This window comes from Gossypium arboreum, chromosome 4 (genome assembly GCF_025698485.1).
Source record: "Gossypium arboreum isolate Shixiya-1 chromosome 4, ASM2569848v2, whole genome shotgun sequence".
Taxonomy (NCBI): domain Eukaryota; kingdom Viridiplantae; phylum Streptophyta; class Magnoliopsida; order Malvales; family Malvaceae; genus Gossypium; species Gossypium arboreum.
The window spans coordinates 12224139-12296227 of NC_069073.1; the positions used below are offsets into that span (position 1 = coordinate 12224139).

General features: G+C 32.2%; 4 protein-coding genes and 1 pseudogene across 8 annotated transcripts; 4 read left to right on the forward strand and 1 right to left on the reverse strand.

Moving 5' to 3' along the window:
• Window positions 1-7175: 7175 nt before the first annotated feature.
• LOC108459717 (uncharacterized) lies at window positions 7176-8325 on the forward strand. Of its 3 annotated transcripts, none has more exons than XM_017759120.2 (4): window positions 7176-7456; window positions 7616-7721; window positions 7841-7898; window positions 8000-8325. In XM_017759120.2, the coding sequence occupies exons 1-4, from the start codon at window positions 7397-7399 to the stop codon at window positions 8001-8003; spliced, it is 228 nt and encodes a 75-aa protein (XP_017614609.1). In that variant the 5' UTR covers window positions 7176-7396; the 3' UTR covers window positions 8004-8325. The 3 variants fall into 3 exon arrangements, with proteins under 3 accessions (XP_017614609.1, XP_017614607.1, XP_017614608.1); XM_017759118.2 differs by having other exon boundaries at window positions 7841-7893; XM_017759119.2 differs by having other exon boundaries at window positions 7841-7893; window positions 8004-8325.
• A 4518-nt stretch (window positions 8326-12843) lies between these two features.
• On the forward strand, window positions 12844-15567 carry LOC108458509 (uncharacterized; annotated as a pseudogene).
• A 142-nt stretch (window positions 15568-15709) lies between these two features.
• LOC108457835 (DExH-box ATP-dependent RNA helicase DExH17) lies at window positions 15710-23888 on the reverse strand. 3 transcript variants are annotated; one of them, XM_053027204.1, is made up of 26 exons: window positions 23455-23888; window positions 22944-23127; window positions 22625-22786; window positions 22247-22484; window positions 22088-22124; window positions 21956-22002; window positions 21795-21854; window positions 21311-21523; window positions 21071-21227; window positions 20927-20978; window positions 20674-20745; window positions 20509-20558; window positions 20124-20241; window positions 19986-20049; window positions 19830-19913; window positions 19612-19737; window positions 19144-19340; window positions 18841-19029; window positions 18279-18533; window positions 18150-18199; window positions 17894-17914; window positions 17425-17504; window positions 17146-17344; window positions 17023-17057; window positions 16643-16930; window positions 15710-16560 (listed from the first exon to the last, which is right to left on the reverse strand). In XM_053027204.1, exons 1-26 carry the CDS (start codon window positions 23520-23522, stop codon window positions 15986-15988), a joined length of 3621 nt encoding a protein of 1206 aa, XP_052883164.1. In that variant the 5' UTR covers window positions 23523-23888; the 3' UTR covers window positions 15710-15985. The 3 variants fall into 3 exon arrangements, with proteins under 3 accessions (XP_052883164.1, XP_052883163.1, XP_052883165.1); XM_053027203.1 differs by having other exon boundaries at window positions 16643-16933; XM_053027205.1 differs by lacking the exon at window positions 17894-17914 and having other exon boundaries at window positions 17425-17525.
• Window positions 23889-38864: 14976 nt separating this feature from the next.
• LOC108458088 (probable galactinol--sucrose galactosyltransferase 5) lies at window positions 38865-42368 on the forward strand. The gene is made up of 4 exons (XM_017757335.2): window positions 38865-40390; window positions 40849-41026; window positions 41244-41611; window positions 41698-42368. The coding sequence occupies exons 1-4, from the start codon at window positions 39155-39157 to the stop codon at window positions 42253-42255; spliced, it is 2340 nt and encodes a 779-aa protein (XP_017612824.1). The 5' UTR covers window positions 38865-39154; the 3' UTR covers window positions 42256-42368.
• Window positions 42369-42770: 402 nt separating this feature from the next.
• On the forward strand, window positions 42771-45929 carry LOC108460799 (uncharacterized). Its single transcript, XM_017760455.2, has 3 exons — window positions 42771-43294; window positions 43668-43946; window positions 44612-45929. The coding sequence occupies exons 1-3, from the start codon at window positions 43007-43009 to the stop codon at window positions 45671-45673; spliced, it is 1629 nt and encodes a 542-aa protein (XP_017615944.2). The 5' UTR covers window positions 42771-43006; the 3' UTR covers window positions 45674-45929.
• The last annotated feature ends 26160 nt before the right edge of the window (window positions 45930-72089 follow it).

Below are 72089 nucleotides of genomic sequence, written 5' to 3' on the forward strand. Positions count from 1 at the left end.
AAGTGATTAAACGTTGAGTAAATTCAATCATATTAGGACATAATGAGTTGATTTAATAAGATATGATGTAGCCATGATATGTCTTAAACTCAAATGGTAAGTTCATAAGTGTTTGGACTTGGAAATTTAAGAGCAAATTGTAATAATTTGCTTAGGACAGCAGCAGTAACGTGATTTTAGAAAATCACTATAAATGGTTGGTGTGGAATTATAGGCTGAATAAAATGTGAAATCAAAGCTTAATTAGTCTAGTTTCTTATAAAAGAGACCGTGTAAGCAAATAAATTTCCTATAAAGAGATATTTAAAGTTGTGTGAGACAGTGTCAGAATGACTCTGAAATCCCCTGTTCTGTATTTAGAAAATCATTATAATTTGTACAAAAATGTTTATAAGATAAAATTTATATTCTTAGACTCCTTAATGAGTCTAGTTTCACATGAAATCAAATAGAACATATTTTGAATTCTGTACAATGAGAAATTTGATTCGTAGTGAAGACTGGTCAGATTAGTCAAACAGTGAAACAGGGGAAACTTTAAGAAAAATCTGGTACTGATTGGCCAAACCTAAAATTCTGGAAATTTTATGGATGGATGATATACGAGTCTATATTCAGGGAAAATTAACGAAAAGTGATTTGGAGTTTTGTAGCTCCAGTTATAAATAATTTAGTGACCATTGCTCAGGAAAACAGCTCGTAGTGAAAATGTGATTCTGTTGTAAACATGGATAAAAACTTGTTTTTGTTGCTCATAAGCTATTGATTAAACCCATACGTGAATTCTAAATTGTGATATTGTAAAATGATATATGAGTGATAGATGGATCTTTGATATTAAAATTTGTGAAATTGTAAGTTCATAAGTATTTGAATATGAAATGATAGTATGGCATGAAATTGAATTATTCATTGGAAACTGATAGATGTAGATTCGGCCAAGACAAAGTGTATACGTGAAAGTATATGTGGTATGTGAAGTATATTTGGATAATTGTGATGTGGATACATGAAAATTTATATTTTGATTTAGGATTTTATGTGATGAATGTGAATGTGCATATATGAGATAAGGCCGAATGGCCAATGTGATGAATGTGAACATGCATATATGTGATAAGGCCGAATGGCCAATGTGATGAATGTGAGCATGCATATGTATGATAAGGCCGAATGGCCAATGTGGTGAATATGAACATGCATATATGTGGTAAAGCCTAATGGCTAATGTGAAAAATGTATGAGAAATGTATATGTGGTAAAGCCGAATGGCTAATGTGAAATATGTATGAGATATGCATATGTGGTAAAGCTGAATGGTCAATGTGAAATATATATATGAGATATGCATATGTGATAAGGCCGAATGGCCAATGTGATGAATGTGAGCATGCATATGTGTGATAAGGCCGAATGGCCAATGTGGTGAATATGAGATATGCATATGTGGTAAAGCTGAATGGTCAATGTGAAATATATATATGAGATATGTATAAGTGGTAAAGCCGAATGGCTAGTGTGAAATATGTAGGCGATGTGCGTATATTATGGCCGAATGACCAAATGTAAAAGGTGTGTATTATTAGATATTTGATGAGACAAATGAATTACAAATATGACAGTCGATGTGAATGTTGTAACACGTGATTAAATGTACATGAAACTTGGAAATATATTCCGGGTAAGACCCGATGACTACGTGTGGAGATTATGTCCGGGTAAGACCCGATGACTACGTGTGGAGATTTTGTCCGGTAAGACCCGATAACTTCTTGTGGAGATTTAAATCGAGCTAAAGGTCTCGCCGATAATCCGAGTAGAGGTTAAAGCTATAAGACTTCGTAATAAGAATTGCTTATAAATATATTCAATGCGAAAGGTTAAACAGGTATGTACTCCAAGTTTATATGTGAGCTTGATTTGAACTAAATCATAAGGTAGTTATGTGATGCATACGAGAGCAATCTATGAGACTATTCCTATGATTATGTGACATCGGATCAGTGTGAGAGGTTATGTGAAATCATACAATATATTTATGTCACATGAGCTCACTTTTATGTGAAAGTTTAAATTTTACCTCTGGTTGTGCTTAGTACTTATTTAAATGAACGATCTTTATTTCAAGAAAAAGTTCAAAATTTTAGTGTTCCAACATGAGTTACAAGTCCGGTAATGCCCCTTACCTATTCTGGCGACGGTTACGGGATAGGGGTGTTACACGACCCATCACCACAAGCCGTTGCATCGACTGGGCTACCGTAGAGCAAGTCCAGCTCGCTGATGCCATCCACGCCCTCCTGTCTACAGACCTATGGGAACGGTTCTTCGCTATTACCGAGCCCACTTATTTAGAGCTAACCTTAGAATTATGCTCTACTTTTCATTTACAGGTGTTGATGACGAACAATGACAACCCAGGTACCATTCACTTCTGATTAGGCAGTCTAGTTCGTGCGATGAGTGTCTCAAAGTTTGGAGTTGCTCTGAGACTTTACACCGATGAGTTTATGAAGGAGGAGGACATGAATACACTCCCACACAATATCCACATCTCCCCCTCCTTGTGTGGAAGGCTTTGGCACCACTCTCTTCCACCTACGACCCCAGCCACTCGAAGGCCTCAGCTCTCCCTCCTTCCCTCTACTATCTCCATGCCATATTGGCTCACACATTGACCGGGAGGGGAGAGAGAGCACTGGCGTCGTCAACACCCACGACGCTTACTATTTATGGTGCATGGCGAACGCACACATGACTGATTTGGCATACTTCATTGCTATCGCCATTCGCCATCAGACCGAGTGGCATCGGAAGAGAGTGATCTCTATCAGCCCCTACGTGACGCGCCTTGCTAAACACTTTGGCCTCCTCAACACCGTGGCCCAGTCATTCGCACTTACCTGATAGGTCAGATGTCCCCATAAGGCATCATGACTATGTTACACATAATGATGATCGAACGCCGACGTGAGATCGATCCTCCTCAGTACCGTCTCTCTCATGCCATTGACGAGGAGGATCTTGAGGACATCCTTGATGATGTTCCCCACAGCATGAGAAGCCTTCCACCGCTCCACATAGGGAACGACCAATTCATCCGGCTGCTTCATTGGCGTACCTTTCCGACCGACTCGCTCACTTTGAGCAGTATTGTACAACACAGTTTAAGATGATTCATGAGCGAGATCGACGACAAGACCGATAGATGGACGACATACAAGCCATGATGCAGCAGCTGTGCCAACACCTCCACATCGACACTCCAGCACCACCACCTGAGGGCCCCACCGATAAGGATCATTGAATCCTTTTATTTTTTTATTTTTATTTTTATGTTTATTTTTCGTTATAAAGACATATCTATATTAGTAAATTTTATTTTTTCCCATTTTCTGGTCTTTCTAACAAGTAATTCCACTACACTCTCTTCCACACCAACTCTTAATAAGCTCTTCATAATTCTATAGACTTCCAAGCAAAGCTGCTAGAAATATTTTACGGAATAAGGAAACAAATAGAGAACAATACCTAACGAGTGCCATGTTCAACGACCCAATTTCTTCATCTAGCCAAGAACAGTGGCCGCTACCATTTTCCCCAAACACTCCATCCTTAGAAGGGAGTTTCACCTCTTTCCCTCTTATGATTTTCTTTATGTTGAATAGTCTATCTTTGTACATTGAGGGCAATGTACATATTAAGTATGGGGGGTGAACATGAAACCTAACTTTTTTGCATTATTCTCAAATCCCTGAATTTGGTCTTGTGTTTAAGTGATGTTCTCATAATCCTGATCGAATGAATCCTTGATTGATCTATAATTATTATTGATATGTCGTAAATTAGACCAAGGGAATTATGCATGATTATTTGATTATAGGACATTAGAGAATCAAGCATGATAAGTTGATAATTTGAGAACTAAAATTTTTAGGTTATTTTCCTGAATTGAGGTATTATCTTGAAATCTTAAGTATACAAGAATAACATCAAAAACTCAAATTTTTGGTGAGATTTTTTAGCCTTTTGAGCATATAGCTTTCTTTCTGGCTCACTTCTTTTGTGGTTTGAGTGTGTCAACATTGAATTGTTATATTAGAACTTGCCTCAATTATACATGTCAAGATCACACGTTTGATTTGATATACTAAGATGATAAAGGCACTTAAGATTTAACCCACTTACTCCATAAAAAGCCTTCCCACATAATTAAATCCTTAGTGAACCCCCGTTGAGTCTACTGACCCTTTTTCATTGATTAACCCTCATCATTAACTTGTTAAAATCCTCTTACTTAATTTGACCCTTTTTATCGAGATTGAATTTAATATTGTTACCTCACTATGTTCACCATTTTTTGTTACTGAATCATGAAGTATAATTTTTGATTTGTTCTTAAAAAAAATGTGTGTGTAATTCTCAGCAAGCTAAAGTTGTCATGAACTCATGTAAAATAGTTCTAGCTATTTGTTTGTGATTCAATGATTAAGTTTTTGATAGTGGGGTAACATATTGAAATTATCTCGATTCTAACCCCTGTTCTTCAACCTGTATCCATACCTGTAACCTAAACCCTATTACAACCATGCAAAGACTTTTTGATTAGTGTATCATATTATTTACAAGTGATGGAGATTTGATTTTCATGCAAGCCTATGGTAATAACTTTTCATGTTAGACAATCGAGTGCTTAATCTTTACCCTTAAACACTTTGAGTGATTTGAGTGAATCTTTAGTGAGGATGTCATCTCCTGTGTATTTAGGACTAAAGTTAATTACTTAAAGGAAGGAGCTTACCTATAATTTTATTATCGAGATATCCGATTTAGATTGTTTGAGGCTTTTAATGCCCCTATAGTTAAATTCTCACTGTATAAATTTTCGTGGAATAGTTTGTAACATTATCAGTAATGATTATGTGATTGAAAAGAATGAATTCTAGCAGCAAGTGAGAATTTTGTTTGAGGACAAGCAAATGCTTAAGTGTGGGGGTATTTGATAAACGCCAAATTATACATGTTTTTACCCCAAATACTTAGCATATTTATGGATGTTTACTATTAGATTTGTGGATTTTGGTGCTCTTAATCTGATTATTTCATGTTTTGTACTTAAGAGAGCACCAAGGGTCAAAAGGAGCCAAAAACGAGCTAAAAATGGACAAAACGGACCAAATCAAGAAGATCACACGGCCTAAACCTTGCCACACGGGCAGCTCACATGCCCGTGCCTTTCGAGGGTGTCGACCAAGGTTTACACGACTCACACAGCCTGACCATTGAGCCCACACAGCCCTGGCAATTTAATGGATCGAAGACGGCCTGACAACCATGTCACACAACCGTGGCACACAGGCGTGTCCTTTTTCAAGGAGTTGTATTTTACAAGGAAAAAAGATACTTAGGGGGCAAGAAAGCCAATCAAAAGCCTATATAAACACCTTAAGTATGACCTAGAAAAGGGGCTCTCTCTCCAGAACTTTTCTGGAACATAGAACCACACGCCGGGAATTACTTGAAGGAAGCCAGACGATCCATCTCAAAAGCCGGAGTTACTCCAAGACTGAAGATCTCTCTCAGAATTCCTTCAGGGGTTTTAGAGTTTTCTTTATGTTTTGTTATTTTTATACTTTTGAGATGTATTCTTATTTTATTATGAACTAAACCCCTTAGATACCTAAGGGGGATAAAACCTATGATGGGTCTTGTTATTATTATCTAAATTGTATGATAAATACTTGATTTGTTCTTAATTATGTGTTCTTAATGCTTGAGTTAATATTCCGGGTATTAATTCATGATTTGATGTGCTTATGCAGAGGATGAATAAACCCTGCCTAAGAGTAAATTTGGCATAATTAAGCAGAGTTGATCGGGCGCCTAGAAATAGGGTTACGAGATTTTGCCGGATTAGGGTAAAACCTAATATGGGAGTCCATAAATCGAGCTAATGCAACCCTAGAGTGTTAATTAGAGAAAAGTCTCAGTTATCCAATCTAGGGGTTAGACGTTATTAGTCTTGAATAGGGATAATAACATAGGTTAGGGAGTCTTACGGATCAAGTCAAGTGAATAAATCGTCCAGTTCAGAGTCAAGTAACAAGTGAAATCTAGGTGGATTCCTCCTTGGGTGTCGTCTTTATCAATTGCTTTTCTTCAAGTCTTTTTCCAAACTTTCTCTTTGCTTTGATTAAATTAGTTAATTAGTTTAGATAATTAGTTTAATAAACAAACCCTTTTATTCTTAGGCTAGATAATAAAAAGATAGTTATTACTAGTACTTTTGGTTCCCTTGGGTACGACATCCCTGTCTTGCCATTACTATACTATTGTTCGATAGGTGCGCTTGCCTTTTCGTCGTGATAATAGTTAGTCTAGGTTTGATCTTCATTATAAAAATTTATTACTTGTTACGAATCACTGCGATCAATACTTATCTACTAACTCCTCTTAATGGTCTATATGCCATGTAAGGACCTCAAATTTTGAATTCCATAGCTATTTGATCCTTTTAGCTACTAGAATTCAACTTTTACATGTTATACAATTTGGTCCTTTTATCAATTAAACATGTAATTAGTAAAATTTTCTTAACGAAATTTTTATACAATATTCCTATCAAACGGTAGACCATAAAATAATAGTAAAATAAATTTTTTAGGGACTCGAATTTGTAATCCCAAAATCCCTATTTCAGTTTCACTGAAAACGGGCTGTTACAGCTAGTATGACTATTAAAATTGCTTACCGATTTGTCCTTGATAAGACATAAAATAAGTAGAGATCTTTAATACTTGGTCTTGTGTTCAAACTATGTCTTTTCAATCATGGTAAGTCGATCATACTAGAACTCTTAGTAAAAAAAGTAAGATATAATTTGACCCCTAAAATAGGAATCTTTATGTTACTTTTATCTAAAAAATAAGAAATATAATGATGAAACTATAAAAATATAAATCATTTAAAATTTTATAGGAAGAGTGTTGTGAACATATATATATATATATATATATATATATAAATGAAATAGTAGGTGACTGGTTAAATATCAAGAGGATTTATGAGTGTTGGTATGGGTTCACGTCAAGAAGTAAAAAATAAAAAAATTCCCAACTCAAATTTAATTATTCGTGCCATTCAAATAGTGTGAAGTCTTATCACTTTGAAGATGAGGTGAGCCCTATGCCTTAAAAGATTTCTCAACCTCTTTTGGCCCTTCACTTTATATATGGATAATACATAACCCTTTTTTTCTCTCATTTTTTTCCTCACTTTTTCCCTCCGCTTTTTCTCTTACTGTTTCTTTGTTTCCTCGTAAAAATCAACCTGAATATCTAACACAAATATCCCAAAACCTAACACTTTTTTGCCTTTTTTTTTTCCTCTCTAAAAAATGTACCTTAAACATCCACTCCCTTGTTTGCATTGCCAACCACATGACTACATTAGAATGGTAATAACACCTTACAATATTATGTAACCATCTCTCCAACATCTTGGGATTCGTAGAATCTTCTGCTTTGCTTGCACAGTGTTTCTGACCCTCTTTTTTGTGTGTAAAAAGTATAAAATTCCAGGTTCTTGAAGCTTTGAGTTGATTTTGTTTTTGTAGGTTCAACATATGATTGAGAGGTGTTTGCTCCTTCAGATGAGCAGAGATGACTGTGTCAAAGCACTGGCTAAGTATGCTAAGATTGAACCAATCATCAGCCTAACAGGTAAAAGGGTATCTTTACAAATATCCCGAATTTGGGGATTGGCACCTCTTAAATGTGAATCCGCGGACCAAAATTGTCATTGGTTTTGAACCAGCTTATGCTGATGCTTTAATTTGCAGTTTGGAAAGAGTTGCTTAAAGAGAACAAAGCCTTCTTTCGTGACTATTTCCAGGCAAGGCAGTACTTGAACAATAAGTCTAAAATCAAATTCTGTTTTGGATTTGTTCTTTGGCATGAACTTAACTGAATTTTTTTTTTTTTTTTTTTTTGTGATGAAGATAGCTCAACTCAAAGGAGGGCTAAATTCAGAAGAAGAAAGTATTAAGAAAGATGATCCAAAACCTCTATGACTGCAGATCACTTATAAACTAAATAGAAGTGATCAAGAACTGGACAGACCTCTATTTCAGCCTTCAGATTGCAAAATATAACTGGGTCTTTTCTTCTTTAATGTTTTTAGACCCAGATAAGGATTGTAATTTCTTATCCTTTTATATATAATATGCTAAGTTCCCTTAATCTTACCAACTATCTTCCAAGTTTGTCTAGGATTCAAAATTACCGTCGGAATTTCCATATGATTCAATAAATAATTGTTTGGAAATCTTGATTTGGGTCAAGAAATTTTATATTTTTTATTTGGATAACAAAATAATAATAATAATAAAAGAGTCCAATTTCTTAATAGTTAAATTTTAGATTTTAAAATCCATTTTAAAACTTGGAAATTTCAAAATTTAATATTGATTAAAAAACATGAGAATTCTTTTGCTTATAATATATCATCAATGAAGTTCAAGGTTTTTAAAATCAATCGACAAGGAAATTAATTAGATCACTAGTACTCAATTCAATCAGTTTGATCAATCCGACAGGTTCAACTGAATAAATTATTAAAAATAGATAAATTCGGTTCAAACGGCCCAATCAATTCACGAGTCAACTAATCTGACCTTTTATTTCGAATTGGTACCTCAGACCGATTTCAATCCAAGTTGTTTGACCAATCAATCTAATGTCTTCCTTTTATAGGGGTTTCATAGAAACCGAATCTAGTTGAGCCGAGTTGTTTACATGTATAATGCTAATATAGTATATATTTGTCAACAATTTCGGTTATAATGTTCTACAATTTTGGTCTCAAATAGTATTGATTTCTTAATATTATTTAAAAGAGTTAATGTTTTAGATTTTTATTTTTAATTTTGGAAGATAACATTGTTGTTATTATTTATACTATAATATCCATGTTTATATAAAGTTTAATTCAATTCAATTGTCAAAAAATAGATTTTAATAAAAATATTAAAAACTTTGGTTTAACTGATTCAGCCGCTCAATCAATTAGTCCATACCAATTTTCGAGTTAACTAGTCTAATGTCTTTCTTTGGATAAGTATCTTGATCATTTTTTGGTCTGACTACCCGGACCAGTCTGTATAATAATATTATTATATTAATTTAAAATTTTATAATTTTAAAGAGATTAAATTAAAAAATGTTGGGAATGCCTACTTTCCCTCCATGAGTGCAGCCCCAAAGGCAAAGGCAAAAGTTGTATAAGGAAGAGTGAAGATAAAATAAATTTGCCATTATAATTTTTACTATTTTTCAAAGTAAAAGAAAATAAAAATTTAAAAGATTAGAAACAGTAGGATTCCGGCCTGCCCCTCACTACACACCCTGAATTATAAAGATTTGGTTCCATCAATGCCTTCTTACGTTATTAATGTAATATATTACTTATGAGATATAAAATAAAATATAGTTAGTATAATTTTAAATTTTAAATTAGAAATATGAGTAATTTTTTTTGTAAATATTAAGACACTTTTAAAATTAATAAAAAATTTCTTTCATTTTACTAAAATTAAATCATGAAAATAACTAAATATTACCAATTAAATAAATTATAATTTACTCATATACTAAAACATAAATAAAAATAATACTTCCACCAAGCGTAATATAAAATTATAATTTTAAAGCATACATGTTTAAATAGAGGCATGGAATTTATTGTATTATTGCTTAATCAAGTGCTTGCTTAATCAAATCAAGTGCTTACTTTTAATGTGAATTTTAGCATTATTGTTGTAGTTGAAAAATAAAAATTTTACTTAAATTATATTTAAGCTCATTTAATTATTAATAAGTTTACGTTTTGATCATTCAATTTTAGAAAATTATAATATAGTCATTGAATTATTTGAAAGTTTTCATTTTGAATCATTAAGTTACAAAAATTGTTAATGTGTGGTCTTCTTTGTTTGCGCCGTTTGCACCAATCCAAAACTCTTATTTCTCTTTTTCTTTTATAGTTCATTTTTTTTAATGAAATAATTTTAAATATCACGAATTTATAAATCAAAATCTAAACAGTTTTCTTCTTTCATCTTTAATATTGACCATCAAATGGGTTTACTATGAGGTATTTCCAAGCTAGATCCTCGGCCAATATAGGTGTACTACTAGATTTTTCCAAACTTCATGGAACATTGTTGGAGTTGATGAGGTGAGTGCAATTCAGATTTTTTTTATTACTATTTTAAATTGGTGCTATATTAGGGCCTTTTAATGTTTAGTTCCCAAATCCCAGTCAAGTAGTTGATTTCAGACATTCCGTGCTGCACTGCAGTTTATAAGTGCATTACTAAGATTCTCTCAAATAGAATGAAGAAGTGTTACCTATGATTATATGTAACAACAATAGAGGGAAGAAGCTTAGTAGACAATGTTCAGCTTGCCCAGAAATTGGTGAACGGGTATGGTAAGAAGAAACTATCTTCAAGGTGTGCATAAAAGTTGATTTTAGGAAAGCTTTTGATTCTATCAGTTGGGTTAGGATTTTCTGAGGTGTTTGTAAGTTTAGAAGTTGCAGTACTTAAACCATTTTTTCCGGAAAGATAAGGCCATAAGGCAATTCATTAACTCAAGTAACATCCGCAATTGGATCCCGTGGGGGTAATCCACTCCAAAACAAGTCTCATATTCACAAAGCAAACCCATGCGCCCAATCCTACTGGCTACCTTGTTTATCGATCTACTAACATAACTAAAAGCTAAAGAATTAAAAGATGAAGATAATTATGGGGTCTCAAAAACAAAGTGACCCAAATAACGAAGAAATAATCTGACTCAATAATAACAGGCCCGTATCCCTTGCGAACCAAGCCCTAGGTGAATAGCATGGGCTTCCCCCCCAACGTTGCGTCCCAACAGCTGGTCTCAAGGCATACCACCCCACTGAGGATCAGCCCATCTTCGTCACACGCAACACAGCCAAGCTCCACAATCCCATGCGACATCAACATGGAGCTATAAATGGAAGTCTTGTAGGGGCTAAGGGAGTTAGGCAAGGGCTTGAGGGATACAGATTGCAATTCTTTACTAAAAAAGATTGCACAAAGAAATCGCAAATGGACCACTAGAAACCTTTTATTTGCTGAAAGGCTACAATTATTACAATCAACCTTCAAAATTTTTGTTGTAGAGTATCATTGCTTCCCTCTAAAGTCATTAATTCTTTTCTTTGGAAAGGGATGGAAGGGTTAGCCAAAGGAGCAAAAGTGAGCTGGAAAGGAATTTGTCACCCTAAATCTAAGAGGAACTTGGTATTAAAGATCTAGTCACATAGAATAAAGCCTGTATATTGCAAAATTTGGGGATTTATGTCGATGCAATCTGGATCTATTTGGGTAGCTTGGACAAATTTTTATGTTAATAAAAGGTAAGAATAATTTTTAGGATCAAGTTACATCAAGGCATAATTAGGTGTGAAGAAATTAATTGAGACTTAGATGTTTGATTACACTGATTAAAAGATTTTCAAATATGTACAAAGCACATAAAATTGTTGGAATATTTTCAAAATATTTATAATGTTTAATAGTTATAATTGAAAAGGTAAGAAGATGTATGAGAATTTCTATAAATAAGAGTCAAATTTCATTTGTTTTACCCACTAAAAATATAGAAACTTTTGTTTCTTTTGATTCTCCTCCATCTTCTATTATTTTTAGATTATTCTATAAAAGATTACTGTAAAAATTCTTTATAAAGATCGATTTTCTTGCTATGCTTTACTCAATGCTCAATGAATTATTTCCGTTAGTGTAAAATGTAGACAGTCATTAAGTTTTATTGTATTTTCAAGTTTTATTTTCTAGTAACTCTTTTGCATACCAAAATATAGGTAAGAAAGAATAAAACCTTAAAAAGTGACATTGATACATACTTTAAAATTTTAGTTATTTTCTCATAAATTTATTTTTTATACCCAGAATTTTTAGTGTAAAGTTTCTTGGCATAGAATTGTTTGGTGCGACCTTTCAATACCAAGGCATGTTTTTATTACTTGGCTTGTAATTCAAGATCGATTGACAAGAATAAATTGATCTCATGGGGATACCAAGTTAAACCTGAATGTGTTTTATGTTGTGATGGTTTAGAATCTAAGGAGCATCATTTTCTTTGTTGTTGTTATTCAAGAGAGCTATGGGGGAGAATTTTGCAAGCATGTGTTTTAACGCAGTGAAAGTAAGGATGAGTGTTGGATTAAATCGAGTAAAGATTTTTGAGATAGTTAAATTGACAAGTCTTATTTTATTCTTTTTAATTCGTTTTAAATTTTTTCAAATCAAGTAGGGTGAATTGAAATTCGAGTTGAATCAAATTGAATTAAGTTAAAAAATAAACATGTCAAATTAAAATATTGTTATAATATAACTAATGTCATGTTAGAGCAAATAAATTTGAAATATAAAAATTTTATTTCTTCGTATTTTATGTAAGTAATATCTTCTTATCTTTTTCTTTTTCGTTTTAATTTAGTTTACGGGAATCTGATGCAGTAGCAATGAAAATACAAATTTATTTGCTTGTTTTTCTTTTCAATTGATTTGGGTTTCATCAATTAAATGGTTACTGATCTCAAATACCCATTTCTGTTTCTGTTTTGATTAATGAATACATAAAAATGTGTATTCAAGAACTGCATTTGAAGCCATGCAGCAAGGAAGCTTATGAATTAGTTTGCTTTCTAAACATTTTGTTGTTGTAACAAGTTTAATATTATGATGCTACTTACACTGGGGTTATTTGGTTTTAGGGTTTTAGAAGGATGCAGCTGTTGACTACTTGAGATACAACAAGCTTGAGTTATTGGTTGAATTGGATATGTTCATCAATTGTTTCAACACCAATTGTCGTATCACTGATTATATGAAGGATTGAAACAAGTGTTGATGGTGTTTGGAGGCCTTGTCTTCAACAAATCCATCCCATTTGGCTGTTGGGTTATCGGTTCGTTGCGTTTGGTTTAGCTCTCCCAACCATTGTTTTAAAAATCATCACCAATGGAGATCGCATATTTTACTATTATACTCAGTAAGCAAAGCTTTCTTCTTCGAATTTGCCTTGTATTAAGTTACTAATACAGCTTATTTGCTGTACCTTTTAAATCCAATGTATTGTTCATCTCGATTAGAATCATAGGGCATTTTGCCTTGCTTTTTAGCTAATTCAAGAGTGTATAATACAAAATATTCTAACGCTCTGTTTATTTCACTGAAAATGTTTATTTTTTGGAAAAATTAATATTTTCTGGTATTTGGATAAAGTTGTGTAAAATTTTCTATTATATGGTAGATTTTTCAAAAATATTTCATAAAATTTATTTTCAATTAAACATATGCCTTTGAGATTTTCTTATTTTTTTTATTTTTAATTGAATTTATTTTTATCTATAATTTTATATTTTACGTTATTTTTGCATATATTAAAAATATTATGTTAAATTCAGGTTCATTATAACGTCATTTTTAATTATATGACTATCAAGTATTTTTATTTAAAATGTGACGTCAACAAAATTGACAAAAAAAATGAAGGATGTTAACAATTAGACTTGATTTTCAAATTTGCAAAGTAAATGGACTAAATTCTTCAAAATAAAAGTATAAAGATTAAATTGCAAATATGTGAAGTGTACATATACTTATGACATATTTTAACCTTTATACTACAAAACATTTATTATTAATATATTTATAATTGTAATAAATATTTATTATTAAAATATTAATATTAAATATTTTCAATAATATGTGAAAAATATTATTTAAAAATATTATTTTAAAATTTATTATTAAAATAAAATTGAAATATTAAATAATTTATTAAAATAATAAATTATATTTATTATATAACTAAATATAAATAATAAAATATGTATGTTTAATAATATTGAAAAATATAATATTTTAAATATTTTAAAAATTTATTATTAATATAATAATTTTAAATATAAATAACAAAGCTGTTTTTAATAAAAAAATTTACGGGTAAACAAACGGACCCTAACTTTATATTATGGTTTTGGACAGGTGAACTTTTACTTTGGTTGCCATTTATTTTGGGGTAACCCTCACAATTATTTTTTTCCTAGTCTTTGTGCCAATGTTTCTGCTGCCACAACAAAACTGTTGTATCCATATAACTGTTTGCAGCACGTATGAGTTTCACCTCTTTTTTGCAGTTCGGAAAATTGCTCTCTATTTACGGGTGTTACCAGCATCATAAAATGAACGTACAGCATGTTAAGTTAGATGCCGAGAAAGGATACTACACACCTTTAACTAATAGAAAAGATACTAATGTACGGATGAAAGCTTTAAATCTGCAGGAGCAGTGCGATGTTTCACAAGCTGCAGCAGGCATCATTAGTTATCTCTTTCAAGTTATATTCCAGGTAAATTCTCTTGCAAATCCTTCGAGATTTTCATGCGACTTTTACAGTACTCCTCTGGACTTTTATGTTAAATCTCATTTTGATTTTTCATATGTAAATAAATGCTGGAGCAGTGATGCTTACTGACCTCATTTATTGGTGCCTTATTTTCCATTTCTTACCATCGAAGATTATACATTTAATTTTGTGAGTTCTATGTCCCTTTGTTCATCTGGTTATTGCTTCCAAGATCTTGCCTGTGTACGAACACGTTCGGTATAATAGGAATTCAATCACATCCAAAGTTTAGAAATGATCATCACATCATGTAGTTCAAGTTCATAGAATCATACTATGCTGTTCCAACTCTGTCACTCTTTTTCTCGAAATACCCATGTTCAATGCATATCCAATGTGAACCTTCAAAAACCCTCCAAAAACCCTCCAAATACGTGTCTGACACCAACAACAAAATCCAAGTAACTCAAGTTTAGAGGACGATTTCATAAGCATTTCTCTATATCTCCTCATCTCCAGTTAAAGATCCATTCATTCAATTTTTGCTAAGAATACTTATTTTTGGTACATTATTTTTCTAATAATACTTCTATCAAAACTGTTGGCTGATGTTTCCACTTGAACTTGTTTTGTATTTCTTCCTTGCTTGTAGTCTACTAAGACAAAGCCTAATCCGCATCTCCGTATTTCAGATGACTGTGAACATGCATACACTCAATGTCATCCTACTTCTCGGTGATACAGCCTTGAAAAGCCAGGGGAAATAATTGCTGTTTTTCAATCTAGCTTAACTGGTACAGCTTTTCTTTTTATCGTAGTAACATTGAATTATGTATATCTATCAACTACCTTTCTGCAGTTTCCTTGGTTTCGAATTTCTTACTTCATCTTATGGACGGGTGCTTTTGTCATTTTCCAATGCATTGTTCATGCCTGTGTCTCGATCTGGTAATATCAGTTTTACTATTATCATTCAAAACAACTGTGATAATTCTCTGTTACAGGTGGCCAGACCCATTTCTTGATTTATCGTCACCTGGTGCTCCATTATTGCACATCTCTTTCTATTCAAAGTTTTACTTCAAAATGAACTTTTAAATGGCTCAAATGTTGTCAAATATACTTCATGGCATTCACATCAGTATTTTACATAATTACTCCATTGGGATAATCTGCCAAGTGATCGTTTTTGCCTACCATTACTGTCTTCAAATTTAGTACTGAAAATTTACATTACAAATTTTTCGAAGCAAGAGTCAATGTATATAAAGACAAACTCAGTTTATTTAATTACTTTTTTTTTTCTAAAAATACTAAACTTTAGCCTGTTCTTGACAATATTAACACGACCAAAACGCGATTACCAGGATTCAGCCAAGTTTCATCTATCAGTTTTCAGCCCTATTAAAGAAAATGAAGATCGAAAGAGCAATGAAATACTACAATTTTTCCGATGAAATTGACAAATTAGAAATACGTGACTGCCAATTTTGTAGTGCTGAAAGGTGAAAAGAAATCAGAGAAATGAAAAAACACTCTGAAAGCCAAGAAATGAACCTACTTCCCTGGCTTGGTCTGTAGAGGCCAGTGAGCGGCTCTGCCTTTTTGAGTCACTTGGAGATGGCTTGTCTTTCCAACCATCCTGGATAGAGCTTCCAAGATCTGCTAGATGCTTGCTGTTTTTCGCCATTGAAATATCAAATGATAGCATTTGAACGGATAATGTGGCAGTTTTGGTGCTTGAAACTTTGGGAGAAACAGCCGATTCTCCATTTGCTCCACTGGAACTTCCTTGGAGTACATTGTTTTTCGTCTTTGTGCCGGCCTTGGTGCCACAGGCGTCTCTGTTGACTTCGCCAGGTTCAGGTTCTGAAATGACCATTGCATCTTTTGATGTTCCTAACGTAGCATTGCCAGATCCTGGCTGATTAACAGAGTTGTGTTCCTCGGTACAAATGCAACAGTCGGTATCAATGGGCTTTGGCATGTTGATTACCGGAAAATGCTTGGACTTTTTTCGTATGTGATCAAATATTGCTTCTTCAGTCAGACTTTTGAACGAGAACGCTTCAGGTTCAGATGGAAGATAACCTAGAGAGGACAAGTAACGGTTTAAAAACCAAGCTAGAATAAGAAATGACGACTTGCGTACAATATTTCATTAAAAATGCACCTGATTCATCCGTGAGATTAATTGTAACTGAGCTCCCAGCAGTAATATGATGCTTTCCAGTTAGATAGTTATTGTGATCATCAGCAATCTGTTCAAGCCCTTTGGATTCTGGTAAAGGACCAAGCAATATATGTTGACGAATTTTGCTTTTCTCTTGGTCAGATGATGGAGAATAGGCATTGTTTGGAGTCAAGAGAGGAAAGTTCTTGGCTTTTTCTTGTATATGGTCAAATATTGATTGCTCAGTGATGATTTTACAATCATCATTTTCAATTCCAGCAGCAAACTCTGCTACAGAATTTTTTTAGGCGGAAATACTGCGTGAAATAGGCAAAAAAGATGCTAGGATATCTAATGAAAATCACAGCATAATCCCATACCTTCTAGTTCTTCATCCAAGAGGTTGAAACTGGGCCTGGAATAAAAAAGGAATTAGATGACACGATGAAAGGGTGTAAATGAAATGAGTTACTTGAAATCCAGAAGAATTCTCTGTTTCTCACACTGAAGAACTTTCCCTTTTAGATTCAATCAAATCGGGAGGTCTTTGGGCAAAAGATTTATGTGTGGCTGCTTTGTCATCTTCTATAACATAAACTTCCTCAGGAGCAAAAAACTGAGTTGGTTTCCTTGCACGTTTAAGATTGGCATTTGAATTGCTCTCCTTAACCAGCAGAAGTTTTTCATGGAGATCAACTCCAACTGCATGGATAAAACTGCAAAAATGAGTCTTTAAAACTGGAATTTATGCGCAGTGTATTTATGACTTTTAGAAACTTAGCTGTATTCTTCAAAAACAAGATCAGCCTTTATGGTCATCTTTCCGAGGGGGTTTGACACGAGGATTGTCATGCTGTAGGGGCTGCAAGTATAACCAAACATTCTACACATAAGTAATTAAAGACCTAGCAAATTGAACTAAACTCATTCATGAACTCAATCAAGTAGAACTGCCCATCGGTTCTGTAAGTTTAATAAGTCCACTGCAATTAGGGAAAAATGATTCTGAAAAAGCATTAGTTTTAAGGGCATTCATTTCCGTCTGCACTTATACGTCCAATTCATAACTTGGCTGGCATAAATAATAACTAAAACATGATAGAACATGAAAAAGTAACACAAACAAGACAAAACATTTTAAATTGTTAAATTTATATGTTTGTCGTCGTGTAAGTGACGAAAACTTGTTTCAAAGTATTATTATTAGGCTGATGTTTACAAAATAAGGAGTTCGAGAAGAAGATTGCATACCTTAAAAACTCATCCACTCTGCTGCAACCAAGTCAGATAAAGTTAGAAAGTAATATAGAGGAAACAAGCACAGGTAGCATCTAGAATTAAGCTTTCCACCAAAGTTCACCATTTGGCATAACAAAATCCATAAAGGAAAACAAAAAGTCTTCCTGACTTTTATTTGACTAAAATATTCGATTAAATAAGAAATCTGTTTGAGAAAAAACACCCTCGTTGCTCAAAATTGTAGTATCCAAATTAATGTTAATAGCACCTTATCTTCTCATGGAAAAGAATTAGGTTTTCTTCTTCTGAAGCAACGATCTGTAAGAGAATATGTTTAGTAAATTATATTTCATTAATGACTAATTAAGTAGTATGAAGAAACATTCGGATAACCTACCATGTCAGCATAGTGTCGCTTAGTTGATTGGACCCCTTGTGATGATAGCCTAGTTAATGTTACTGCTAACTTAGACTTCCCCTGCCTCAGGCATTCACTTACCTCGATCTTAATGTCAACTTTTGGAGGCAATGACGTGAGAGACTCCTTGATATGATTTCCAAAAGGAAACTTTCTACCAGTAACTAATTCTATCCTCCTTGGATCCGCTTCAGCTAATGTCTCAAATGATTTAATTCCCATTGAATGCAGTGCCTGAATAAAAGGCATAAATATAATGAGAGGACATTGAATCTAACAGATAGTTAGAAATCCTTGTTTGCTCTCACCCCTTTTTTTTATTTTCCCAAGTATCTTTGTGCAGTTTTTATGTCCAACGCAACATAGGTATGAGGATATGACATTCCATGAATTCTTTAAGTTTATATAAACAAGTTAGAAATTTTGAACATGTCCATTCGGACATATACTAATACCCAACACTTACATCTGGGTCCAAGTAACATAGGTAGATAGAATAAATGCAGCATTATCAAACAAATTAGTACTCGTCAAAGAAAACCTTTGCTGTCACCATGCCAATGCCAGGTAATTGTTTCAGCAGGTATGGACTGTCATCCCAGAGTTTCTGATATAACGACTTGGCTAAAAGGGACGAATTCAGGGCTCCTCTATAGTTCTTTTTGTATATAAAATATTCTTTCATACACTTGGCAATTCTAGCCCCATTTGAGCATATTGAATTTGCATCCTAAGGCAAACAAGCCAATTCATAATTTCATCAGTTCAACTTTGAAGTAATTCTTCTAAAAAAGGTTATATCCATAATTAAAGTAAAAGGATAATCGAATTGAGGTCAATAAACCTGGGTCATGGACAAATCAGGAACTAAAGGATCCCCGGTTAAGCAGTCATTTGCCAAAACAAATATCTTTTCTTCTCTAGTTTGAATGCGTTTTTTCCGTTTTCCCTTATCACCGGTGACATGAAAACGGAGGCGGCCATCTTTGTCTCCATTTATGTCATTCAAAATTTTCTTCTCATTGCGTCTGAGCTGTATCCCTTCGTTTTCAGAACATTAGTGTATCACTATCATACTTTCTTGAGAACATGTACAAAATTTACTGTTTTTAAGTAACTTGTCTATCTGGACATAGATACTATGATTTTCCAAGGACCCCTTTGAATACATAGAAATTTTAGAAATTTATGCATACTTATAACAAACATATATATCCAATATTCACACCCGAATCCAAATATCATTGAGAAAACAATAATTTTTTTAACCAAAAAGAAAAAGAAACAACTATTACTAGATAGGGATACATACAAGCAATCTCCTCAGCATGGCATATAATCTGTAGTACTTCTTCCAAACTACAGCTAGATGGTGCTTGCATAATGTGTTTCATGGTGTTAAATTTCAAATAGTACTTTGTCATCAATCTTCCTGGCTCTGGAAAAAAGGAAGTGATAATAAAGGGTAGGAACAAATGATATGTTTATACTTCAGGAAAACTAAGAGAAAGCTTAAAATTTTCAAGATACCTTGTGGCTTCAAGGCAAAACCATCTTGATCAGTCTGGATCATTTGGTGGCATGATAGCTCATTAACATTTTGAACACAAATTTCTGGTTTAAACAACATTGATGAGTAATATGATGTCAAAACAAACACAATAAATCAAAATGGAAAAAGTAGACCTTGCATATGCTTCTCTACTTGTTCTCTTCGAATTCCTTTTTTAACTGCATAATTCCCAGGATTCTGATTGTGCATTCAAGGTGTCAAATTTTGAAGTAAAATAAATTATATCATTCAAAAGATGGCTATATACATGCCTTTTTCATTCTCACATATAAGTATGAGCACTTCATCCACTCAATTGCCTTTGTGATGTCAGAGATGGTCAATTGAACTATTTCTGCAGTTAAGTGTTCCGTCAAGCATGAGAGCAACCTACATTGGTAAGACAAAGGCGAAGCACACAATTAGAAGATATCGCCCAGTTTTCATATAAGGCACGCACTATTGCAGAAGTCAAGAATAACAAATCTTATATCAGTCAAACTTAAGTGTGAGTGTCAAATACGAATATGTGTCCATCACGGATATGTTTAACTTTTTTTAAGTTTTTACATGTATTTGGAGTATATCCTTATACCCATGTTTGAATTTTAAGAAAATTGAAAGGTCAGAGCAACATATTAAAAGTTGTTGACATACTGTGATTCTACCATTTCACATCCATTGAGGAGATTCTCATATAAATGAACCTGAGATCACGTATGAAAATCATAGAAGACAACTTAGCAATAACCAAGCATGGCTAAATTAGTAATAATAAAGCAATATGCTAGAGAATCGGAACAAATCACAGTGTTAAATTACCGTTTCTCGTCTAGTCATGATTATAACCATCCCTGTATCTTCAAATGGGGGCCGACCTGCCCTCCCGCACATCTGAATAGAAAAAAACTAATTTAAATATATCCATATACAAGATACTGAAAAACATGGACATCAATGCAAGTACAACCTAATGGGGATAGAGATAAGCAGCAGGTAGGAGAGTAGAGAAAATCTAGTGATTTATGACTTTAAAAATAACTCAGAACTATTGAAGATCCATGTAATAACACACCTGTAGTATCATTGATCGGTCATATTCCATGTAAAGGCCTTTTTCTTTGTTGCTGAATAAAATGAATTTTTTGAAACATTAGATAGATGAGGCTCTGGCCTCCTATGGGAACAAAAATTAGTTGAGGGAAACAGTCTGACATACAAATGTTGAGTTGACTTTATTACAACTGTATGAGCTGGTAGGTTGATTCCATGGGCAAGAGTATTTGTGGTGCATAAAACTTGTACATCACCATTAAGAAAAAGACATTCAATGAGATTACGATCCTTGAGACTAAGCCCACCATTATGATAACCAACTGCAAACATAGAATGGGACATCAACTTGACAAGCAATTTTTCAGGACAATGAGTGTCATAGCAGTATAAGTACACCCTTTACCTCCATAAAGAATATAAGATTGCATTTGTTTGTCACTGCATGACAGGGAAGCCTCCCGTAGCCTTTCCTGTTGTTCACGACTTTTAATAAATGGATTTGAATAACCAAAGGTCATTACGATCTGAGAGAGGCGTTGTGCTGCTTCTTGTGCCCCGCTTCTAGTTGAGCAAAAAACTAGAGCAGATTTTCCTCTTGAATATTGCATTAGAATATCTGCAATCAGTTTTGACCAATAGTTATATATAAGCTCTTTTATGATAAAAGATGACTTGAGTGCATATACCAGAAACAATTAGTAAACCTTTAATAAGACATTAAGTCAAGAAGTTGAATCTTACCAAAAATATAGTTTTGGAGGCGCTGGTGATGACACATAGAGACAATCAGTAGTGTTAGATGAATTTGAACTTTTTGACTAATGATATATGTTCTTATATCTTCCCTTACAGTCTAAATATTTCTAGTAAGAAGGTGTATGACTTACTAATATAAATACAATTACTTGCCTTTTCAAATAGGAAGTCATTTTTTGCAGAGGCATACCCTGCAAGGGAGGCATTTACTGTTGTGAAAGAAATGCACTTGAGGGAGATAACTTTGGAAAGACAATTTTGAAGATGGAACATCTAAAAGGAAAACGCTTACCAAAAACTTTAGTGGTCAACTTTACAGGCCTCATTTCCTCTCCAAACCTGTTAAAACATTAGAAAGTTAATGGGGATATGATTCTACTGCAAATTAAGAGAAGATAACGCAGAAATGCCATCATTAACTCACCTCTTGATTCCTTGGACAGGGACCTCGAGCCATTCAGCTGTGCTTGTTGGTATGCAGTGTGTATGTTATTAAAATTTAAGTCATTTTCCATCTTTTGGAAGTAAAAGTTTCTAATAAAACCAGATTAACTCTTTAGCACCTATAAGAGGAAAGTTTTACCAAGGTCCTCAGTATTTGGAATAGTGGCTGACACAGCTAAAAAACGAACAGAAGCCAGAGCACTTGATTTCATTTCTGGGTTGCGAGCGAGCATTTTTATTCTGCTAACTATTGCTTCCAAAGTTGCCCCACGAAGATCATTCAGTAGGTGAACTTCATCAATAAGTAAAAGTGATATGTCACTGAAAAAGCTCAAGCCTCCATCTTTTATGCGATATCGAGTCACTGCATCAAATTTCTAAGTAAAAAACAAAAAAAAAAAAAAACATGAAATCATGCAACTCTTGCCTCAACAGAACCATTTAAAAAGAGTATCACATTGCAACAAAGGAGTAAATTCGCGGTTTGGGTTTTGGTATGACATGTAAATGTACTCACCTCAGGAGTGGTTAAAATGATATCTGCTTCTTGAATATTCCTTGTGCTATAAGAATCGTTATCACCGGTCAACTCCAGGCAACTTATCCCCAATGAACCAAACTTCTGCGTCCAATCACGCAGCTTCTCTTGTACTAAAGCTTTTGATGGAGCTATGTAGATCTTTAGACCAAATCAAAACAAAAAATAAGAATAGTCTCAACATGAGTTAACTGAAGACTAAGTCAAGAGAAAAGGCGCTTTGTATGCTTTTATGTACTAAAGCACTAAATTAAGTGCCTAAAAACTTAATACTGCCCATGAGTGGTGGAGACTCAACTGTTTTTAGTGTTCCCTTTATATGGACAAACCTTCCATCGCCAGAGATAAACCTTGAAAGAAGCCTCAAAATGCAGAGCTCAAAGAGCACGGTTTTCCCACTTCCGGTAGGAGCTGAAATTACCATGTTTACATCGGAGAGGAAACAAACAGGAAAGCATTCACTCTGCAGTGAATTAAAGTACCTGCAAAAAACAATAAAAACCATGGAATTCTGGATTTGCTTCAGCCTTTCAAGGAAATAGATAAAAATGATATCAAGTTATGCTTGTAATCATTTACAAAGAGATTTAAATTGCAGTCGTGAACTCGCACCGCTTTTATGGTGATTATAAACATAATAAATGATACCACAATTAATTGCAGTATATATTGGCTGTGAATATCAACGACGTTGAGTACTAAAACCACATTGCCGTCAATATTTAAATCCGTTCAGAAACAAGCTAAATCCATACAATGTTATTTTCAAACTCTCAAAATGCCAAAATTTAAAGTTGAAGTACATTTACCTGAAGTTAAAGATTGAACGGAAAGATTCTGGTAAATCGAACACGGATTTCAGTGAATATGAATCCATAATCAAACTCTCTTGCTATCAATCTGAGGCAAGAAGAAGCTCTTTTTTTTTTTTTTAAAAAGCCAATATTATTTTCTGTAAAAGGGCCCAAAATGTCTCTGTTTAAAATTTTGAAAAGCTTGGATATTTATAACTTGAATTCATTTGTTTTTTTGGCGCACACATTTTTATGCTCTTCCCGGTTTTTCTTCTTTTTTATTAAGATTGTGTTTAACAGGGCTTTTTAAAAGTAACTTTGACATCAAAAATATTTTTGAAATAAAATGAATATTAAATAAATAAATTAAAATTCTTAATTTTCTCTCCTACAAACACTTCTTGACAGAAAAAACTAATATTATCTTTTTGTAAAAAGCACAAGAGGTTGTGTTTAAAATTTTGAATAAATCGCTTGGATATTTATAACTTGAATTCATCCTTTCTGGCGCGCACAATTTTATTCTCCTCCCCGATTTTTCTTTTCTTAACACCGTTTTTAAAATTATTTTTACATCAAAATATTTTGAAGTAAAACAAATACTAAACAAATAAATTTTGAAAAAAAAATAGTTTTTCAAAAGCACTATCTTCAAATAGAAAAGTTAAAATTTTAACTTTTCTTTCTTAAAATATTTTTAACAATTTAATTATATTTTCACATCTTCATAATTAAATTATTAAAAATATTTTTAAAAGTCATCGCAAAATACAGCCTAAATCCAGTAAATCTTAAAATCAAAATTTTCAAAAATACTTTTTAAAATTAATGTTAAACTAGCCATAGATCATATTTGGATATTATATTTATAATTTGAAATGTTTGCCGTTTTAAGTTGTGCCATAAATTAGTGTGATAATTTTTTCTTGAAATAAATAAATTGGACTTTTGCTTCTCATTTATCCAAAAATAGATAAATTATAAAAATAAACATAAGTTCAAAACACTAAATAAAACCCAAACAAAATTAAAACACATATGATAAGTAAATTACACAAAAACCAAAACAAAGAGAATTCTAGAAGCAATGAGACACAGACCCTTACATCCAATTAGTTCCTTTGTTTTTTCCCCGTCCCAAAAATATCCATCAATACTCGAAACTGAAGGTTTCACAAAACCAAGAAGGAGCGTAAAAAATATATATATCAAACGTCAAATTGGTGGGGTAATTTTTTATTTATAAACAATTTTAAAATTTGTATTATGTTTTTTTAATATTTATTTTTAATATTTTTCTATAAGTTAGTATTAATGTAATTTTATATTCCACAAGCAGTTTTAAAAATTTGACGTATGTTTTTTAATATTTTATTATATATTTTAAAATATTTGTTAACCTATTGATCTTGTGGAGAATAAAATTTCACTAACAATATATCAAATAATCTCCTTTATAAAATACTTAACAACACCTAACTCTGTGTATAGAGTATAAAACTCTACTAACATTATAACAAATAATTTCCTAACATTTTAAATTATTTATAAATAGACTAATTTATTATAACAAAAATGACGTAGTTGCACGTATTCGAGTTCAATGTATTGAATAAGGACTAAAACTCTCTCAATTTGAACATTCCGTATTTGAAATTATGTCTTTTCATTTATCGAATCCATTAAAATATTACACTCGTCAACTAGACGAATTGTATAATCAGCAAGGGCGTAGTTAGGAGAGTTGGCAGGAGCAGCCCCTTTAAAATGAAAAAAAAAATTATTTAGATCCTTTGAAATTTTAAATTAGTAGAGTTAAAATTGTATTTTGACCCCTTTTAAAAATAATAAATTTTAATTTAATCCTTTAAAATTATAAAAATATAAGCTATTAAAATATTAATATTATATTTTTATTATCGTAAAAATTATAATTTCATCTCAAACAAATTTTTCTAACTTCCGCATGATAATTAGAGTGACAAAAATTTTCTATCAAAATCATAACATATCAAAACCATCGACATGGTGGATGAATATTCATTTCAGGAATGCAATACATTAAACCTCAACTTTTGCTAGTGAGTTTCTAACAATGAATTTTCATTGAGAACAAAAAAACAAATGAGAATTCTTTAAATTAAAGAATCTTATGGTTCTTTAATTAATGTCCATATGAATTCTCAATTAATTTTCGCATCATATATTATCCAGGATGGTCTAACTAGTCAAGCCAAGTAGTAAATGCATTTGTATCAGTAAACTTCTGGTTTACTTTAACATGCGTTTCAATTGTACTAAATTGTAACAAATTGATAATTTTACTATCATTCCATTTACTTTGTATCCACATATAAGTACTATTGTGACATTTACACCAGAAATATCTAAATCAATGTGAAGTCTATAATGTCACTAAGTCAATGAATATAATTTCCAAAACAATTATATGTAATATTCACTTTAGGGAATATGCCAAATCTTCAAATACAGGGCATTTGGTCTAATAGTATGATTCTCTCTTCGGATGCTAGCAGTCCCAAGTTCGATTCAAAATACTTTAAAAATCCTTTTAACAAGAGTTTGGCATAATCAATTAACTACCAAGAATAATTGCCTAAGTCTTGTATAGAAACAAGCCTATACTAAATATATCAATAAACATCACATCTCAAACATAAAATATAACATAATAAAAAATTAGCAATTTTTTTTCCTTTCATAACCATTATCATAAACATGCATGAAATTTAATTTAAAATCCAACAATTAATGCTCATGGTACTTTTCATTTACAATTGCTCATGTCATTTCTCTAAATAATTAACTTATGGAATAATATAAAACGTATAAACTATTACCTTTAACAATTCTTTAAACTAAATTAAATTCGAATAATCATAAAATTCATTTATTTATTAACTCAAATTTGCATATTAGATATGTTTTAATCAAATATATTATTTAATTATAAAACCTACTATAGCAAACATAAATAAATCGATTAATATTCATTTTCATGAACAAATGAGATGCTTAAAATAATATGTAATCCATGTAATCAAAACTTTAAAAGAAAACAATCTCAAATATTTAAACAATATATCAAGTTGATTTAATATTTAAAGATTTTTTTTTACATCGAGTCTCGACGATTTTATCAAGAAGTAAGAAAATTAAACCGTAGTAGTGGACTTTGAATCCAATCAAATTCTATTAATAGCAAACTTTGGGACTGGGTCTTATTTTCCAGGTGTACAACATGTACATAACTAATGACTTTTCAAACATAAGTTTTCTCTTTTGTAAGTTCTCATCAGTAATATTTTTTCATGTAATTTTAATTGAGAATTTATTCTGAATACCGTAGAGTTATACTCACAATTTTTAAAAAAATTTACAACTTCAAGTACATCCAACCATAACGAGTTTTAGATAGATTATCTTATTCTATTCCTGGTAAGTAGATCTTTCATAGTTATATATTTTGCTTTCAACCTCTTAATGGGGATGATGACAAAAGAATATCACAAAGATAGTCAGGATCAATTCAATTGATAACAAGAGTGATTAATATAAATCAAAAACTCAATCCTCTTTTGCTTCATATGAAATATAATATTTTCTTCATTCACAATCCCACTATGATATCATTATAATGAATATATTTTAAAACAAATGGATTAACCATCACAAAATATTAATATATTAACTCTTCCAGAGTTTTTGACTAATTTTGTACTACCAAATATTGGAATAATATTGGTTTTATTTTCTTTTATGCTTGCGTTCATTTTAGGGAATGCAATAGATTTACTAAGACGAACTTATAAACGTCTTAATAGATTCTTTATTTCATAATCACTATGGCAAATATGCACGGATTTCAAATCAAAATCTATTTATTCATGTTCTCATAATTAGTCTCCAATTATAATAAACATGATATAATAAATAAATCATAGTAAAATATACCTTAATGGTTCAAGGCTTTAATGATCACATATGGTGTCCAAACCTCAATTGAAATAGCAACAGCTCTAAGAGGCAATCGACAACAGTAAATTTTGGGATATTTTTGTGACTTATGGAGAAAAACAGTTAAAAGAGAATCATGCTGATAATGTGTTATAAAATAAATAGACAGGGAGTAAAAAACAATGAAAATGAGAGAGCAAAAGAGAAAGCATATTTTATTGATCAATCGAAATATTTACAAAGCTTTTCCAAAGTTTCTATTTATAGGCATAATAAGTATAAATGAAGTAGAGATCTACTTTTAATAACTATTAGAATTTAAAGTACATCAAAACTTATCTTGATTTTGATGGATATCCACTTAATAAGATATTCATAACATAAATATATTTATTATGTTTTCTTAAAACATAAAAATTATATAGGTTAAAGTACTTAGGAGGTTTATGTATTATAGAACAGATCAAATCGGTTCCTCTATTATTAAATAGGTCGATTTAGTCTATATACTATTAAAAAATCATATAAGTCCAAATTGTAACGGGTTAACATTTATTATATAAAAATATCTTAATTTTTTTTTAATTGCGTTCTATTCTAAACAAAAGATTTCATTTACGAACTAAAAACCTTTAAAAATACTAACTCGCTAAACATTAAATGTTAACTCTATTTAAATTTGGCCTTATTTAATTCTTTTTAACAATACAAATACTAAATTGATCTATTTAATAATAGAAGAACTAATTTAATCAAATCCTTATAATAAAACAATATTTCACATACATTCACTATTTTCTTTTATTTAATTGTTATGGAATTAATGTCATAGGATTTTATTAGAAAACTTGATGTGTGTATTAAATTATAAACAAAGGTTAATAGAAAATATATCTACGACTGCATAATTATGCAACAAAAGCCCCATTAGTGCTTGTTGTCTATTTCCTCCACCACCGCAAACCCTGGTTAGATTCAGACATGATACACTTTTTAGTTATTGGGAGAACCCAAGTACTCTCTTTCGGATCCAAGAAACAACTTTCAGAGATCTTTTGTCCTTTTGGAAGATATAGGAGTGAAACAATCAATCTATTGATATTGGAAGACCCAAAAGATTCCTCCAATATATTATTTTTGGCTCCAATGGAATTCATAGGTATAGGAAGAACCCCTGTCAAATAGAGATTTTTTCTTTCGATCATATTTCGATTGTTAATACGATATATAAAGACCGCTACTACAAATAGTACTACACCCTTGATCGTGAAATATCGGTTGCTTGTTGAACCTTGTGAATTGTATGAAAGCAGGATAATCCAAATTCAAGGGTCCAAGAGTTTTATAAAACATTCCGGATGGAAAAAATGTGAATGAAAGATCCCACTGAATTGAATTGGGTCCATCAATCTAAAAATAGTGAGAATTCTTGATCTCTCTCAATTCGAAAATCCAATTGCTTAAGTGGGGAGTGTTGGTAGAGAGCTATAGGGTCGATGTTTAGATTTTTTTTCCTTTTGAATAATCTTATTATATTTTTTATCATATCAGCTCTTTTTGACACAATATCTAAAACTATCTATAGCTTCTCCCCAACTTATAAATAAGAGGATAATGCACTTCAGTACACTCAAACCCACGTCCTCCTACATTAACAATAATACTCGTACTAATTAAATTAAAACTCAATCAACTAATATTTAAATATTTAAGTAGGTTTGAATATGCTTAATATTTAGCACTAGTTACCTAAACTACTTTGAAATAACATTTAGATTTTGTGATTATATATGGTTAATAAACTTATGCATTGATTAATGTAAATAAGTGGCCGCTGTTAGAAACATCTCAGCAAATTTTGCTACCAATCTTTCTCTATAACTTTTTTATCCAAACCTTTATGTAAAACTTAATTTCTTTTTAAAATTTCGTATATGTATATATATATTATTAGTTTTGAATCATACATATTATTATTTGTTGTATTTTTTAATTCATATTTATATTTTATATATGTAATTTTTACACGTATCTATATTTAATAGAATTTCTAGTATATAATTATATTATTACTTATTACAATTAATATTATTATTTATTAGATTTAATATGATATTATGATAGTATATTGAAAATGTAGATTTTAAAAGTAGATTTAAAGAAGACTTGGTAAAATATTTATAGGTATGGTAAGGTTTAAACATTTGTTTTTTATACGAATTGGGTTTGAGTGGAAAATTGAGCCTATAATTTAGGTCAAGTTAAATTTAAGTAAAGAAAGTGAATATAAAAAATTTGTATGAACTCAATCCGAACCTATCTTTGTCTTTGAACAAGTTTACAGGAAATAAGAGTTTTGGCCTTTAAAATAATGAATTGTTAGTATAGCCCTATAAAAATAATATAATTTGATAAGTTAATATAAAGGTAAATTTGTATTTTGACATTAAAATATATAATTCAACTATAGCTCTTTCAAAATGGTAAAATATTAGTTTAGCCCCTCCATGAATTATAAATTTATAAGTTAATGTAATGGCGAACTACATTTTAACCATTTTTAAAATTTTATAATTTAATTTTGATATCAAGAAAATGTTCCTTCGATTGTGACTATTCATCTATACTATTATTTAAACTTTTAATTGAGTTGGTGTCACGAGTCAATTCAACATCACTTTATTTATTTAAAAGTTAACAAATCGAAATTAAATATTTAATAATTAAGGATAGGATAAAAGGTAATCTAATATTTTTAAAAACAATAACGCATCTTCTAAACACTTTTTAAAAAATAAAATAAGTGCACAACAAGTAAACAAAAAAATTTTAAATATATTTTGTCTCATTTGCATTAAACAAAAGTTGTAAAATGTTTAACATTATTTTATATTTTCACCTTACAATGGACGTGCCATAAGACTAGTATTAATAATATAAAAGAATACCGAATATTCTGTGCTTCCAACCGACTCATTTAGGGAAAACGTTTAGGTGACGGTAGTTAGTGACCTGTTCTTCTTTTGAAAGAATTTTATGGGTTCCAACTTCCAACACATGATTGGGCCTTCTCAAAAAAGCGTCACCCAACATAACAACTTCCGACACCAAACACCGACTCTGTTTATAGTGACGCTACCATGACTGGTACACATTTGGCGCTTGTTTTTTTTGTAAACTGTCTAAATTTCATTGCTGCAAATTAGGGGTAGGCTAGCAACCAACTATTCATTTGCCTTCAAATTTTTGTATAATTAAAGTCCTTTATTATTTTAACTAAATAAAATTAACGATCACAATATTTTAAATGTGTCAATTTTAAAAATTAAAACTCTTTAGTGGATGTTAAAATGGAAAACGCGTGAAAACATAATCAATTAATATTAATTTTATATTGTTTCTTTAAATATAAAAATATAATACTGAATTAATGTTATCTTTAACACATTTTTGACCGACCTATCTATGTTCAAACGCACCCAATTATGTGCCAAGCGTGGACTAGTAGGAGAGTTACAAGTGCTCTATGATGGCAGCCTCGAAATAGACACAAACTTTCTTACCCAACTAAAAGAAATTTTAATGATTTCCTTCGCGCTCCAAGTGATATCCTGAAAAATAAAACTATTCTAATTTTTCCATATACACCAAGAAATCATCCCAAAAAGATAAGACCAGTCAATCCCATTTAAACTAAAAGACAACATTATTTGGAGTTTCTCTGTCATCCATTCATGAAAAATTCCACAGTAGAAACAAACTTGATAAGCTATGAAAATATTACTTTCATATTATCAACATACATTTAAATGCATTAAATATATATGAAAAGGGAAAAAAGAAAAAGCTAGCTCAGCACCCTTAAATTTATTATTTAATTTTGCTTTTATTTTATTTAAAATAAAAATATATATTCTCGTTGTTTTTCTGTAAAAAAACAGTTTATATATTTAAAAAAAAAACAAAAAGAAATTGTCGTTTTCATAATTTTGTCAAAAATTAAGAGTAAAATATAATTCCAGTTTCTAGATTATCAGAATTTCTTTCAAAGAACCGTTGTAAAAGAAAATCCCGTTGCCCGTTTCCTGCGTTTTTACGCTTTATCCACGGGAGTGTTTGTCACCAAATCCTTTATCCTGATAACACGTGTACAAATAACTGACATGTTTCTTATAGTTCATACGTGGAAATGTCCTATTGGGTTGAGTGATAGTTGAAAAATTTGGTCGTTAGGAACCAACGGTCACCGTCTTTTCATTGACGTTTACTATGCCGTTGGTCCCTCCAATACTGGTTTCTTACTGGGGAAGATTCCCACGCGGTACTGATATGAGCCTCCACGTAACCTTATCTGGTTCTGTCGGTGGATAATTTTATTTCTTTTATTCTCAAGCTTACTCGTGGCAATTGTCGATTTAAAGGTACATCGAGTTCTCCGAATATCAAAAACGATATTTTTAAAACAAATGTTTTCGGTTTTTTTTTTAATCAACAAAGAAAGATTTTAATTAAGGAATATTCTTCGGCATTTAGAATGTTATTTATAATTTTACCCATTATTAATTATTTTAATTTATTAAATCAAATAATTTGACTCGTTATATTGATAAAAATTTAATCTTCAATAGAAGTGAAAACTGACCAGAGTTGAGAGTCATTGATCGGTGTTGCTGCAATAAACTCTGACCGTCAGTCTACCTCAGCCAGCACCATTAAACTTCCAACATTTTTGTTTTTGAATTTTTAAAATTTTAAAAGAACATTTCAATATTCAGGGTTTTTTATTTTAAAATTCTGACTAAAATATATTTTTAAAAAATTTAATATATTCAATTTTTGTATTTCCGTACTTTTAGAATATTTTAGCTAATTTTATTATTTTATAATTTTATTCCTTTTAAGAATTTTTATAATGGTTTGAATTTTCTAAAATTCACATTTAAATTAATTAATAAGGTGACAGGTATTTGTAGACAACGAAATTTTTGAATTAATTACAAAGTGATATGTGTCAAACCAAAGTTATCATGAGTCAAAGTCAGAGTTACTGTGACAAAATGATGACATCACATACTATGTCATAAATATTTATTGTTAATTAATTTAAATTAATTAAAATATAAACAATAAAAGTTATATGATCACTAATTAAAAAATAATTAAGTGATAATATTAAATTATTATGTTATTTCTAAATAATTAAATTAATAAAAAATACATAATAAATAAAATATTTTAATTTTGTAAAACAACCAAATGAAAATGTTAAATTATACTAGAACTCTCTTTTATTCAAGTAATTGACATTATAACAAGGGGTCACCCCAAACAATTCTACACATATAAAAGTTCAAGAAGTCCAAAGAATATCCACAAAAACCTCTGAAGAAACTAAAGAATTTGAAGAAATTCTGAAGGACATCCCATTAGCTCTAAAGAAAAGTCCAAATTAGAATATTCCTCCTATTTGCTGTTGGATCCAAGAGTCTTCAAGACTTGATGTTGGATGGATAGTTTCGCTTCAAGGATCTTCTAGATTTGGTCTTGATATTAAAAAATGGGTTTTATCTTCTTTGTGCTAATGCAACCAAATTGAGAAAAGCCATGATTCAAGGGTCATCTAGACTTGTTATCGAGAGGATGTAAGATGCTTCAAGTTCTTGATAAATTTCTTAAGATTTTGAAGAGAGCTTTGAGTATGCAAGATCTTTTCTTCATAGACCTTTTGGATTTTTGAATTTGTGAATATGTAGTGAATAGCAAAAATCAAGTAGACGAGAGTTTTTTTTTTTTTGTAAATTATTACCTCATCATGTATGTAACATCTTATTTTTAGTGGTTTCGAGACCACAATTTCAACAAGTGAATTGATAAATATTATTTATTTAATACTTACAAAGTTATTAGAGTGTCGTATTAAAATTTAGTTTGGTAATTTTAACATTTGCTTAGTTAATTAAGGAAAAAGGACGAAATCGTAAAAGCTGCAAAAGTTAATCGTTATTAATTAAGGAAAGATAGATATGGTAATTTAAATATTTCATTTTTTTAAATTCAAATTTTAGTAAAATAAAATCAACTTAACATTTTTTACATTAAATGATAAGTAGCTACCTCTGAACTTATTTTATATATGTTTTTCGACACGTGGCACTTTGTAATTGGTCCAAAAATTTATTTATCTATAATATAATCTTGAATCTTCCGTACTAAACTAAAAGCAAAGAAAAAGCATTGCGATTAATTAAATTAAGTTTTTGTTTGGGAAAAAAGTGATGAAAAATTTTCTAAATTTCGTTTGACATGGAAGACAAAATTAATTCAATTATAATTATAATTATAATGATTTTTCTTTGTTTTGAGTTTAGCATGAAAAACTTAAGATCATATAATCAAAATAAATTTGAGTTTCATAGACTATTATTAAAGATAAGTTATTTTAATTTATTTTATTTGAAAACATAAAATAAAAATTTAAAATTAGAAGGACATTGAACTAATTAATTTCAATATTATGGTAATAAATTAACTGACATTATCAAGGGATAAATTTTCTAATAATTTATTTAATTGAATTTTATGTTTCAAAATGTAAATTTTAATATTAAAAAATAAATTTAGAACTTTCGCAATGAGGTAAATAAGTACAATTTAATTTTTCTAAAATATTATTTTAGTTTCTATCACTTTTTTACCTCAAACATTACTTAAAAATGGTATTTTTTAGTGACCTAGAAGTTGGTTTACCAATAAATGAAAGTGTAAACATGATATGACATGTATAGTTAATCTCGACTAGTAATTTAATGGTTGGATGACTAAATTGAAAATACTCTAAAAATGGAGTGACGAAATTGTAATTATTTTATTTTGAGTGACCAAAATGAAAATACCTTAAAATTGAATGACAAACTAGATATTTTTACCTTTATTTAAAAAAAACCAATCTATTAAAGATTTGAAGTTTGGTGGAAAATACTTTAAAATCTCAATCTTCCTAATATAGTGTATTTAGTTAGGATGCTAAGTCAATCAATAAAATTAGTCTTAAAATAATAAATATTAATACAATAATTTTTTCTCTTTTATTTATATGAATTGTTTCAATAAAATAAAATTAAAAAAATCAAATTCTAAGCATTGAATTTGGAATTATGCCAATCTCACCCAATAAATGCACTTTTTATTCTCGATTTTGAAAAATTAATTTTCTTCCTAATAACAAAATTTCTTACGAATTTACTAATAATTTTTCTTAACAAAACCAAACCATTTATGAAATTCACATCATTTGCTTCAATTTTCCTTTCCTTTAATCAATAGATTCTCTCTCTCTTTCTTTCTTTTTTTTTTTTTAAATTAAAAATAAAGTTACCTTAGGAATAAAGAGCTTTGGAGGTTTTGAATGAATGCTCTAGAAAGTAGAAACAAAGTTGAAGTTATATTTTACTCGTAATCCCTCTTAATTTTTAGATATGGACAATTATACCCTTTCCAAGGGAAGCGTGACTATCTATAAATTCGGATTTAAAGATACTATTAAATATGAAATATTTAGGTAATATATGATTAAATGCTTAAAATAACATATTTACTCAAACAAAATATTGGAGGGATGATCTTTTAATTTCCATCATTAGCTTTCCAATTTTTTTTTACTTTTTCTCTCTCCTTATTCATAGTTTCCAATACTAAAGAAAAAATAAACAGAAGATATTATAAATATTTTTTAAAGATTTTTATTTAAATATTTATTTGTATTAAAAAATTAAAATTATTAGAAATAATTAGTAGAAATAGAATTGAGGAAATTTATCCAATATTAATAGAGATGATAATAATTTTTAAAATTATATATTTATAAGGTAACAAAATGAATGACGAAGACTGACAAGTATGAAATGATAATGAATTTGACAACATCTATTCCATCTACTCTATTGTCATGCTAGGTTCAAGCAAAAATGTTTTGCTTTTTTTTCTTTTAATTGACTGAAAATGAATTTTTTTTTTATTTTTTGGTTGTAATTAGGGTATTCATCGTCAACAACAGTGATTAATTTTCTCACCATGGATACTTTTTGAAGAGGTAAATGGCTAGTCATGAAATGTATTCTATTTACATGAGCAGAAATTTTCTCACCATGGATGCTTTTTGAAGAGGTAAATGGCTAGTCATGAAATGTATTCTATTTACATGAGCAGAAATTAAACTCTCAACTACATAATTAAGAGATGAGGTGAGTAACTATCACATATCACATCTCAAGGTTGAAAATAAAATTTATAAATTTATTTTTGTTTATATATTTTTAATATTTTAAATTCAAAGAGATAGTAAATGTATTTGACTATTTTAATATTTATTGGATTATGAAAAGTTGTGTGTAAAAATTGTAAAATATATTTGTTAAAATTTATATATGAAATATATATTTTTGTTGAAATGGTGGAATTAGAAGTTGAAATGTCTTTGTCAATTCTAAATTTCATTATTTATGAATTTGTATTGATTTTATAAAAAAATTGAGAAGATAAAATATATTTATAACAATAGAGTAAACTATAACATTGGTCACTCAACTATATGAAAGTTTTCGTTTTGAACACTAAATTATGAAAAGTTACAAGTTAGTCACTAAAACTTTCAATGTTGTTTTTTTAATCACTTATCCATTAACTCTTAACGGAATGGTAAGTAGCATTTACTAAGATAAATTCAATCCTCCTAATTATGCCACGTGAATTTTATAATTTCCACATAATTTTCTTGCTAAATGGAACTGTGTGTTTTGCACGAATAAAAATCATTTGCACCAATAAAAACCATCTCTTTAGTTTCTTTCTCCTTCACCTTCTATTTGCTCTCCTCAAAGTTGATCAAAAAGTTAAACTAAACCTAGAATTTGATACTCGTAAATTTCAGGCCACCGTACCCCAACCACAAGTCGATTCGAAACTTTGACCCCTAATAATTTTCATCTAAACTCTTCAAATCTAACCTTTGTATTATTCATAGCTAGATCAAATCATGACTCTTAAACTATTTGAGTTGACTTTCAAAAGTTTCATTGCTAAGCTAACTTGAAGACATAGATACTATAGTAAAGAATGTAGTAAGTAATCTTCACCTTCAAGTTCTTTGCTTTTGACTTAAAAGAAAGAAGGAGTTTCATTTAACTCCATTAATGCTCATAAATAGAAAATTTGTCAAGAATCATTCAAAGAAAAATAATTGCATTTACAATGAACAAAAAAAAAAAAACCAAATCATTTTTCAAACTAATACTATAAATTTCATTTTTTTTGTCTTAGACTTTTTTATTTTTCTATCAATTTTTCATTGTTCTCTGCAAGGTTTTTGAAATAAACATATGCACACACTCTTATAGTAATGATAATTGTATCACACCTTACATTTTTCTTCTAGCGTTTTCGAGTACTTAGGCACAAAATAGCTTTGAAACAGAGGTTGGATTTGAAGAGTTTTACGAGGAAAAACCTAATTTTTAGGGTTTCTGAGCATTCTAAAGTTCATAAATACATACTAGAAGAGGACCTAAGGGAGCACGCAAAGAAGAACAAAGAAATTACTTGAAGAACACCATTGGAAGCAACTCAGAAGCGGATCTCCTTCAAGATTGAAGATCTCCATTTAATTTCTCTAAAAGTTTTATTGGGTTTCTTTATGTCTTGTTGCTATCTTAACATTGAGATGTTTTAATTCCAAATTATGAACTAAATTCCCTAGATACCTAGGGAAAATGAAACTTATGATGAATTTTATTATTTGAGCTCTGAATTACATGATAAATACTTGATTCTTGTTCTTAATTATGTATGCTTATTTCATGTTTTAATATTTTCAAGATATTAATTCATGTTAAATGTGCTTATCTCAGTGGAGTAAAAGTTCCTGTTTAAGAGTAAATCTAGTATAATTGAGTGGAGTTGCATGCAATTCTAGAAATAGGACGACATAAATCTATCGGATTAGAGTCAAATTTAATAAGAGAACTCATAGATCGAGCTAATGCAATAGGGGCTTTAATTAGAAAGAGATTTCAATTAATCAACCTAGAGTTAGTTGTTCTTACTCTCGAAAAAGATGTTAACTTAATTTAGGGATTTCTACAGATCAAGGCGCAAGTGAATAAATCGTTTAATTCAGATTCAGAATAATAAGTGAAGTCTAGGTGGATTCTTTCCTAGGTATTGTCTATCTCATTGGTTTTATTCGATTATTTTCCTAATTCACTCTCTGTTGCGTTCTTAGTAATTAGTTTCGTAAATTTAGATTAAAAATAATCATCCCAATTTACCGGCTAAATAATAGAAAATTAGTAATTACTAGTACTTTTAGTCCTCGTGGATACGATATTCCCTACTCACCTTAGTTATACTATTGCTTAATAGGTGTGCTTGCCTTTATCGTAATTATAGTTAGTTTAGTAACCATCAACACTTTTATAGTAATGATAATCGTATCACACCTTACATTTTTCTTCTAGTGTTTTCGAGTACTTAGGAACAAAATAGCTTTGAAACAGAGGTTGGATTTGAAGAGTTTAGGTGAAAATTACCATGGGTCGAAGTTTTGGATCAACTTGTGATGGAGGTATGGTGGCTTGAAATTTGTGGGTGTCAAAGTTTGGGTTTAGTTTAACTTTCTAATCAACTTTGGAGAGAGCATTAAAGGGTAAAGGAGAAAGATGATTTTTATTGGTGTAAAACGCATTGTTTCATTTAATATGGAAATTAGAAAATTCACATAGCATATTTTGGTGGATTAAATTTATCTTAGTTAGTGCGATGCGACCATTCCATTAAGAGTTAACAAATGGCTAAAAAAATAATTTTAAAAATTTTAGTTTATAATTTAGTGATCAAAACAAAAATTATATATAATTAGTGATGAATGTTATAGCTTACCCATAATAAAATTTAGTTTATAAAAATACGATATTTAAATCATTTCTCAATTTAATTAGAACTTATTGATGATTTAAACAAAATAATAATATAAATAAGTTGTTATCGAATTTGAATAGCAGTTTTATACTTTTGTAAATTTATTAAATTTAAATGGAACCATATTTATTCAGACTGATTTTGTTAGTATTGTTTATTATTTTTGGAATTTAATAAAATGAATTAATTCTTTGAAAAATATATGTAAAATTATCGATGTGGCTTCCTTTTCAATCTAGTCAAAACATAATACCAAGATTTAAGGAGCCTCTATATTTTACACTTGTCGATCCTTCTGGACTTTCAAACTTTTGACATGATTGATGACATAATAGAAAGTATCTTGGATAATCTAAAGTAAATTTCATTTAATAAAGAGTATGACCCACACTATTCAATAAAATTAATTAAATAAAGCAAATTTCAAATCACCCCCTCACTTTTTTATTTTTTTTTTAAATTTCTTTTTAAATTTAATATTTCCTTCCTTTTTTCCTGCAAATGAAACTTCTCCTCAACTTCGCTCTGAATTAAGCCTATAAATTAGAGCATTGGCCAGTTCGATTGAGCAACCAAAGCAAGCAAATTTTAAAGCTTTTAAAAACACAGAATCAAAGCAAACTATTTTCACTGATTTTTATTTTTCCTTTTCAAAATCTCAGTTTTTTTCTTACCTCATTCAATTGACTGTTTCGATCTCTTTTGATTTCTTAAAACAAAACAGCAAAAACCCTTTTTATTTATTTATTTGGTTTCGTTTTTCATTATGGCTCCAAGCTTGACGAAGGTTAGTTCTGGTGTTTCAGGCCTAGTTGATGGCCATAACAACCAGTCATTAATCTCACTGGAAGGCTCAAACTTCATTGCCAATGGCCACGTTTTTCTCACTGATGTCCCTGCTAACATCACTGTTACTCCTTCCCCTTATGTTTCCACCACTGACAAATCAATTCCCAGTGTTGGATCCTTTGTAGGGTTCGACACTGTTGAATCCGACAGCCGCCATGTTGTTCCCATTGGGAAGCTGAAGAACATCAAGTTTATGAGCATTTTCAGGTTCAAAGTCTGGTGGACCACTCATTGGGTTGGTTCCAACGGGAGCGACCTTGAAAACGAAACTCAAATGGTGATCCTCGATAGATCAGACTCCGGCAGGCCTTATGTCCTCCTCCTCCCTCTCATCGAAGGCCCTTTCAGGGCTTCGCTTCAGCCCGGAACAGACAACAACGTCGACGTTTGTGTCGAAAGCGGCTCGACGAAGGTGGCTGCAGCCAGCTTCCGGAGTGTTGTTTACGTTCACATCGGCGAAGATCCGTTCATTTTGGTGAAGGATGCCATGAGAGTGATTAGGACTCACCTTGGAACCTTCAAGTTGTTAGAAGAGAAAACCCCACCAGGGATCGTGGACAATTTTGGTTGGTGCACGTGGGACGCATTTTACCTTACCGTGCACCCTCAAGGTGTTTGGGAAGGTGTGAAAGGTCTTGTCGACGGTGGGTGCCCACCAGGGCTGGTGCTGATTGATGATGGGTGGCAATCCATTAGCCATGATGAGGACCCCATCACTAAAGAAGGCATGAATTGTACCGTGGCCGGGGAGCAAATGCCATGCAGGCTCTTGAAGTTTCAAGAGAATTACAAGTTTAGGGACTATGTTAGCCCAAGGAGTTTGGCTAATGGTTCCACTAATAAGGGCATGGGTGCCTTTATCAAGGATCTTAAGGAGGAATTCAACACTGTAGACTTTGTTTATGTGTGGCATGCCCTGTGTGGATATTGGGGTGGTTTAAGGCCTAATGTCCCTGGATTGCCGGAAACCAAGGTTATTAAGCCGGAATTGTCTCCGGGATTGAAGAAAACGATGGATGATCTTGCCGTCGATAAGATTGTCAATACTGGTATCGGATTAGTGCCGCCGGAGATGGCTGATCAACTTTATGAAGGAATTCATTCTCATTTGGAAAATGTTGGAATTGACGGAGTTAAAGTTGACGTGATTCATGTAAGTGATTACTACTATTATTTTTAATTAAAAGAATTTAATTTATTTTAAAATATTTAGATGTAATTGTTTCTTAAAAGAATGATTTTTTTTAAATATGAGTTTTAATAGGTATCCAAGATTTCTAGAAAATTCATGAAAATAAAAAATTGAAAGTGTCTATGCTATGACCGACCAAATCTTAATCCTTTACTTTTTCTCTTTTTTTTTTTTTTTTTACTTTGACTAGAGTTTTAATATACAGACAAAATTTCGGTTTGGTTCAGTTACTTTGACATATTTCACATTTGGTCGGCACGTAACTGCTCCTAATAATTTTATTTGCCACACGTTATTTTTGTTCATTTCTCAACAAATCTTTGTCACAAAATTTTAAAACAAATATTTTTTTTTACATCTTTTAATCTGATTTTATCATAATTTAAATATTTAATTATGTTGTTTTCTTTTTGAAACAGCTGTTGGAAATGCTGTGTGAAAACTATGGTGGAAGAGTTGATCTTGCAAAAGCTTATTATAAAGCTTTAACAGATTCAGTTAAAAAGCATTTCAAAGGCAATGGTGTTATTGCCAGTATGGAACACTGCAACGATTTCATGTTTCTTGGAACAGAAGCCATTTGTCTTGGTCGTGTCGGTAAGTAATTAATTGACAAATATATGTTTCTTCATCTAATCAAGACATAAATGTATAATTAATGTAGCATTGGGACATTGCCTGTTTTCTGGGTAAGCTTGATTTTGACATAAATAAATAAATAAATAATAATTAATTTGTATTAAAGGCTTGTGTTCATTAAATTTTGGGCTTTGGGCCTGGTTGATCTAATTTGATGGTTTGTTTGCTTGTGTAGGGGACGATTTTTGGTGCACTGATCCATCAGGTGACCCTAATGGGACATTTTGGCTCCAAGGTTGTCACATGGTGCACTGTGCTTACAACAGTTTATGGATGGGCAACTTTATCCACCCTGATTGGGACATGTTCCAGTCCTCCCACCCTTGTGCTGAGTTCCACGCTGCTTCAAGGGCCATCTCCGGTGGCCCAATTTACATCAGCGACACTGTTGGCAACCACAACTTTGCTCTCCTCAAACGCCTCGTTTTACCCGATGGTTCGATCCTCCGCTGCCAATACTACGCTCTTCCAACCAGGGATTGCCTATTTGAGGACCCTCTCCATGATGGCAAAACCATGCTCAAAATCTGGAACTTGAATAAGGTCAGTCATTTAAGGATTGAAAATGGACTTGATATATTTTTATCCAAACTTCTTAAATATAACGATTTGCTTTCTGTATTTTACAGTATACTGGTGTGATTGGCGCATTTAACTGCCAAGGAGGCGGATGGTGCCGAGAAACTAGAAGAAACCAATGCTTTTCCGAGTTTTCGCATACGGTAAAGGCCGAGATGAATCCAAAGAACATTGAGTGGAACAGTGGAAAGAACCCAATTTCCATTGAAGATGTCCAAGTATTGGCCATGTATTTTTCTCAGTCCAAGAAACTAGTCCTCTCAAAACCGGCTGAAAACATGGAAATCTCGCTGAAACCATTCGATTTCGAGCTTATAACCGTATCGCCGGTCACTGTGTTTGGTAGAAAATCAGTCCAATTCGCCCCTATTGGACTAGTGAACATGCTGAATGCCGGTGGTGCCATCCAGTCATTAGCCTACAATGAAAGCTCAGTTCGAATTGAATTGAAGGGAGCCGGTGAAATGAGAGCCTTTGCTTCGAACAAGCCGACAGCTTGCAAAATTGATGGGAAAGATGTTGGGTTTGAGTTCGAGAACAACATGGTCATTGTTCATGTTCCATGGCCAGCTCCTTCTGGTTTATCCACATTAGAGTATCTGTTTTAAGTTACTGACTTATTGACTTCGTAGAATAACTCTGTAATGACATTTCAATTCCAAATGAGTGAAAACTTTTAAGACTACGTAAGAATTGAAGTTAATTGGATTATAATATACAAGTATTTTTTCTCTTTACGCTTGCTCTTCAACAATTTTCCTCTAGCTTTGCCTATGTTTTCACATTTTTCAATTATGCTATTGGTATAGTAAGCTAATTGATATTATTAAAATTATCAAAATATTTATTTCTTTAAACAAATTCAGTCAAATAATAATATAACGTAAGATTAATTATTATTTTTATTTTTAATAAAAGACTTCTCATTTTCTTGAGAAATTCCATTATTTAAAAAAATGATATTCTTAAAAAGTTAATTATATATGTATACATGTATACATGTATTATAGGCATAACCAATGTATATGTATGTATATTATTACTGATATTAAATCAATAAATTATTTTTATATTTAAAAAGAAATATTCAGAAAAACTAAAAATTTCAGCCCATAACCCAACCCAACAGATAAAGAAAAGAGAGAGAGAGATTAGTCCATATCCATCAAGAAGGGGAAAAGAAAAACAAAAACAAAAAAGGAAATCTTTTTCTTTTTGGTCAAATAATTTTCTCGAAAATCCCATCTTTTTTTCTCACAATCCCAGAACCCCAAACTACCAAAATTCTTCTTCATCCGTCAAGAAAAATAACCCTTTTTTCCTCTTCACATAAAGTATAAGTTGAAGAGTTTTCAATCGATGAATACATCTCAGTTCATGGACAAGCAAATAATGGACTTAACTTTATCTTCTTCTTCACCTCCCCATAATTCCCACAAAGATTTCATCGATCTGATGAGTCACCCACAAAACGAAGAAAATCACAATCAACTCTCTGGGTTTAGCGCTAGCAGTAACGGGGCTAGCAAGGTGGAGATGTTACCCGACTATGATTTCCAACCGATCAGACCCGTTTCAACCTGTCTTGATGCTGCTGGAGTTTTTAGTAATCCCAGGTCTTGGAGTTCGATCGATTCTAAAGCTAAGGTATATGTTAGGCCTCCTTTGTTTTTCACTTCTTCTTGTTGATTAAAAATTTGGGTTTTCTGGGAGTTGGATTTTTTGTCGTTAATTTTATGTTTTAGTTCGATCAGTAGATTTTCGGCTATGACCTTAAATTTCTTGATAATTTTCGATCAATTTTTGTGCCGTTTTCTCAGTGAATTGTGGTTTGACTAGTAATTTTTTGAGTTTGAACTTAATTTCTTTGTGGGTTATTTAGTATAATGTAGTATAGTTTGATTAATAAATTTTTGGCTGGTATCATCTTGATTTCTTAGTATATAAGTTATGAAATTCACTTGGGTTGTTTTCCATTGCATTACTATTTACTTGATTTTTTTCCCTTGGTATTGGACAGAATTATGGTTCTCTTGATTCCCTTGAACCTGCAAAAGGCGTTTTGGACAAGGACCGAAGTGCCTTCGACACATCAATTTTGGCTGAGATCGATCGAACCATGAAGAAACATACCGATAATCTGATGCATATGATGGAAAAAGTAAGTGATCGATTGACTCAGCTGGAGAGTAGAACTCGTCACCTCGAGAATTCTTTGGATGATTTGAAGGTGTCTGTAGGAAACAATCACGGAAGCACTGATAGGAAAATGAAACAGCTGGAAAATATTTTGACCGAGGTATTTTCTTAAAACAATCTTCTTCCTTGGTGGTTTGTTGTGGCTGCCTTTGGTATATAAAGGTAGAACTATAGTGCATTGGGCGTCTTGTGAGCTCAAGTCAAAAGCTTTATATGTAGCTCGGATTTTTATTCTTTATGAAATTGATTCAGTCTGTTTAATCAATGTTTTTGACTGTTTCACTCAAATGAACTGGTTTTGATAAAAAAAAAATAATACTTGATGATTCATTATCTGGGAATGTTTGATCAGTTCAGTTATAGAAGTTAAGCAGAACAAATGTTATTAAGTTGTAGTAGTCAAGTTTGTCTTTTCTATGTTCTTGGTTTGATTAAATTGTAACCTGAACAAGTTATATTATGCAATCTGGAAATGTCTTTATACATTAGCAAAGTGGGAAACACGTATCTAGATCCCAAAACGAATGTAGATTTCAGTCAAACCTTAATGGCCGATTTTAATGGCTCTTCAGTAAACTTGCCAGGAGGAATAGTCTTCTCGTACCATGTGAAACTGAGTTGCGTAACCTATGAAGGTCCTGTTGAGGTTTTATAATAAGGTTATTGTGGAAGTATGAAATATTGTCATCTATATTTGGGATTTGTTGTAGGTTTTATCATGGACTGGTTTGTGTTTATTTGATGTTCTTGATCAATTGTATGCAGGTGCAAACCGGGGTTCATGATTTAAAAGAAAAGCAAGAGATAATGGAAGCTCAGTTGCAGCTTGCAAAGCTGGAGGTGAGCAAGGTAGAGCAGCCATCTGAAACCCAGAATACTGTGCGGACAGAATCCGTTCAGCAAGTTGCATCTGCTCCTTTTCAATCTCACCAACAGCTTCCCCTGGCTGCCTCTTTCCCGCAATCACTTCCTTCTGTTCCTCCTCCAGCTCTTCCCCAGCCGAGTTTGCCACCACCGGTTCAGCATGCGAACCAGTTCCCTCAGAGCCATGTTCCTTCTGTTCCTCAGCAAGACCCTTACTATCCACCGCCTGGTCAAACTCAAGAGACTCCTAGTCAGCAATTTCCAATGCCACCTACTCAGCAACCACAGCTCCCTCCTGCAACACCACCTCATCAACCATATCAACCAGCACCTCCACCGCAATATTCTCAACCTCCGCAGCCCCTTCAACTACAACCTTCTGTAGGCCACCATCCGGAAGAGGCACCTTACCCCCTTTCTCAGATCTATCCACTGAATCTGCGCCAGCCACCTTCTCAACCACCCAGTGGTGGTCCTCCCTCTCAACAATATTATGGGGCTCCGCCCCAGTTGCGTGAGCCATCACCATCCAGCAGGCCTGGTCCAGGCTTTTCTACCGGATATATCCCACAATCTGGTCCAAGTGAACCCTATGCTTATGGTGGATCACCTTCACAATATGGCAGTGGCAACCCAATGAAAATGCAGCAACTCCCATCTTCTCCCATGGGACAAAATTCTGGAAGCGGTTACCCACAGCTTCCTACTGCTAAGATATTACCGCATGCATTGCCCACCGCTTCTGGGGTCAGTGGTGGATCCAGTCCTTCTGGACCTGGTAACAGGGTTCCCATTGATGATGTGATTGACAAAGTAACCACCATGGGATTCCCCAGAGATCATGTTAGAGCAACTGTTAGAAAGTTAACAGAGAATGGCCAGTCTGTTGACCTCAATGTGGTGTTGGATAAGCTAATGAATGATAGCGACGTACAGCCACCGCGAGGGTGGTTTGGCCGGTAACCTGGCATCACCGATTCATTCATGCTGATGTATAGTGTGTGTTTTATCGCTTGATTCTCGTTGAACTTGTTTGGAGCTTAGCTGCCATATTTCACCCCACATGCTGCTTCGCTCTTGTTTCTGAACTTTAAATTGTTTTCTTAGCTTAAACTTGAATTGTTTCAATTTGTGTTTTTCAGCGTCATGCTTTTTTATATTTGTGTATTCTTGCAATAATTTTAATTAAGTTGCCCAAGTTTTTTCATTTTGTTGGAAATGAATTTGTATTGTTTTTTTCCTTATTGGATTAAAATATAAAAAATCCTGAATTGTATCACTTTTCCAAACAAGTGTTCATAATATTATTGAACATGTACAGGGTTAGGATTTGGTAAAATTGTAGATTCTTGTACTAAGAATTGGATTGTATTTATGTTCTTTATGTAAAAAAAGGACAAACTAGTTCTTATATGTTTGATCAAAGAGTAAATTGGTTCATTCGAATTTTCTTCCACTTTTACTGGTAAGAACTATTCCATGTATGTTAGCATGTGACAAAAAAACAAAAAAACTATTCCTTCTAATAAATTTGCTCTCTGATTAATTTGTTTATTTTTTTAATAGAGGAGAAAATGTAATTTAATTCTTAATATAAGGACTTTCATGATACTTTTATCGGATTTATTTAAATCTAAATTAGAGATTATAAGGTTATTAGTGTAGTTGAAATATAAACACAAAAATCATTTAACAAAGCTCACATCACAATCGTTGTTGAATGAAAAAACAAATAAAAATAATTTTGTTATAAATCCATTGATAAATGGGTCTCCATATAACTCTTAAAGCCTCCAAATTCATGAATTTATACTGTGCCTTGATTCTCTTTTTTTTTTAACTTATGGTGATTGAGGCTTTATAAATAGACGGCAGGTATAAGTTTTTTTTTATATCTCAAAGTGAAAGTTGAATATCCTTTCATTTTTTACTCTTCTCTCTTGTTATGATTCTCTTAATTTCATAATACATTATCAATACGATCTTGCTCAGAAGTAAAATTATTATCTATTAAAGATTAGATTTATCTTCCATGATTTTTCATTCGAAACTTCAGGTTCAAGATGCAAAAAGTTTTGCAGGGAGTTTTTATTTAACATTTCATATTGGATTATTATTCTTTTTTTTAAATCTAGAATAATTATGATAGTTTTATTTAATTTATCTTATTTTTTATACTTTAAGGATGTTGAAAGATTTGATCTCAATATAAATTTTGACCAAAAGTAATTTTATGTCAAATTTTATGAATTGTTTGTCGTTGCTATTGAAACTTTAGTATAATATAAGAAATTGAGATAAATTTACTTATCACATCACATGCTTAGATGTACCTAAATTTTTTTCATAAAAAATATTTTTCCTTAATATATGCTATTTGATAATTGCTTGGTGATTATATTTGAATGGCGATAGATTAATTTTAATGTTATAAATTGATAGATTTATAAATCACGATCCAAAATTTTAAAGAAAATTTTTATTAATCAAGGCCTAAGGTTCATCATAATATGTGACATTGCACCAATTCTTAATCATCATTAAATTAGTTGTTTTATGTGTTTATTTGATGGTTTCAATTTGAATATATATTTTGGAATTTGATATATATAATTTTCCTAGACCCCATATGTTTTTGAACTTTGATATTGCTTAAAATTCTCTTAATCAACAATGATTAAAGTTATAACGTATTAATAAAATTAATATTATTTCACACCAAACAATTAAAGATTATTTCACATCAAACAAGTTTGTTTTAAGTCTTTTAAATGACACATTTTGAGAAATGCCTTAATTGATTTTTGAGCCGATTTTGTTGTAGATTTTCAAGTTTAATTATAACCATTTTTAAAAAAAATTCATGAATGAATTTAATTGACTATCATTACTATTGTAGAGTTGTTGAGTGTATTTTATGCATTTTATGTTATTCAATTTGGTAATTGATGAATAATTATAAGCGGAAAGTTTTAGTGAACATGATATGTATGATTTTGAGGTAAGGTTCATTCATGCCTACGATGATTTTTGAAAATTTTGCTAGCACGAGCATCATATCAAGTTTGATATTTTAGATGTTAGTTTTATCCATAAATTTGATTTACAATAAACTCCATGCATTACTTGGCTATTTCTTTCTAGTTAATTGACAATGTAAAACTCTTGTGAAAAGGGTTTTAAAAGCATTTTGAATTGATCTCATATTTTCTTATGAATAAACAAAATAATGAGTTATTCCTCGAAGTGAATGTAGCAACAAATAATAATTATGAAAATAGAACCTATTGCCATTATTGACAAATAGATAAGAAGAAGATGAATGATTCAAAATGTTGCTAAATGTCATTTCTCAAAATAGAATGATCAATGATTTATACTAATTAATCATTCTTTGAAGTAGATGATGTCTCTATGATCTTATTGGTAAGGAATATTAGATATACTTACATTATTATCGACATATTTTTGCACATTCCTCGAAATGAATGTTTAAAATAAATATAATAAATTTTGTAATTGTTTTTGATCATTAATGTTAACTTGGACATTTGAAGATTTTAACATATTCTTTGAAGCGAATATTACATATAATTATTTAAAATTATACTTCTTTCGTTGAGTTAATGATATTATGGACTTCACATTGATTTAAACAATTGAAGTAAATGTCACAATAGTACTTGTATGTGGATATAGAGTAAAAGAATGACAATAAAATTTTAATTGTCATAATTTATATTGACATTATAAGTACAACTGAAATGCATATTAAAGTAAACCGAAGTTTACTAATACATATACATGTACTACTTGGTGTGACCAGTTAGATCATCTTAAATAATTTATGATGCAAAAATTAAATAAGAATTCATATGGACATCCATTAAAGAACCAAAAGATTCTTTAATTTTAAAATTATCACGCGTTGCTTGTTCTTAATAAAAATTGATTATTAGAAAATTTTACTAACTAAAGTTGAGATTAATGTCTTGCATTTATAAAATGAATATGGACTCATTCATCCAGCATATGGATAGTTTTGATATTATACGATTTTGGTAAATGCATCTACAAAATAATTAAATATGTATTATCAAATCACAACCTATCATTTGCAAGATTGTTTGTTTAAATAATTAATTTTGAATTATGCAATTAAGACAATTTGTCTTGTTAATGTTGATGAGTTAATATCTCGAGTTTTTATTGATTATCGTATATAAGTTTGAAAAATTCTTGTAAAGCCTATTATTTATACGCATAATGATTTAGAGAAATTATTAATTGAACACCTCTGGTTAATACCTAAACCATTATTTATGAGAATAAAACTTCTTATTTTAATATGAGATTGTGTTGATTTACGCGCTACAACACTTGTACTCATCAAACTAATAAGTTATAAATACTCCCTTATAATTGACTTTTGGTCAGGAGCTAAATATTTCCCATATTAGAATTTTTGTATGTGAGATATATGTTCTAATTGCTCCACCATAATGTTGGAAAAATCCGGTTAAGAAAACAGTTTCCAGTTACAACAAAATCTTAACGCCAAGTGTGGGCTTGAGCCACACACACCTAATGAGAATAAGAAAAGATTTAATTACTTTTAGTAGAAAAATAATTCTCTCAATAGAAACAGGTAAAAATTGTAAATTCCAAAAAATAGAATTTTTTTTTTTAGAAAAAAATTCCCATTGAATAATAATGTATAAAACTTGTGTGTTAATTGCTTTACTTGTAATATATATTTATAGGGAGATATAGGAGAATCTTGGTTTAACAAAGGTTACACAAATAATATTTATTTAATAGAAAACACTCTCTTAGTTTAACTAAGAGAGTGATAGGTGACACACCCTAGTAAATGTTGTTAGGGTTGTCGCCCCTCACTTATCATATGAGGAGGATTGGGCTTCTTATGTATTGAGTCCTATTATATATGCTTCTTAAACTTTTGACCAAACGCTTTATAATTTAATCCAACTCAATATTTGTTTTCTATTTCCAAAATAAATATTAATTAATTAATTAATCAAATTAACTAAATTAATTTTCTAATTAATTAATTTTCTTAACCCAATTCTAATTCCATTAAAGTCATGATAACTTTACCATAGAAAAATTTATAAGGAAATATATTTGATTTCCATTTTCAATAGATTCATAATGACAAATTAATTTAATTATATTTTTAACTTCAATTATTTACTTATAATTAATTAAATATTAATTCAAAACCTTAAATTAATTCTCAAGTCATTTCTATACTTAGTAAGAAAACACATTCATCCAGCTTGTTTCTATTTATTTGGTTCTACATTCAATTCATTTCTAGTTTCAACGAGCTAGCAAAAGGATCGATTGGACATATATAATTAGGGCTCAAATAATTTATAATTAAGTTCCATCTTTTCACCAATTAATTATAAACTTATTTAGTCACGAAGTCATTCCACTATAATAGTGTAATTGAGCTCTCTTTAATTACATGCCATTACAAAAGTTACTCAATAAGTACTCGTCCAATAATATTTTCATAAGTGTGTTACCCTCATAAGATATCCTTAATATATTTGGGATAAATTTGTTTTCCTAATATGAATATATTTCATCTCATGGTAATCATTATGTAACTGCTTATTTTTTAGTGGTGTCGGAAACAATGATTTCGAAATCATAATTGCGACGAGTGAGTCCATAAATATTATTATTTAATATTTACGAGTCAAATATAATATTATATTGAATTTTGATCTGGTATTTTTTGCTAATTGAATGATTAGTTAAGCACAAGAGGTTTGTCCTTAAAGTCAATGATTTTGGAAAATGAGGTATCGGACCTCATTTTCATAAACTGGGCTCGTAAATAATATTTACGAGCTCCTATATAGGAGTATTGAAGTTCAGTTTGGAAATTTTAGTGATTTGATAGTTAATTAAGGAAAAGAACTAAATTGTAAAGACTGCAAAAAATCAATTATTACGAATTCAGAGGTGTTAAATAAATATAAAAGCATATGTGAATGGTTTTATATGACAATTTAGCCATATTTATATTAGTGGCCATTTGATATATATGATTAATTGAGTTTTTATAATTATATATTAATTAAAGTAATGTTAAAATGTATTAATAATAAATAAAACATAAGGAAACAAGCTCGTCTTCCCCATTTCATTTTATTTACCAATCGAAACTCCATTGAAGTAATTAGGGAAGGTTCGACTAAGTTAAATCCTTTGCATGGTAAGCCATTTTCCCACTATTTTCTTATAATTTTTATATTTTTGAGATTGTTATAATTAGGTTCAGCTAACCCGTACCTCTAATTTTAAAACTGTTAAAGATTTTAAAACTTGCCATTGATGAATATTAGATGTTTTTGATAGAAATTGGTAGACTTGGAAGCTATAAAATGTTAAAGGACTATTTGATTAAGTAAATTTTGTTAATTTTGCGTTTAGGGACTAAATTATTAATATGTCAAAAGTGACATTAAATTTATGTAATTTTGGATTTTTGAAGGCTGTAAAAGGACATAATTGAAATCAGAATGGAAAATAAAGCCCAATTGTGAAAATTATTTATATTTCGGTTTTAGGGACTAAATTAAATAAAATATAAAAGTTTAGAGAAATTGTAAAATGAAATTAAAAAATTATAAGCATGCATTTGAGTAGTATTATGAGATTGATATTGATATTTTGAATTTTAAATATTATTTAGATCAAGTTGTTGACTTAGGCGAAAAAAGAAAACTGTCGAATAACCCCTAGTATCTAAAGTGTTACTGTTTTGTCAGGTAAGTTCATACAATATAAATAAGTTTAATTTTTTTTTGAATTATATTTGAATATATATTAATGTTTTATTAATAGATTGAATTGTATATGTATTGTTACATAAATTGAGGATTGAATTTAATAAAATGGATTGATACGAAATGGAAATGTTGAGGTTAAATCCCGATGAACTTAATAAAAGTCTTGTATACGAGGTTACGGGTTGATGCCCGTTGGTACTGAGCTCCAATATTTGTTGTGGAATCGAAGATACATGTGACACAAATTTAGTCTGTACTGGTAATCTGTTGTTGTTTTAAAAGTTTAGCATGGAGTGGTAACCTTACATATATATAAAGCCCTGACCAGGCTAGTTGTTGTATAAGTTTAGCCCGGATGAGTAATCTGACACTAGTGGTTATGGTTAGCTCGGACGAGAATCTGATATTATTTTTACCTGTGTACTGAGTTCTTTCGTTAGTTTCATAGGGTAGAAATAAAATATGGAAATGTGAAAAATATGAAATTGGTGTTGGAAAAAAGGATGAACATGATATGAATGTGTTGGAAAATGTGCTTATATTGTAGTAAACATGTAACTATTTTTTATTTATTTGAACGTTGAATAAATAAATAAAATTAATTTCTCATTTCACTATTATGTCTTTTGTATTTCTGTCTTTTATATTTTGCATGCATAGCAAAATTGTGATAAACAAATATTAGCTCATTGATTGTTTAATTTCAAACATATGATAAGTGGCATTGTAAGAACGTTTACATTGCGAGAAAGACAATTTACGTCAGTAAATAATCTAAACGAGTCCGTAATCCCGTAAAAGAATCAAGATGAACATTTGATTTAAATATTGAGAAGGATTATTATGTCGTCTACAATTCCAATTGAGGAGATGACTAGTCTTGGCTATCAGAGCAGTTGGCTCCATAGGTAGAGACATTGATGTATTCATTGGCAAAATGATATATTGGTTTGGACCCAAGATGAATTAATTCTGAATTTATTTGTGAATTGATTCACTTGTGACGTTCATGGTGTGATTTACCTAAATCCTGAGTTAGTCACTAACCATGCATAAGTAACTCATGTGTTTTGATATAAGTGAAGGCTTATATTCTAAAGATGATCAAGCCAATAACTGGTATGTTGGTTACATGATTTGTGTATGGCATGGCTTTACTAACTACAGTGAAATTCATAGCTCAATTAAAGAGTTAACAATATCCTCTCATTGGCATTGTATGGATTGATAAATATGGAACGTGGTCACAGGTTGCTTGTTCTCGAACGAGTAATTTATCACAGTCATTTGTTGACAATAATCATATTAATCATTAAGAAGACACAATGGTGACAATGAGATAAAATAGAATTGTATTGAGTGAACGGATTTAACTCAAAGAAATCAAGGATATCATACGAGGGTAACACACATATGACGAGGTCATTGGACAAAACAGTTGGATGAATTGCTTTTGTAAAGAGTATACAATAAGGAGTTTTCAAATCATGGTACTTCTTGTAGACTGACTCCATGATTAAGTAATTACAAATTATCAGAACGATGCTTCTGGATATAACTGCAATTACTAGAGCCTAATTGTATATGTCCAATTGGTTTCTTCGCTAGCTCAACAAACGCTCAATCGGACTACATTTGAATCAGAAGAAAATTCTACGACTTTGGAAATAATTTAATTGAGTCGATTTGTTCAATGTGGAATTAAATTGGGTTGTCATAAGAATTGTTCAACTAGAGAATTTGATTAAAGAATTTTTTTGAAAAATTAATTTGAAAAATCTAAGTGATTTTTTGGAAAAATTAATTTTGATCAAGTAAAATTAAATTAATCAAATTAATTAAAATTAATATGATATTTTTAGAAATTAATTTTCAAGTCAGTCAATTGGCCCAATGGGTAATTGAACTTGAAAATTGGACTTGAGATCGTAAATTGGGCCTAGGATCCCAAAACTGGTCGAACCAGGCCTGGTATGTGAAATAGGGTCGATGGTCCAACTGGTGGCTAGATCGGATCGGTCGGGCCGTCACTGGCCCAAATCAAACGGGCAAAAATCGAACCAGCTCGGGGTGCTAGTGGCTGCGACGACGGTATTCCAATGGCCGACAAATGGTTGACGGCGGTGGGTCTTCGGTGGTTGAGCAGTAGAACAATTACACTCCTATTGGGACTCTACTAGAGAACTTGATTTCAGATTAACTATTTCAAAAATAATATTATTTTAATAGATTTAGTATTAAATTAAATTTAATACTTATCTTAATAATATTTTATTAATTTAATATTAAAGTGATTATCTTAATATTGAATTTAATTTAATGTTTATCTTGGGTATTTTACCAATAAAGGCCCATTTCCAACTTTTTTTACGAAAATGAGCCTATTTCTTAATTATTTACTGGAATAGGCCGAAAACGGGGAACTCGTGTCCACGTCAGCGCGAAGTCAGGATATTTGCCAGCAAAGCGCTTCCTCAGGGACGCCCTTTGCCCGTGTTTTTCAAACGGTAAAAAATTTAATCGTTGGACCCCCAACGGTAAAAAAAAAACTATAAAACCCCCCTCCCCTTGATTTTTTACACAAAAAGTCCTCCTATCCAAATTCTCTCAAATTCTTCCAAAAATTCTCTCATATTCTCTCAAATTTTCTCAAAGCTCTCTTTAGTTTTTTGCAAAAAAGCTCTATTTAAATTTTTTTTTGAATTAGTTATATTTTAAATTAAATTTTTGCAATGGAAAGGGAATTAATTCGTCTTGATAATAAACATATCTCCGTCGATCAAATGACAATGGTAAGTGATAATTTTAATATTTCAATAGTATTTAATATTTTTTAATTTATGCAATTTTAATTAATTTTTCAATACAATTTAATATTTTTTTCATTTATGCAATTTTAATTTTAATTTTATAATTTTTTATAACAGTCTGTAGATCGGGTGTTGCAATGCTATATTCGTAATATGTCTGGTCCTCCATCGCCGTTAATAGAGGGTTACCTGCGGGACACTGGTTTTTGGCACGTGGCCACGATAGGCCGGGGGTGCAAGTTGGACCCGAAACTAATCAGTGCGTTGATAGAGAGGTGGAGACCCGAGATGCACACTTTCCATTTTCTATGCTGAGAGTGTACTATCACTTTGGAAGACGTGGAATTGCAATTGGGATTGCCGGTGGATGGGTACGCGGTCACTGGGTCTACTTATTCTGCTGATTGGAGCGCCGTATATTACGAGCTTTTGGGTTCTATTTTGGATAATATTAACGGAGGTCGGATCGAGATGGGCTGGTTACGAGACACATTTCCGGAGCCGAATAATGATTCGACTGAACTAGAAAGAATACAATATGCTCGGGCATACATTCTTGAGATGATTGGAGGTTTATCTAATGCTGGACTTGTCATGAAACCGCGTACATCTGAGATAGCTGCTGAAACTCGTTGATTTTAGAGCAGTTGGTGAACTTAGTTGGGGGTCTGCCGTGTTATCAACATTGTACCGGGAGATGTGCGGGACGACGCTACCGAATAAAGTCAAAATCGGAGGTTGCCTATCACTACTGCAATCATGGGTACGGTTTCGCTTTCCATTTTTACGTCCTCGAGTGAACCAGCCATATACATTCCCACTTATAATGAGGTAAAATTTAAAGTAGATTTTACAATTATTACATAGATTTAAATTATAATTGTATGATAAAAATTTATTTAATTAGGTGGAACCATTCGGCGAGTTATGTTGGAATATCTACATCTTTTGAAGATATACGGCTTCTATTAGACCAACGGTCCGAAGCACAAGTAAGTTTTAAATAAAATATATATAGATAATAAAATACTCTTTTGTATTTAGTATTTAATATTTAGTATTTAGTATTTAGTATTTAGTATTATGTATACAACAAATATTTTTATTATGTTCATATAGTTTCAATGGACACCATACGAGGATCCGGCAATTCGGGCAGTAATTTCGGATGAATTATTTCAAAATCCGAACGTTTGGCACGTGAAGGTTCCATTGGTCAACTATGCTATCGTGAAGATGCACCATTCAGTTCGAGTATTGCGGCAATTTGGCTTCCAACAACTGATTCCCGTGGCACCTGAGGTGCTCGATGATGAGCACAAAATGGACTTACGGCAATTGCATACGGATTGGCCTAGATTCCACTTAGTATATATCGAAATGTGGGAGAATCGATATGATTATATACCTATTTGGGAACTGATCATCGTTCCTGAGTTAGCGTGCGTACCGGAATACATGCCATGGTTTAGGATCCATGGGAAGCGATATTTATTATCCGAAGAAGAGAGGCGAAGGCAAATTCGTGTCCAAGAGAACGACGAGGCCCTTTAAATTCAAGAAGAAGGGATAACGGCCCGGGCCCATCAACAATGCCCGTACAATCAGCTGGTCCATCAATAGCGCCTACACAGTCACCGGGCCTAACACTTCAACTAACGACACCCATATCACAGCCTTTTCAGATTATGCTAGGTGCGTATCCTAGCCCTTATATATATCCTAACCCTTATATGTTTCCATTTTCCAGTCCTATGGCAGGTTAGAATGCATGGTCCGGTTCATCTCCGTTCCTAATTACTCTGAGTCAACCACCGATCTATAGGCCACCGTCGCACGAGGTGCCATCGGGGAGCTCTTCTTTTTACCAATCCCCATTGCTTTATAGGATTCAAACACCTCTGCCATGGGTGATGCAAACACCTCCGCAGTCATTATTCTATCAAGGTGGCTCATCCTCCCAACACCCACAACTAGATCTCTAGCCGGATGGACCACAATCCCCGCTGAAGCAACCAGAACCCTCTCTGGAACCTGAACTAAGGAGGAATCCAGCGCGTAACTGTCAATGACCCTCATGTGGCACTGATTCCGACCGGCACCAACATTGATTTTTTTAATATACTTGTATAAACTTTTTTATATTTTTTCATTTAATAAAATAAAATTTGTTTTTAATATTTTAATTATAATTTACTCTTTTATATTTGTAATAAAATAAAATTTGTTTTTAGCATTATAATTATAATTTACTCTTTTATATTTTTAATAAAATAAAAGTTGTTTTGAATAAGGAAATATTTTAAAGTTTTCCATCATTTTAATAAAATGTAAATAATGCAACATAATTTTATTACAACAACTATCAGCTATTCCGATTTGGACATGATCGAGTTGTATGGCCCGGGTTCCTACACCATCCGCACAACTTATGTTGGTTGGTTGTTTCTCAAATATCCATATTGTTACATATTCTAGTCAAGCAAGGTTGACCCTTTGGTTTACGACGCAAATCTCTATCCGGTAACAACTTAAACGGAGCAAGCGATATAGACGACCAGTTACGTTCATCTGGGACCGGTGGGAATACGTGTCTCCACACATTGTACATGTATTCTATTTTGTACACTTCGTCGACATAGCTCATGGGATCCAGACGGAAATTCTGACAAGCTGCAATTACATGAGCGCATGGATAACGAAGTGTGTCAAACCTCCCACAGTCGCAGGTCCTATTTGTCAAGTGTACACGATATTGCCCGCCAACAATACCTTGGTTCGATCTGTCAAACTCCGTCACACGAAACTATAGGTTGTCACGATCGTGACACACTGTGTTCATAGTGTTGGCCCGTGCCTTCACTTTGTTAATTTCTTGCAATACCTTCGTGCACCATACATGGCCTCCCTGCATTTCGCCTTTATACCTCGCTGCTCACTTTGGAAATAGTGTTGCTAAACGAAAATACGTCTCTCGCACAATCGATGTTATCGGCAAATGACGCGTTCCTTTTAGAACAGAATTTATGCATTCATCCAAGTTCGAGGTCATTTGACCATATCGTAGGCCGCCGTCGTATGTTTGTGTCCACTGTTCGAAAGGTATGTTACAGAGGTAGTCATGGACTTTTTTATTAACTGAATGCAAAACCGCCAACATCTCATGAAAACGGTCATTATTTATCTCATACCCTGCGAATATAAGATGCTAGCAAAAATTACATACCACTCTTCCATTCAGAATAAATTGAATATTACAAAAGAAATTATATTAGTAAAGATTAAATACCCATGTTGGTCACTTGTCGTCGTTCACTTGTAGATCGAAATTGCCTGTAATAGTTTGACGTAACATGCCTCAGGCAATACTAATGGTGTGTGCGATGCCATAGGCTACCCTGACGCTCAATTGAGGCTAGTATTTCGGTGCCCTGATCCGATATAACACAGATATCAGGTTGGGGGCAGACATGCCTCCTTAGCCTAGAAAGAAAGAATTCTTAGTCATCAGCTGACTCTCCTGGTGTTATTGCAAATGCAATTGGAAGGATTCTCCTATTGCCATCTTGTGCCACAGCTAGCAGTAGTCGATGGGTATATTTACCATACATAAATGTACCGTCAATTTGTACCAATGCCTTACAGTATAGAAATGCGTCTCGGCATTACTTAAAGCTCCAGAACAGATGCTTGAACAACTGGCGTCCACGGAGCAATCGATCGTTGTAGTACGCAGGTACCGTTTTAAGGTCTGTTATGCAACCTGGGATATATCTCTCCAGCACCTGACACCACTACCACACTTCATTATATAAAGCATCCCACCCACCATGCATCTTTTTCAATGCCTTTTGCTTAGCTATCCAAGCCTTGCGGCAAGAGGGTGTGTACCTCAATTGGCTACAAATATTGGCAATTAAGACCGGCACTGAAGTCTTGGGATCTGCCTTCACCGTCGGTAGTATTAAGTCAGCTAACATATCTAAATCTATCTTTGGATGATCTTGTGAAACACCTGTAAACAAAGTACGTTAAATAATGTAACATTATGTAATAACAATATTATTCAGAAACCCTAGAAGTTTAGTGAAACTGTACCGCCAACACATGTATGTGAACCTTTGTACTTTTTAATCTCCCACAAGCCTGTCTTTTTCCTTAACGAGCCCATAATTTTCCATGAACATGTGTTGTCTTTCACTGCACACTTGGCCTCAAACTTATCGATTTTGGATTTAACCACGTTGTAGTTAACCTCGTCCATGATGCTATATTGTTTCAATGCACCAAGACAACTATCTTTATTGGAAAACACCTTACCAACTTCCAGTTCACCTGAATCCAATGATAAACTTGTACGGTCACGCCTTCTGTATGGTAGATTTAGAAACTCCAACGCATCATCTTAAGATAGATCGACATTATGCATGTGGGCTGGAGGCGAGTACACCCTGAATCGTAGATCTTCTTCATATTTATCTGAACCACCTTCAACATCCTCAGGTATGGTTGGAGTAGGCTCCGGTTCAGAAAATAATGCAACTTCTGCACCATCGGGCCCGAGCTCTCGAGGTGGATCCACATCAGATTCATCATCTGACCCACCATCATCTGTAACGAATGAGGTTCCCTAGCCAGTGGACGTCGTTGGGAGTAAATAGTCCCTTCTTGTGGATATTTTAGAACGTCCCCAATCAGATGTTGATTCCTAACCACTAGTAGTTGATGTCGTTCCCCAGTATGTATTTTCAGTATCAAACGTCGACCCACTGAGGTGCATGTCCCATGCACTAACGGAGTCTCGGCCAGGTGTTGTGTATTCCATATTGTTACAAAACACGGACGCTTCCGTGTTTTGCTACCTACTAGCAGAGTCTCGGGTAGAGGTCGTGTATTCCTCTTGAACAACAGTAGATGTTGAAGTCGCAAATACATCATTTGGCGATGCAAATTGTACATATAACTCGAGGTAAGGTGATCTACTAGCAAGATGAGTCTCCACCTCCAAGTTACGAGGACTTTTGATGTCGAATGAGTCATATTTCACGAGATCAACCGAAGCACAAAATCGATACTTAATAGGCAAAAATTTTATTTGAGTCATTCTAAAGATTTTATGCCTAATTTTTTTCGAAGTTCTGTCAAATCTATGTTCTGGTTAAAAACCAGTCGCGCTGTGTTCTCCGATAAAAAAACAACACCATTCTCGGTGTCATGGACCTCACCATCATAGTAAATAATAGCACTAATACGTTCACTCATCTTCAGTTTTTATTCTATTTTAACCTCAGTTTCTCTTGCTGTAACTTATGCAGCCTGAGAATGAAATTTGGCTCATTTATAGTCTAAGGCCAAATAGGAACTACTGTAGAAAAAGAGCGTCCACGTGGGAGCTTTTCTCAGTAATTTTGCTGAAAGTGCATACTGCATGAAGTGTTTTTGACACTATTTGTTCAGAAAGGTCATCTCACAATTTTTTTTTCAGATACCACTGTATCAAAAGAGCATGCACGTGGGAGCTTTTTTCAGCACTTTTGCTGAGAGTGCATCCTGCTTAAAGTGTTTTTTACACTATTTTTTCAAAAACGTCTTCTCAAAATTATTTTCTTAGATACCACTGTAGAAAAAAAACGTCCACGTGGAAGCATTTTTCAGTAATTTTGCTGACAATGCGTCATGCTTAAAGCGTTTTGGATACTATTTCTTCAGAAACTTCTTCTTAAATTTTTTTTTCTAGATACTACTGAAGAAAAAAAACAAAAAATTTATTTTAAATACACTAATACATAATTTATATTGCATATTTTTTTTCCAAAACCCTAAACACAAATTTAATTACTTAACCCTAAACTCGAATTTAATTGATTTTTTAATTAATATTTAATTTAATTAATTAATCTTACGCCCTAATTTAATTAATTAAACCCTTATAAAAACCATAAACCCTAAAAAATCTAACCATAAACCATAAAAACCCTAACCCACCCTAACCCTAACCCTAAAAAACCCTAATCCCAACAGATTAAAAACACGGGCAAAGCGCGTCACTGAGGAAGCGCTTTGTCCACATCAGCACAAATCGCGTCCTCGTGGAAGCGTCACTGATGTGGAAAAAGCGCTCTCGAGACGCTCTTTTGTCGGCAAATACCGACTTCGTCTTGACATGGACACGATTTCCCATTTTCGCCTATTCCGGTAAATAATTAAGAAATAGGCCCATTTTCGTAAAAAAAGTTGGAAATGGGCCTTTATTGGTAAAATACCCGTTTATCTTGTAGATAAATATTCTATTAATTTAATAAGATTTAAGATTAAATTTAATCTAATATTTATCTTGATAAGTATTATATTAATTTAATATTAAAGTGATTAAGTTTAATCATATTTGAACTCTCTAAACTCTCCCTATATAAAAAGAACCTTAGGTCATTATTTCACACACTGAAACTCAAGAGAAAGTTGTAGAGAGAAAATTCTCTCAAGAGATTATTTTAAAAATTTCTAGATATATTTTATTATTTACAACTTGTCCCAAAAATTTACATAAATTATGAAATTACCCCAATGGCAATTTTTGTGAAAAGTTTTCTGATTTGAAACGAGCCCACACTCGACAGACATGAGCTTAGGGATAGTGGAGAAGACTATTTGGTCGAAGCGTTCATCCTAGACGAATGAAAAATGTATAATTTTGATTAAGTATTTATTACTTTAGATATCATAACCATGTTCTTGATTTGGAAAGTTTTTTTAAAACTTTAGTTTTTCCTTAAATTTATTTTCCGCTGCGTTTTCCAAACCCGAATTTCTAACAGAATGGTTATGACAATGATTTATGATGCAATTTGAATGATGAAAGTGATGCAAAGTGATAAATAGAAAATGGATTCATGATGAATTTTGAGTTGAAGTTGGTATTTTATCATTTGAAATTATATATGTGGTTTGGACTAAATCTCATATAGTTGATGTTGTTTTGAATGCTATGATAGGTGAAATTGTTTCATATTGATTCATGTAATTGTTAAATGGTTAAGGTAATTTATTTGTTTATATTGTATGAGCTTACTAAGTATTTTATATACTTACTTGTGTTACTACTTTTCTATAGATTTTGGATGCTTGGAATGTGTTGATTGGATCAGCGAGAAGCTCACACCGAGTGTCTTTTGATTTGGTAGACTTTTGATGTTCTATTTTGGTTACTTGTGGCATGTACTTAGGTTGGATTGACTTATGTAAAATGGTGTGAACTTTGGTATAATAGTTTTGTATATAAGCTTATGGTTGTGGTTTGATTCTTGATATATGGTAAATGTCAAGTTTGGTATTTTGAATGGCATTGTGCATATGTTTTAGATGGTGACATGAATTGGCTATAAACTTGGGCTTGTGATAAGTAAATGTTATAATTGGCATTGTTAAAGTTGTAAATTGAGATGGTTAAAATATATTTGGTTGCATGTTAAAATGATTAGGTGAATTGGTATTTTGGCTTTGAAACATGCATGTTTTGGTGTTGGTTTGAATAGCATGAAAGGAAATTATAGGTCACTTGAGGAAATGGTATGAAAGGTATTGAATGCTAAATGGTTAAATTTTGAATTGCGGTGCCATTGGTGGCATATTAGTTAGGCACTTAGGTTGAGTGATATATGGTGTGTTTTGGTAAGTTTTGTTACATTTTATGCGGGTTTAATGGTATAACTTGTGGTGTTAATGATTTGGGTTAAAATTGTTTGCTTTAGAAGGAACTTTTGGGCACATATGGCCTAAGACACGGTCTATTACATGGTCGTGCGCCACACATGGTCACCTTACATGACCATGTAGCCTCTTTGATTTTCGGTGCAGGTTTGTCTATATGGTCTCAGAGAGTTACATGGGCTGACGACACGACCGTGTGACCACTAGTTTCAGTTTTTAGCGTATTTTTCTATTTTGTTTTAGATTAGTCCATATTTATTTCTAAATTGACTTTAAGGTTTTGTAGGCTCAATTTAAGGCTCATTTTCGAATGTATGTTGTTTATTAATTTATGATGTTTAAATTAATCTTTGAATTGTTTCACTATATTTTCGGTCTTGTTAACTATCACAATATCCTGTAACCTTAATTTGGTAATGGAGACAGGTTAGGGGTGTTACACATTACATCTTCCTTCATGAAAAGTCAATTACTATTAAATAATAGTCAAATCATTTATCACAAAGACAAACGATATTTGGTCACCTTTACTTTTCATCTATTATGTAACGTTGATGAGAGGATAACATACCTATTAGTTAGGCTATAAATTCATTTATTGTGAATGATGTTACATATAATATCCAACGCATCAGTTTTTGATTCTTTATCTATTTGAACTCAGTCTTTTACTTACATCTAAGTATACGAGTCACCATACATAATTCATCATCTACTCAGGATTCAGGTATGCCATACTATGAACGTCACAAGTAAATAAATCCATAAACAAATTTAAGATTTATTCTACTTTGGTCCTGTTTGATGTACTGTAGTCACATCTATGTTTCTATCTTCTGAGAATCATCCACTTTGATACTCAAGACAAAACATCTCCCTAATTGGACTTGGTAGATAACATATTAGTTTTCAATCGGTTTGCTCATTTTTTATTAGACTAAGGACATGTTTAGGTTTATCTACTAATACAAGCTATCTTTCTATATTACAATCCGACCATTTAATACTGCTTAGTATTAGTTAAATGTTAGATAACCAGTGGGTCAATATTTGCTTCCATTTTACTTTATGTGCAAAAACATTAAGGGCAATATACAAATAGTATTAATGTAATTAATGGATATTTTTATTAAACCAATTTATTTTAAAAATTACAAGTATACTTAGACAAAAATACTACACTAACGACATTAGATCCTGACACACAACGCACAAAGATAGGTCTTCGTAAGAGGTTGGGAATGTACATTTATATGAATATCTTTATATTATTAAATATTTTTGAGCTATTAATTGGAGATTTAGTTATGACACGAGTTATCAATTATTATGAGATGGTTTTCCCAACATTAGGGGGAGAGAATAAAATTGGATGAATAAAATATTTGAAATGAATTATCATTATCTAATATCCTCGTACAAAGCAATGTGAACCAAAAGTTCAACAAACAATTTATTTTACAAATAAACTGTGAGATGCATTTACTAACCTGATTAGAAATACCAAATGTTATATACAAATTAATGTTTTGATTTGAATTGAAGTCCCAGTAGGACAGCTTACTAAAGTAAATGAAAGTATTGCATGCCTGAAGTATAATAGATTAATTGGTTTCAAAGATAAAAATTCTAGTAAAAAGAGATGAGAAAACATTTAAGATGGTCACATAGTGGATGGGGGGTTCCTGAAGTGAAAATAAAACTCAAGAAATGATGAAAATCAAGTACCTGGAAGTGAAAATAAAAATGATGAAAATCAAGAAATCTCAATAAATTATATCAATACGAGAAAATATGGAAAACCAAAATAAAAAAGTTGTTGAAAACGTTCTTACTAATAATGTTGCTATTGAAAAAACAAAAGAAAATAAGGATCATAAGCCTAACTCTGTTGAAGAATGTAGAAATAGAAAAGATTGACTAGATAGGAAAGGCACAATTTAAATAGAATTGAATTCACTTGTTAAATGTGAAGTTTGTGGACTCGTAGTCCTAACACCTAAAGATATAGAGCCAGTAGGATATAAATAGGTATTTGTGCGAAAAAAATGAGAAAAATGAAGTTGTAAGATATAAAACGTGACTTGTAGCACAAGAATTTTCGCAAAGGCCTAACATTGATTATGAAGAGACATACTCTTCTATTGTGAATGCACTCACATTTAGATATTTTTTAGTCTGTAGTTCGTGAAAAACTTGACATGTGTCTAATGAATGTTGTTACAACCTATTTGTACGACTCACTTGATAGTGAAATTCATTTGAAAAACCTAAAAGGATTTAAAATCTTAGAAGGATATAGAGTACCCTGGGAAAATTGCTCAATTAGATTAAAGGAATGCTTATAAGGATTAAAACAATCTAGACATATGTGGTACAATCATCTTAGTGAATATTTGTTGAAAGAAGGTTATAAAAATTATCCACTTTGTCCATGTGTTTTCATAAAAAGGTTTGAATCAAATTTTGTGATAACTATTATTTATGTTGATGATTTAAATATTATTGGAACTCCTAAAGAGCTTTAAAATACAGTAAATTATTTAAAGAAAGATATTGATATGAAATATTTTAGAAAAATAAAGTTATGTCTTGGCCTGTAGATCGAGCATTTAAAGGATGGATTAAAGACCATTTCATCCTTGTGAAAATGATGAATAGTTTGTTGGTCCTGAAGTACCATATCTAAATGTCATAAGGGCATTGGCGTATCTTGCAAACAACACATGATCTGATATAGCATTCATTGTGAATTTGTTAGCAATATTTAGTTCTTCTTCAACATATAGACATTGGATTGAAATTAAACATGTATTTAGATATCTCAAAGGAACTATTGGAATGATGTTATTTTATTCAAGTGGTTCAAGATCTCTATTAGTTGACATTAGTTATTACCTCTTTAAATCATGCAAAAATGATTGCCATGCATGAGGCAAGTTGAGAGTGTGTTTGGTTAAGTTTGTTAACCCAACATATCTAAAAGATATGTGATTTGCCTCTGTAAGAAAAGACGTCAACTATCTTATATAAAGATAATGCAACATGTATAGCTCAATTGAATGTTTGTTACATTAAAGTGATATAAAATTTCAACAAATCCGTTCTAGTGATAATTTGATAGATCATTTTATCAAGGCATTACTAACCACAACATTTGAAAGTCTAGTATACAAGACTGAAACGTGTCGACTCAAATATGTACTGTGATGTTGCCATTAAGGAAGGTTTAAAACACGTTGTACTTTTTTCCTTTAATCAAAGTTTTGTCTCATTGAGTTTTCGTGATAAAGTTTTTTAATGAGGTAGCTTGTAATAGGAGATTGTGTACTCCTTTTCCTTCATTAGGTTTTTATCCCACAGGGTTTTTCCTAACAAGGTTTTAACGAGACACATTTTCGTTAATGGTTATTCAAAGGGGAGTGTTATAAATTCATTAATAAATGGATATCCATATAACTCTCAAAGCCCCCAAATTGGGTTTTTTACCCGAATATTATAAAAAAATAAATAAAATACCAAAATAGGTTGTTGAAACAATTATGTACCAAAATGGTACAATTAGATTGGTGGAGGGTAGTGCATAGGCGGCACCACCCTCATTTTTTGACACAAATCAGCATAAAAAAATTATTTTAATGGTGGAGGCTTATAAATAGGCGGCACCACTTTTACTTTTTTGGTATATACGGGTACAAAAATATGTAGGGGTGTGGTGCCTATCTGATAGGCAGCATTGGTGGTGCCTATCTCATAGGTGGTACACCCAGTATATTCTCCCTCGGTCCAACTCCCCCATCTGGCTCATGTCAATTTGAAAAAAAAATTAGCAGAACAAGAAAGGGAGAAGATAAGAAAGAAAGAAAATGTATTATTTTTTATTGTTATTTTCAAATATAATAGATTATAATAATAAAAATTATGTTGTTAGTATTATATAGTTTATTTAGTGTTATTTTTATATTTTGTTTTAAAGTTATTTTGTTTGTTGTGATTTGGTAGTAAGTTTTGTGTTTAGATTATTGAGAATGTTATGTTGTAAAATTTTTAATATATTTGAAAGTTTTTATGTTAGTAACTATTATAAAGTAATTGTTAGTTAGTGATAACAACAGAAAAAATAGATAAATACTGAAAATATTTTTGTCATAGATATTGTTAGAAATGGCAATAAATTTGATATTGTTAGAAATGGACTATTTTAATTCATTAGATTTTTTATGTAAGTATTTTTATGTTGTTCGAAATTGTTTTGAGAATTTTTGTTAATTTTTTAACAGATTGAATATTGAAGATGGATAATCAGTTTTTTGTATGCGTTTATTTCGATGGAATCATCTTGACAACAACTGTTGGATGTATATTTGAATGTCGGCAACAAATAGCAATGAGATTTAATAGAAATGTCTCGTTCGATGATATGAAAGGAATAATTAGCGCAAAAATTGTTAGACGTTGTGGGAGAAAGATCTTGAAACTTTTCTACAAGTTTTCAATTTCAACAGATCCCATCAAATTCACCAAAATGGAACTTGTAGACGATGAAAACACGGAGACAATGATTGCTCTTTATTGTGGGAATCAGAGTGACAAAAATGTACCGATTCACTTATTTGCTGAGTTAGCCGGTGTGGAGCAAAATAAAGATCTCACTGCATATGGTAAAGAACATAGAGCTCAAGAACCGTGCATGATGGCTCCAATATCGTATGTTGATAGTGAATCGACTATATACGGGATTTATATCGATCTTAATGTTGCATCCAATATTGATGTGGTTGGTGATGATGGATACGTTAGTAGTGATCCTAGTGATTAAGAGGTCGATTATGATAGTGATCTCGATGTGGACTATGTCTCCGATGATATTGACGACGAAGATGTGAATGACGATGGAAACATTAATGCATCTTCGGTCGAGAACTAGATCGACATATTGTGATACACAATAATCCTAAGCCACACATGTCGCTTATAAACCCCGACGTAGCGCATGTAACTGAGTTCTCGGAGTACTCTAAAATACTACTTGCTCACCGGGTGGCCATAAATTCTGATCCTAAGTTGTTCATAGGCCAAAGATTTGAAAGTGAGGAAGAGTGCGTATTTACTATTAAGCGGTATAGCATGTATATATCAGTAGACTACAAAGTCGCAGTGTCTAAACCTACATTCTATGTTGGGGAGTGTTAGAAGTTGGCGGAAGGCTGCAATTGGTGGGTACGAGCTGCATTTATTCAAAATTCCCAAATGTGGAAGATACGAAAATTTGTTGTGCCTCACACATGCACATCAACACGTATGACAGAAAATCATCGAAAACTTGATTCCAAAACTATCTGTACGTATATCATGCCAATGGTGAACGACATCCGACCATTAAAGTTTCGATACTGATTGTCGAAATGCAGGAATGATTCCAGTATCGACTATCATACCGAAAGGCGTGGATAGCTAAACAGATGGCAATGGAGCAATTGTACGGCAATTTTGATACGTCGTATAATGAGCTAAGGGATGGATGACCGCTATGTAGGAGTATGTACCATGGACTGTCATTAAGTTACAAACACGATCTTATTACGGTCCGGATGACCAACTACAAAGTTTGTTACAAGTTTTAGTGTTTTAATATTGTAATGTTACAATTAATCTAATTTATGACCACAAAGTTTGTTCCAATTTTTAATGTTGTAATTAATCTAATTAAATAAATACAAAGATTGTCTTTTTTTTTAAATATTTTTTGAGAATAAAAAAGTACAAACTTTGTAATATTTAAATTGTAAGAAACCCTTAAAATTGATGGTTTGATGGTGTGGTCCTAGGAGTATATTTCTGGTGGTCTACGTTTATGTTATGGGTGATTTTGGCGATCAACATCCTCTTCAATTGCAAGTGGGGTGTGCGAAACATGGAAGAAAAATCATATGCCTCGAACGTCATTGATGAACTTGAGCTGGGAGGAGTGTCATACTACGGTAGATACGACCCAGGAGGAGTGGAGTACTGCGGTGGATACGGGCCGAGAGGAGTGCTGTACTGCGGTGGATACGACCCAAAGATATCAAAATCGAAATGATATTTGTGTCTTGATGAGCCCAAGAAATAGTCATTGACCTGTAACTTCGGATGATAAGAACTATCAGCCAAATGTGTATGCAATCACTCGGGCTCGGGCTCAGGCTCGAGCTTGGGCTCTGGCTCTGGCTCTAGTTCGTATGCCCTAAGTTGATGCATGTGTGGGGGGACTACAGTCGATTGCTTACCAAGTAAATATGGTTTTCCCATACTAGAGTACCATTGTATGTACTCTAACGATGGTTGCAAATCGGGAGAAATATCCATCTGAGGTATTCGTGCCATCCGATTATCCCTCACTGCAATATATTTCTAGTGCACAACCCCCAATTATCTCCATGTTTTCCTCTCTTGTTGATCAAGTGAATCTTCCCCATCTACATTGGCAGATCCGGGATATATTGGATGCAACCAAACTTTCGGAGTACTCGATCCCCATTATACCACTCGACTGTTTAGAAATTGATAATTGGTGAGTTAGTGCACTACAAGTGAGAATGAATGTGGGTAGACGAGGGTATAACAGCCGCAATTTCTGGTCTCTGATACGACATCCAAATAAATTGCACGATTAATAACATGGTTAAAATTTAACACGATTCGAAAGATATACAAAGTAATTACATGTCACGAATATTGGAATAGCTTACCCCTTCCCCGACATGTTGTTTAATCATCAGAAGATATATCGGGACTGTGTAAAACCTCTCAATACCCGAATAAAAACTCAATCTACGAAAACAAATTTCAAGTAAATATAGTATCGTTAGAATAATATCATTATAAAGAAATTGGCAATTAATAACAAGTTAAATTTTATCACATGTTCACTAGTGGAAATACTTATGGTTGGTGTCTAACCGATGCTAAGAATGGCATCCGATAAAGAGCCCATGACTGTAGTAATACAAGGCATTCACCTATGTCTACGGCATTAGGCTTTGTCATCCAACAAAGATTACGATACAACATAGCCTGAACTGCAGAACCCAAACTATACGAGCGAACATTCTGCAAATCAGCTAATAGGGGTAAATACATCAAATGAACCCTGTTGTTGTTCGCATCGGGCATCAATACACCCCCTATAATATGCATAATATACACTCGAGCTGTGCACATCACCTTATGCTCAGTGACATTAGTTGATAAATGTTCAAATTTGGCTTTTAGCCATGAAAATTTCAAGCCCGTAAATTTGGACTCAGCATTGTTGGGTGAGGGTAAGACTCTTAGTAGGCTATAAGAAAAGGCAGCCGGCTCAGCTATCACACTTACGCCCCTTACGACATTTCCATCAATTGGGAGCCTAAGTTGCAATGCAATATCCTCCAGAGTGACAGTGCACTCCCCACACAGGAAATGAAAAGTGTAGGTCTCTGGGCGCCAATGCTCGACCAATGCGGATATTAAATCGTACAGCAAATCAAACGTCCAGATTAATGTTACTGACCTGAATCCAGCTAACTCTAAATATGGCATCACTTGTAACACCCTTCACCCGTATTCAATGTTGAAATAGGGTTAGGGAGCATTACCGACTTACAATACATTTAAACATACTTTTCTCATACATTCGATCATTTCATACAATCATCATTCAATCTTAAACAATTTATCCCTTATACGAGCCTACGAGGCCCTAAACATGCTTTGGGAGTGGTTTGAGACTAAACCGATAACTTAAGAAACTTTCATGAAACTTTGAAAATTTTTCTCAAAACAGGGGATACACGCCGTGTGGCCAGGCCGTATGTCTCACACGGCCACCAGACATGCCTGTGTCACAAGCCGCGTGGACATTGAAATAGGAGCATATGGCCGTGTCCCAGCCCGTGTCTGACCCCGCGTAACTCTCTGACTTGGGTCACACGGCTAACACACACACCCGTGTGGCTAGCCCATGTGCCTTAAAAATGGCCATACATGCATGTGTTCTAGGCTATGCCAAACCTGTAGGGTATACTGACTTATGCCACACGGCCAAGTCATATGCCCGTGTGTAAGGCCGTGTGAAGCATACTGACTTTGTCTCAAATTCATCACTAGAGGACACATGGTCGTGTAACATGACCATGTGTCACACACAGCTGAGACACACACCCAAGTCTCTGTCCATGTGGACAAAATAGGCTATTTACTAAGCCATTTTTCCACTCATTTTGCACATACCTATACAAGCTCAAATAGTTCCATTTCAAGACACAAATAAGCATCCAAATATCATCAACCAATATTCAATTCATACCATTTCATTATCAACAATAGAAGTTACAAATATGCCACAATTTGCCATCTAATTACATACCTAATTCACATATACAATTCAATTAACTAAACCATTCCAAACATGCATTATTATTCACCAATTCACAAACACATAGCTTCCCAAATTATCAACCCTTTTAGCAATCAAATTACATAATATCATTAAGCATTATAAATTCAACCTCAATCACACAATATAGGTCAATTACCAAACTCAAAATAGAGCCATTTGCACGTTTATAAACATCATCAAATTCATCATCACAAGCCAACTCAAATGGCCAAAATACATTTTTATCAAACATACCAAAATGACTCAAGCCTATACATGCCATATACCATATTTACACAACTTCAAAAGTACGAAAATAGATGTCCGATAGCGCGATAAAGTCCTTGACGATCCTCGAAATACTATAAAACATAGAAAAATAAACAAAGTAAGCAATAAAGCTTAGTAAGTTCGTATATAAATATTAAATAATCTCATAATTTATTAGCATTTCAAAATAGATAACATAAATTTCATTTAAAGCATCATTCAATGAGTTAACATAAAATTTAACCACATAGTAATTCATAAGTTCTCAACTTCTTTTAACTCGTTACTTGAACGGTTTTCTATACATACCTATACCAATACGTATCTATTTCTCACCAATTCTCTTACTAAATCACTCCGGGCTTATAAATGCTTATGGTACGAGTACATCGATTTTTCGATTCCATAGTCCAACTATGGTTTTACACATACATTGCTATGGCCCTGCTACGATCTTACATTCACATGCCATAACTCGATTATGGTCTTATTTTCTGATTTCCATAGCCCAACTATGGTCTTATTCTGCAACTCGTCTTATTTAAACCGTACATTTAAATTAAGAACTCTAAACTTAACTAATAGAATAAATACAATCTCAATTCCATCCATCAATTAAATAAATACACATTTAAGTTCAATTATATGTGTAGCAGCCCAAATTTGACCGGGCTTAAATAAAACAAAAATAAATAAATAAATAAATATTTATTTAACAGTCCATTAAAAGTCTAGGTTACAAAGCCCAAACAGTCGGCCCAAAATCAAAACTACCCAGCAGACCCATTACCCTATACCAGTTACAACCTTAACCCAAATAACTTTCAAACCCAAACCTAACCTAAACCTACAGCAGACCCAAACCCGAAGGCCCAAATAGCAGGGGCCAAAATGACTTTCAGATAGGGTTAAAAACCCTAGCTCCCTTTCTCCTCGCGCCGCAAACAGAAGGTTCCAAAAGCCAAGCCTCACGACCCTTCGATTTCCGTCATTCCAGCTACCTTCCATCAAGGCCACGATTCCAGGCCCCGAGTCACACCGAGATCAACGCCACCAATAGACCATCGTCAAGCCCTCGTCACCACCGGATTTCTCGCAAGTACCTGTAAAAGGAAAGGAACCGCAGCAAACAAAACAAATATGGAAGGAGATAAAAAGATTTCTTCCCTAAATGTAATAACAATAGTGGCTATAAAAGCCCAAATCAAAACAATGTAAAGGATCCTATTTTTTTTAGAAAAGAGAAATACATATACTTATTCATAAAAAGGGTTCAAGCAGTTTCTTTAAGAGGTGATACACTCTTACTTTGTTTCATTTTTCTTTGTCTTCTCTACATGCATGCAAATACCATAAAA

What these genes read in the sequence shown, in the direction of transcription:
- LOC108457835 (XM_053027203.1), bottom strand. Translation starts at nt 23,522, where the DNA reads ATGGATTCATATTCACTGAAATCCGTGTTCGATTTACCAGAATCTTTC. An exon ending in ATCTTATATTCTTTATGGAG is followed by an intron (nt 21,228 to 21,310) that starts GTAAAGGGTGTA and finishes CTATGTTTGCAG; the next exon opens with TTGGTTATCATAATGGTGGG. An exon ending in TTTTGCCTTGAAGCCACAAG is followed by an intron (nt 19,738 to 19,829) that starts GTATCTTGAAAA and finishes CCTTTTTTCCAG; the next exon opens with AGCCAGGAAGATTGATGACA.
- LOC108459717 (XM_017759118.2), top strand. Translation starts at nt 7,397, where the DNA reads ATGTACCTTAAACATCCACTCCCTTGTTTGCATTGCCAACCACATGAC. An exon ending in CACATGACTACATTAGAATG is followed by an intron (nt 7,457 to 7,615) that starts GTAATAACACCT and finishes TTGTTTTTGTAG; the next exon opens with GTTCAACATATGATTGAGAG. An exon ending in ACCAATCATCAGCCTAACAG is followed by an intron (nt 7,722 to 7,840) that starts GTAAAAGGGTAT and finishes TTTAATTTGCAG; the next exon opens with TTTGGAAAGAGTTGCTTAAA.
- LOC108458088 (XM_017757335.2), top strand. Translation starts at nt 39,155, where the DNA reads ATGGCTCCAAGCTTGACGAAGGTTAGTTCTGGTGTTTCAGGCCTAGTT. An exon ending in TTAAAGTTGACGTGATTCAT is followed by an intron (nt 40,391 to 40,848) that starts GTAAGTGATTAC and finishes TTTTTGAAACAG; the next exon opens with CTGTTGGAAATGCTGTGTGA. An exon ending in AAATCTGGAACTTGAATAAG is followed by an intron (nt 41,612 to 41,697) that starts GTCAGTCATTTA and finishes TGTATTTTACAG; the next exon opens with TATACTGGTGTGATTGGCGC.
- LOC108460799 (XM_017760455.2), top strand. Translation starts at nt 43,007, where the DNA reads ATGAATACATCTCAGTTCATGGACAAGCAAATAATGGACTTAACTTTA. An exon ending in CGATCGATTCTAAAGCTAAG is followed by an intron (nt 43,295 to 43,667) that starts GTATATGTTAGG and finishes GGTATTGGACAG; the next exon opens with AATTATGGTTCTCTTGATTC. An exon ending in TGGAAAATATTTTGACCGAG is followed by an intron (nt 43,947 to 44,611) that starts GTATTTTCTTAA and finishes AATTGTATGCAG; the next exon opens with GTGCAAACCGGGGTTCATGA.